The sequence below is a fragment of the Cupressus sempervirens genome, chromosome 7, assembly GCF_028749045.1.
Source record: "Cupressus sempervirens isolate cs-2001-9-10 chromosome 7, ASM2874904v1, whole genome shotgun sequence".
Taxonomy (NCBI): domain Eukaryota; kingdom Viridiplantae; phylum Streptophyta; class Pinopsida; order Cupressales; family Cupressaceae; genus Cupressus; species Cupressus sempervirens.
The window spans coordinates 22,224,277-22,296,365 of NC_143124.1; the positions used below are offsets into that span (position 1 = coordinate 22,224,277).

Consider the following 72,089-nt stretch of genomic DNA (forward strand, 5'->3'; position numbering starts at 1 on the left):
TTGTTATTCATTTTCTCCTTGAAAACTTTAAAATAGTTATCCATAATACTGTCCAAATTCTCACCCATTTCTGCAATAAACTCATTTATTTGGTACAAAAATGGAGTATCCTTTCTCCATACCACTAATCCTTTTGATGGGAAAAACCTTTGTACATAAAAGAAAAAACAAGTTAATAAAGAAACAAATATGCACAGATTATTCTTTGAAGTCCTAATACTTTCCATGTTCTTGTTAAGCTAATTCAACATTAGGTCTACCAAATCATACTCCAAATTCTTCTTTACAACTTTGTAAGCTAAGTCCACAGCCTCACACAACACACTATTCAATTTGTTGGAGCTATATATCTTATGTGTAATGATATGAATATGAAACCTAAGTTCCACATTAGATACATTGCTAATCTTCAATCCTTTGCCATCCCACTTGGCTAGGGTTTTCTTTTGTAGCTCATCCTAACCTAGGGTTTTGGTAACCTTAACCTTGTTAAGAATGGGGAGACCCGTGGTTTTGTGAATCATCTTCTTTGTTATCAAGATGGGCTGCTTTAATCAAAACTAACCATTGTGCACTCAACTCAAAATATACCTCATCCACTTAATTTGGAAGTTCCTTGGCAGATGCGAGATGTGGGTCAAGCCTTTCTCTTCTAAGTGCTTATGCTCAAGTTTTAGGGTTCCATCCACACATTTTTCAGCTAGAGCACTATCCATTTCTAGGGTTCAAATTTCTTGCACAACACACTTGAATTGAGTATGAATATCGTTTATGAGGATTACCTTCGGTGGAATTTGAGATTGAGCTCCATTAGGGTCGAGCAATTCCACAATTGCTAGCACTAGCTTGAAGTTTGGAGCCTTCCATTCGAACCACACACCAACATCTCAGAACCTTTCTTTGCCTTGTTGCTACTATTGGTGGATACCATGATTTCTTGGTAGACTGATAGATTCTCCTTCAAAAATTTCACTGCAAACTATGCTCAAGATCACCTGGATGCTCTGTAAATTGCTCTGCTCTTGATACATTGAATTCGTGGTGAGAATGAAGTCAAAATTCTGCCCTTTTGATGAAAACCTTCGATTAATGCTTGGTACAAAGAGAGCCATAATGACATAGTGCTTGATAGGCTATCATCCACTATCTATGCAAATAACTTGGTAGAACCTTGTAACTCAATGACCAAACAAAATCTTCTTACTCCCAAACTCACTTGGCATTATCTAGCCTCGATCGATGAATACTGATACTAAACTTCCTGTGATCCCTCTGTATTTGTAATACTAATTTGGATCTTCTACTTTGTTCCATTGGAATTGGCTAAGATGGTGCTTGAAGATACAATTCCAGTTCTTCCTTAAGAACCTAATTGGAAATGGTGGAGTCACCCATTTCTTGAGTGACATGACCATCATTTGAACTAGTTTGCTTAGTAGATTTGGGAATCCACTACTGTCTCATCTGCTTCCTAATGTTATCAACTTTAGCTTTCTTTTCATCTTCAACTCTACCTATATTTATCAATTCTTAGCTACATGACCAAGTTCAGTGCATATGTAACATCCTATTGTAGTATCCTTCTTTCTTAAGTGATTCCTTGCATAGTTTATGCCAATGTGTCCATAATCAGATTCACAATAATGACATCTAAACCAAGTATTATAGTCCCAACCAAATATTACCTTCACAAATTGTTCAGCTAGATTGAATGGTTTAGATCTACATTTAGATGCCTTATGACCTTGTTTCTTGCATTTGTGACATTTAGATTCAAACTTTGGTTTTTCCTTACATTCATTAGCTTTATGACTATGTTGACTACAATTGTAGCATTTTCCATTGAATTTTTCCTTTCCATTGCTCCAACATTTGTTTTGTGTATGACCTATCTTACCACAGTGATTGCAAGTAGGTTTTTGATTCCTTTTAACACCTTGTTTGGAGGATTCACCTTATTCTTTGTAGCCAAGTTCTTCTTTACCCTTTTGCCTATAAAGATTCTACTCACTTTGTTGATTCAATTGATCCATGTCTACTTGGGATTTCATTATTCTTTCATTGAGTTTCTTCTAAGAATTTAGATCAACCTTCAATCTTTCATTAATTTGTCTTTCAGTGCTTAAATCATTTGTTAGCCTTTCATTTTAAAATCTCAGACTCGTGATTTCTTCATTTGCATTCAAGAGCTGATTGATCTTAGACTTTCTTGCTAAAGGGATTGATTTTGAGTTGCATTGTTCCTTGCCTCCAAGTCTTCATTTTCCTTATTTCTCTGTTCCAAAATTTTACACAATCTTATTGACTAAATTTCTTGTTCTCCTTTCAATTTTATTACCTCCTCTTTCAAGAAGCCATTTTTCTCTAAGAGTTCTTTGATTGCCTCATTTGCTTCATCTAAACTACTTGAAGGGAAAAAGTCTTCAATCTTTTCTTCAACATACTAGTGGTCATTCATTTCTTTTACAAGTTCCTTTCTTCTTTTTAGGGAATGGGAAAGATTCTCTTTTGCTTCCTTGAGTTGAGCTATTCCCATCTCTAGATCTAGCTTCTCATTATCAATAGCTTTGTCAAGTCTAAATATCTCCATTGTCCTTGATCTTTTCTCAAGCTATCAAAATTTATCCTAAGAACCACAAAGCTCTAAAACCAATTGTTGGAAATAATCAAGACTAGCTAGGTTACTGAGAAGGGAGGGGTGAATCAGTAACCTCAAAAAATTTAAACTAATTCAACACTTAATCAACATAATCCATTCACTATTAATTCAACTAATCTACTGCATGCATGAGAAACTGAAAGATAAACATTCATGGGACATGAATACAATATTTGGTGACCTAGAAACCTTCCAAATAGAAAGTAAAATTGGGGTGGGGATGATACCAAAAAAACTTCAATACTGTAGTATAAAGTTGGCCTGTTAAGGCTTACAATGATCACTTTTGATGATCTTCCCTGTTAGGAGAAATTAGGAGTGCTAGGTCCACCTTTTTAGAGGTTTTACAAACATACAATGAAGTATGCACTCTATTAAGAGATTTAAAGTAAAGACTGTTAGGTCTACCTTGTCAAAGGATTTAGAAATTGGTTAACCTATTAGGATGAAATAGTAGATTTGACTTACAAATTGATTGCTGATTAGATCCTTGAAGTACAGATCACCTCTTGTGATAGATATAACTTTACTGCTTCTAATTTGACCTTACTAAATACCTTTCTCATCTATTGATTCACATTTGCATGCTGATCTTCTCATTACATTAATTTTTCTCATCATGCTTGGGAATGATACAATACATTACATATATACCTTTCCAGTTCTTATATTTACAAGGTCAGCCAAAACACAAGTTAACACAAATATTACTAAGTTAGTCCAAATGTAGAAACTTGGGTTCTAAATAGTTGACTTGGTGACCTTTTGATACATGATGTCCACTGCATTACTTGGCATTGTCATGCATTGGGTAGAAGTAGACGCTCTGTCCATACTAATCACTCAATGTAGCTTTCAACTCGGTGAACATTGGAGACTCGATAGATATAGTGTAACTTGGTAGAACTAATTTCTATGTTTACCTTGCTTGCACTTAGTAAACACTACTCATCCAACACTCGGTTGACACTGGCTTCACATCACAAAAATTGATGACTTGGTAGACACTACAAAGCTTAGTAACCACTATCTACTCAATCTAAACTGATGGACTTCACAAGCCTGTTTTCACTTGGTAGCTTTTGGAATGGTTAGTATGAATTGCTAAACTGTTGAACTTACTTAGCAACCACTGAATGCTCAGTATGAATTGGAGACTAAATGATGAACTCGGTAACCATGAAGAATTATGAATAAGTGTTGTCACTAATGAAAAACATATCTTTAACGCCAGCAACTTACTCATAACTATTTTCAGTACCCACATGCCAAGGTACACTAGCAATAGCCCTCATGATCTCATTTTTCATCAACTCTATCTTATATCTAAATTTTTTTAAAACCTTCTCTAGGATCCTCGCTTCCACAATATCACAGAGGTCTTTAATCGCACTAGGGTCCAGTCTTCTTTGAGGCATCTTCTAAGATCTTTGCAAACCCTCAATAACAAATCCACAAGAGCAACCAAATCCTCACTCTAGTGATCTTCACCTAAGGTCCTTGTGCAAGCTACCTCAACTTTGACGATCTGTCTACATGCTCAGGAAAACCTTCACTTTGATACCACCTGATGTAGGGTTTTCAATTGACATAATGCAAGGTAGGAGAATCCTCAAAGGAGATTGTTGAAAATATAAGAGGAGTAACTGAAATACTGTTGTAACTTGGTTAGCACTGAATCACTCGATTAACACAGTATCTTAGTTTATGCTAAGAATGACTATCACTCAGTAAATACTTAGTTAATATTGATCATGTGTGTGTGTGTGTGCACGTGTGCATGCATGCATGCATGTGTGCACAGTTACTTGGTTAACATTGAACATGTAGAACTTATGATATTAAATGTGACAGACCTTAATTAACTCCGTTACAAAAACATAAAGAAAATAATATTAATACATGTGACACCGGGATTTAACTTGGAAACCCAATTTGGGAATACCACAAATTGCAACTAGTTATTTTTTTTCACTCTTCTAAAATAAGCCTTGTTAGGAGCCAACCCTATTAAAGGTTACAAAATGCACTATTAGGTGTGACCTTGTTAAAGGATTTAGATTACCCTATTAGGAGTGGCCTTGTTAGAGTCATTTAGACACTTCAATCCAGAGATGCCACCTTTTTAGAGGATTTGGAAAATGGTTCTTAAGCTAACTCTATTAAGAGATTTGATTCACTGCTACAATTATTAGAGACTAACAATGACTACACCTAATTGTTGATGAAACTGACTTTTTGATTTCAGATCTCTATTCTAGCTTGAATACTTGATCCTTCTTGATGAGAATGTTATTTGCAACTTAGTTAACTTAGGATACTCTTCTATCCTTCAAATTCACTTCCTTTATTAATCTTCTTTTATTCCACACATTCTGTCTTAAAACCTCAACTTGAACTTATATAATTTACCTTGTCGAGTCGGCGTGAATACGCTTTGAAATATTCAATAATCAACCCTTAAGTCATCTAGACTTAAAAAATAAATTCATCAAACTAAATATGCTGACTAAAGAAAATTTTTCATTAGCTGACTCAGCTCAGTCAACATTAACTCAAAAAAGACTTTCTTCAGACTTCCTTTGGTAACCGAGTGAGCTTGGTTAACATTGGTTCCATGCCAACTTCTCTTTGGTGCCTGAGTGAACTCAGTAGAGACAATCTTCCTATAAAATACCTTTAGTACCTGAGTGAACTTGGTACACACTGACTCTGAACTTGATTATCCATGGAATACTCAATAGACACTAGGAATTGTCTTCATTTCCCAATTGATCTCAACGAACACTGACTAGAAATGACTTGATATTTTATGTAACATCAAAGACAATATTGAATTGAACAATTTTTTTCAACAATCTCTTTTCTTTGGCATTGATGACAACACAATATGTTATAATAAAATGGAATTTTACAAAAAAATAAAAGTAAGGATAACATCCTTAGTTTCATTCTAATTCTCATCTATGAGAACTCCCTCTATCAATGTGAGCTCCCTTTGACATCAATTTTTCCATTTGGAATTATTCTTTGATTACTATGATTGCATTTTCTTCCTCTGTCAGCAAGCTCTCCCTCTATACTTTTCATTTGACTTGACAACAAACTCTTCCTTTTTGACATATCATGCCAAAAGCATAAACAATCACAAATTTTTTCGATATTGATAGAAAATCACAACAAACTCTCCCTCTTTGACATCTTATTCCAAAGACAATATTCAATGGACTTACCATGTACTTGATGTATAGATTCATATGTAGTTTGCTCTTACAATACTATATCAACTTGGCTGATTTTGAACATGCTTGGTTTATGCATTACTAAAATATGATTAGTCAGCTTTAGAGAGGGGAATGACCCCTAGTTTATCTCTTAGATACAAAAATGCATCCTTAGGTAATGGCTTGGTGAATATGTTAGCAATCTATTCTTTTGTATTTATATATTTCAATCTTACCTCCTTGTCTTGCATTAATTCTCTCAAGAAATGATACTTTATTGCAATGTGTTATTTTTTGGTATGCATCATAGGATTCTTGGAAATGTTGATTGCACTAGTATTATCATAGAAAACAAATACTACATCCTATATTTCTTCCTTTATACCTATCAACAATTGTTTGAACCAAATAATATTTGAACGGTTGACTACTGCTACAACATATTATGCTTTTGCTATAGAATGAGAGACATAATTTTGCTTCTTGCTTGTCCAAGACACTAGCCTCTTTCCAAGAAAGAATCTTGGACCACTAGTGCTCTTTCTATCATCAATACTTCCTACCCAATCATCATCAGTGAATCCTTCTAATTCAAATTTGGGCCTCCTTTCTTATACCACAGTCCATAATCTTCAGTATACTTTAAATACCTCATGATTATTTTTATTTCCATCATATGTTTTTCTTTTAGATTAGAATAAAATCTTGCCACCATACAAATTTCTAATGCTATATTAGGTCTTGTATGCACCACATACTAAAGTTTTCCAATCATTGATATGTTTGTAGTTTGATCTAACACTTTGATATCATCAGTTTTGGAAAGCTTATGTCTAGTAGACATAAGTGTTCCGACTAGTCTAGAATCCTTCATTCCAAACTTCTTTAGTATGTCCTTGATGTACTTTGATTAAGTAATGTAGATACCATCCTTCTTCTATTGAATTTGTAGGCCAACAAAGAATTTGATCTCTCCACACATTGACATTTAAAATTCCTTACTCATTTCCACATAAAAAAGATTTGCATGATTCATCATTTCCAGTAAATAATGTATCATCCACAAAGATTTCTACCAACACAATCTTCTTATCTAGTCCTTCTTTGATGTATAGGCTATTTCTATCATTAGTTCTTTGAAAACCAATCTTAATGAGATAGTTATGAAACATTTCATACCAGGCTTTGGGGGCTTGTTTGAGACTATACAAAGCTTTGTGTAATCTGCAAACCATGTCCCTTTTTCTAGGATCATTTAAACCTTCTAGTTGCTCAATGTAGATTTCCTCTTCTAAGATTCCATTCAAGAATGTTGATTTCACATCCATTTGCTACACTTTAAATCCTTTGTGTGTTGCATTTAGAAGGACTTTTCTAACACCTTCTAGTCTAGAAATAGGAGAAAAAGTTTCTCCATAGTCAATACCTTCCTCTTGAGCATAACCTTTGCAAACTAACCTTGCCTTATTTCTTGAAACTTGTCCATTTTCATTCAACTTATTTTTGCATAGCCATTTTGTGCCAATTACATTCTTGTCCTTGGTTCTAGGAACAAGAGTCCAAGTCTTATTTCTTTCAATATGATCAATCTCTTCATTCATTTCCTCAATCTAACTTTCATTTTATAATGCATCTTTAACAGTTCTAGGTTCAAATTTAGTAAGAAAAAATGTAAATTTTAATTTGTTTCTTGTTATTGTGCCTTTTGAATGATCTCTAATGATTTTCTTAGGTGCATGATGCTTTTTGACATATCCAACAAGTCTAGGCTCTTTTTTTCTAAATTCACTTGGTTCACCATGATCTTTTGAATCATACTCAGGTCCCATTGACTATAACTCGAGTCCTTTTGACTGTGACTTAGGTTGAACTAGCTGCAACTTGGGTTGAACTGGAGATTTTGGAGACTTGGGTGGTGAAGACCACTGACTTCCATTTTCTTGAACTTCAGGTAAAGAATAAGGCTCATATTAAATAAAGTTTTTGTAGTTTTCAAGTTCTTTGCTACTTTGTTCTTCACTCTTTTGTACAAACTCATCAATCTTTGCATGTGCACTTTGTATAACTTTGTGAGTAGATAGATTAAAACATTTGTACTCTTTTCTCTTATTGGAGTATCCCAAAAATATGCATTAGGTAAAGTGTTAGGTTTATTGTAAACAAAGTTTCTATAGTTTTTAGGTTCCCTACTTCTTTGTTCTTCACTCTTTTCTACAAACTCATCAATCTTTACATGTGCACTTACTATAATTTGTGAGTAGATAGATTCAAACATTTGTATGCTTTGCTCTTATTGGAGTATCCCAAAAATTTTCCTTCATTACTTTTCATGTCAAATTTTACCATTCTAGACTCCTTCAAAATATAACATTTACTCCCAAATACTTTGAAATAATAAACATTAGGTTTATAGCCATACCATAATTCATAAGGTGTTTTCTTTGAATCTTTCTTTAGCTAAACTTGGTTTGTGGTACGAACTATAGTGCTGATTTCTTCCTTCCAATATATTACAACACCATTCTTCTCTATCAACAATGTCCTTGTACAATCCATGATTCATCTGTTCCTTCTCTCAGCTATGTCATTTTGTTGAGGTGTACTAGGTGTAGACACTTGCCTTTTGATTCCTATTTCATTACAAAATTCATTGGAGATGAATTCTCCTCCTCTATCTGATCTTAAACATTTCAATTTCTTTCCTGTTTCTTTCTCCACTCTAGCTAGATACCATTTAAACTTTCAAAATCTTTTGATTTATCCTTCAAGTACATAATTGTCATTATTCTAGAGCAATCATCAACAAATAAAATAAAGTACTTATCTCCACAGTAGATGTCTATGCTAATAGGTCCACAAAGATCTACATGAAACAACTCCAACACTTCTTTAGAATGATAATTCTTACTCTTGAAGATTGTCTTTCCCATCTTACAAATTTGACAATTCTTGCACATGCCCATGTCAAGTTACTTGAGACTTGAAATGCCTCTCAATCTTCTATTTTTTATTATGTTGATCAATTTATCAAAATTCGCATTTAGCATAAGCTTTTATGTCATAACTGAATTTCTTCTACTTGAGCTAGGAAACATGAGCTTTCAATTAGATCTAGGTAGAATAGATTACCTTTTGTTTGATTGTTAGTCCCAACCAAATTTCCTTTCCCTTCCAACAATTTACCCTTTCCATTCATGAATTATACCTTGAATCCAATGTTGTTCAATTGGGCCACACTGTAAATTATGTTTCACTCCTTCAACCCAATAAGCATTGTCACATATGAGATCATTGGCTAGTGCAATACAACCTTTTCCTTTTACATAACATGGTTCATCATTGCCAAATCTGACACTTCCACCATCATAGTGTACCAAGTTCTCAAATGTATATTTATCAGCAGTCATGTGTTGAGAACAATCACTATCTACGATCCATGGATCATTCTTGATAACATGAGAAATGAGGGTCATCTTTTCATTCTCATCATCTAATTTGTCTTTAATAGCAATATAAACCATTTCATTATCATCACTACTATAAGAATCTTTAGCAATGCAACAGTTTTTCTTACCTTTGTCCTTATAGTCTTTGTAGCTCTTGAAATATTTCTTTCTTTTGTACTTGTAATGTTTCTTTTATGCTTTTCCTTCTTTTTTTGGACACCTTGTAGCAATGTGACCAACTTCTTCATGAGAAAAGTAGATCAAAGGAATTTTTCCTTTGTGCTTTCCTTTGCCTTTCGGAAATATTATTGCAAGTAATATTCTAATGACTTCAAGATCATCATCAAAACCATCTTCATCTTCACTATCAGATTTTATGCTTTTAGATTTTGCAGCTTTCTTCTTGAGTGATAGCCTGGATTGAAATGCAAACTCAATGTTGCTAGATTTAGGAGAATAGTTATCATAGTTATCTAACTCAAACATTGTCAACCTTCCCATTAGTGCCTCCAAAGTTATATCATTTTTTTTATTACATCTCTTCTCTTTAATTGTTGAAACTCTAATTGCATAAATAAGAAGAAGAGTTTTGAGTAACTTACTTACCACTGTCTCATCATCTATCTTTCCTCCTGAGGCTCTAACTGCACATACACTATCTTTGAGTTTTTTACTATATTTTGCAATGTTTTCATCTTCTCTCATCTTCATTTCATCAAATTGACCTTTAAGACTTTCTTCTTTAGCTCTCCTTACATTGTCATCTCCTCCATATATAACTCTCATCTTGATCTAGATCTCATAGGTAGTACCACAATCTTTCACTTCATCAAATTCAACATAATTGAGAGTAGAGGCAATGCCAATCATCATAATGTTATGATTCTTCTTTTCTGTAATTTCTTCAACAACATTAGTTCTAGTAGGTGCCACATACTTGGTGTCTAGGTAATTTAGGCTTGAGCCTCCAATGGTTTTCAAATGTAGTCTCATGAGATCTTGTCATGCCTTGAAGTTATCTCTACTCAACTTATGAATTTCCCTTTCATAAGATATCTTGATCTTTAGCTTAGGTCCTTGAAACCTTCTTTGCAAGCACTAAAAGCTCTTATACCAATTGTTGGAAATATAAGAGGAGTAATTGAGAGGGGAGGGGTGAATCAGTCACCACAAAAATAAATCCACAATCCCTTAAGATGGACCAATACAATATAGAAACAATACACTATTGAAAGTGAAATATTATTGTAAGTTAGTTAGCACTGAATCACTTGGTTAACAAATTAACTTAGTTTACACTAAGAATGATTGTCACTCAGTAAACAATTGGTTAATACTAAATAAATATATGCACTATTACTTGGTTAGCACTGAACATGCAAATCTTATGATATTAAATGTGATTAACCTTAATTAACTTAGTTGCAGAAACATAAAGAAAATAACATGAACACATGTGACACCAAGATTTAATGTGGAAAACCAATTTGGAAAAACCACCAATTGCAACTAGTTACTATTTTTCACTCTTTTGAGGTGAGCCTATTAGGAGCCAACCCTGTTAAAGGTTACAAAACACACTGTTAGGTGGGACCCTGTTAAACGATTTATATGACCATGTTAGGGGTGGCCTTGTTAGATGTATTTAGACACTTCAATCTAGAAATGCCACCTTGTTAAAGGATTTGGAAAATAGCTGTTAAGCTATCTTTGTTAAGAGATTTGATTTACTACTACAATTATTAGAGAATAACAATGACTTCACTTGATTGCTGATGCAACTGAGTTGCTGATTTTAGATCTTTGTTCTAGCTTTAATACTTGATCCTCCTTGATCAAAATGTTCTTTACAACTCAGTTAACTCAATATACTCTTCTATCCTTCCAATTTATTTCCTTTATTCATCTTCTTCTATACCACACATTCTCTCTTCAAACCTCAACTTGACCTTATACTTATATGATTTACCTTGTCAAGTCAACTTGAATACATTTTCATATATTCAATAATCAACCCTTAAGTAGGCTAGACTTAACAAATAAATTCATCAAACTAAATATGTTGACTCAAGAAAATTCTTTGTTAGCTGACCCATCTCGGTCAACACTAACTCAAAAAAGACTTTCTTCAAACTTCCTTTGGTAACCAAGTGAACTTAGTTAATATTGCATCCTAAACTGAATTCTCTTTGGTAATTGAATGAGATCAGTTAACATTGGTTCTGATCCAACTTCTCTTTGGTATCGAAGTGAACTTGGTAGGCACTATCTTCCTACAAACTCCCTTTCGTGCCTAAGTGAACTTGGTAGACACTAATTTTGAACTTGATTATCTTTGGAATGCTCCATAGACACTAGAAACTATCTTCATCACTCGAGTGATCTCAATAGACACTAACTGGCAAAGACCTGACATTTTGTGTAACATGAAAGACAATATAGAATTGAACAATTATTTTCAACAATCACCCCAAGTCTTGGTACAAGCTACATCAACTTCGGTGATCCCTCTACATGATCAAGAAAACATTCACTTTGATACCACCTGATGTAGGGTTTCCACTTGACACAATGCAAGGTAGGAGAATCTCCAAAGAAGATGGCATTGCCACAATAAAATAAACACACAATATAATATACACAATAACATGGATATTTTAATCTACAACAATGTCAATTCTCATAATAGAATCATAAGATTTACATCCAAAATGCCTAGTTGTAAGGCCTTCTAGGTTATGACCAAATACATAAGCGAATACAAGAGTAATTCTATAAGACCTCGCAATATCTGATCTCCTAGTTAGTCTAGAATGACACACTAGTAGAAACTCCAAGAAGAATCTAAACTTGTGCATGCAAGCCACCAAACAACTGTCTTGTTTCTCAAGCTGTAGCTACTAGCTCTTCTCAAACTTCGCTCCTCTTTCACATCCTCTTCTCCAAGCTGGATCATTATAATTTCACACTCCACAAGACCCCTTACTTATATCCAACTAAGCCACAAGTTTCCCTAGAAAGTTATAATTAAATAAATCCTTACATTAAATACATGTTAAGCCACATCTTGGCCTACAACAGATATTAAATACCAAATGTCATACAAGGTTTATAACATTCATTTAATATTCTAAAGAAAATTTAACCAAGACCCAAATAAATCTATATATATATATAAACTCCCACAATCAATCCATGTCATGGTCTCAATCCTCATGTAATAAATGCCCCAAGTTAGCTAAGCAAATCTGTGAGAAGTCCATCGCACAAGCGACACTAATGAGCGTTAGCAACCACCAACCAAGTATCGTTGAACTCCCTTGAGCATTGTCAAGCAACATAGTACATGTCAAGTAACACTATATATTGAGCAACAATATATCTCGAGATTCTTTAGTGACTGAGCGCCTTGACCAACACTACACCTAGTAATGATTGAGCACCACTCCTTTGATGACCGAGTCCTCAACTCCAAAGCCAAAATCCCTCCAACATGCATGATTAAGTTAAATACCCTAGGATGATGCTGCATCACTTACCCTACCTTTTATAGGTTTTTAACTTTTATCCTCATTTTCAATAGTGCAATTTCTCCAGCATTAGGTCAACACATTAGTTGAACATATTTTAATAATAGGGCAAGAATTTCAGAGTAGAACATATTCTAATAGTTGTTATGATATCATGCTCAACTACTAGATGTTCTTCCATAATGTTTCTATGTTGACATAACTACTATAGTTAATGTTAGAAACATTTAGAAACTAAGAGGGGGGGGGGGGGGAGTGGGGCTTAATCGGTTACTCAATGTCCATAAGTATCATTTGAATAATTAAACATAAGACATTCACTGTTCTTCTTATCCTATTGTTGCTCAGTTTCTACTATACTAATAAAATTACTATCTCAAACATAATGTGCTTTGTTGAATGTAGACGTTATCAAATGTAAAACATATAAAGTATTCAACAAAAATTTAACACTAAAATTTTACATGGAAACCCAATTTGGGAAAAATCACCAGCTATATATCACCACATTTTCACACTTTCAAAGTGAGCTCTGTTAGGAGCCAACCCTTTTAAAGGTTTACAATACACACTGTTAAATATGACCTAGTTAAAGGATTGAATCACCCTATTAGGAGTGGCCTAGTTAGAGGATATTGATAATTCCATTTAGAATGTCACCTTATTAAAGGATTTACACAAACTATTAAGTCTTTCAAATGACTATTAGGTCAACCTTTGTTAAAAGGACTTCAATACAAATTGTTTACAATGATTAGAAAGAAAACAATAGGTTTGAATCTATATGGTTACAACTTTACAAGTTTAGATAATTGTTCAGTCCATGTGTTGATTCATTGATAATCTTCCCATTGTCATCTTTGTTCTTGATTCACTTGGAAACCCTTCAAGAAATCAATCTTCTCCTTTGAACAAAACTTAATCCATCTTCTCGAATTCAATTATCAATAGCAACAAAATCTATGCAAACAATCTCCTTTAGCTTCATATTCACTCACACACACTTGTGTTCACCCTTAAGCAACTCTAATCCACCTTTCTTTCTGTGCCTCTTCCTCTCATACATCATAAGTTTGGCTCTTTACCTCTTTAGATTGGCAATTCTAGCTTTACCATTTTCCACAATCACGTAGATCTTAGGGTTTATTATTAGGTTCAACATGATTCATTGTATTTGTCCATCTTCTTGATCATCCTCTAGAAACATCTATAAAAATTTTCTATTAAGTCTTCACCTAATCCTCACCTTGAATTCAATGATCTAACCCATCAATCTTATCTTCAACATGGTTTATGTTTCCCAAGAAATTAACAGAGTCAATTGCATTTCATGATTTCCTCAAATTCGTTCTTCAATATTGTTACTTGGCAATCACTAATTCTAACACTTAGTCATCACTAAATTACTTAGATGTTGTAAAGATTCTAGCTTGGCATCAACTATTTTGCTTAGTTGATACTGATGCTTGGTCAAAACTAGATTTTTTTGGCACTTACTATGGCTTGGTTGACACTAGCATCACTCAATAGTCCTTAACCTTTTGTTCTATTGCTCAACTTAGCTTTACTTTTTTGATATAAAAAATCACTTTGTCTCATCATACTCTATCTAATCAAATGTTCATTCCTTTTAATAACTCAACCTTTCCTCTAGGTTCTATTGTTATGAGAAATTTCTCAAATCCTCTTCATCAATCAAATAGATATGACATTTGTATTAGGTAGAAATATGTCTTATTAATAGATTTAACATCAATGAAAAAAAAAATTGTTTCAATTGTAAGTTTCCAACAGTTAATCCATCCTCACTAAACTCAATCTATAATTCTATTCCTAACCATGACTATTAACCCAACCTTAACACCAAACCCTAGCCTTAATTATAATAATAAATCTATAGTTAACTCTAACCCACATGCTCACCCTCAGCATGGTATAAACTATACCATACAATGGTAAATTTGATTATGATATAAACTTTAACCCTAATGATAAATCTAATCCTTTCCCTAAGCATTATTATACTCTTGACCATGACTAATAACTCAACCTTAACACTACAACCTAACTATAATTCTACTCTAAGCATAACTATTAACCTAACCTTAACCCTAAACCATTATCATGATCATTCTAAGCTGAACTTTAACCCTAAAGATGACCTTAACCATTATATAACCTATACCTCAAATTGTAACTCTAACTATGATATAAAATGTAACCCTAAATTCTAACATGTATCATAAACTAATCAATTCAATGTGTAATACACATCATGATTAGTAGAATTGGAACCATAATGAGATTAGTTATTCAATGTGTTAGGCATGATGTAACTGATACTATCTAACATATATACGCTACATGTAAAATATGTTGAGATGCATCGAGGTCTTAAATTATTCCATCATTCTCCTTTGATATGCATTAAAAAATATTCAACAACTCAATGCATCTCAATGTATTTTACATATGGAGTATATATTACCTTGTCCTAGATCCCTTAATTGTCATTTTTAAAAGAGCTCCAAAAAATGAAAATACATTTACTAATAGATAAGCATTATATAGCTTTTATGGTTGGTGATTAACCAATTTGTGCACCACTATTGGGACATTTCATAAAGACTACTAAGACATTTAACCACAAGTACTGGTGTTTTTTAGTGAGCGACTATTGGTGCATAATCATAATGGGTTATGGGTAATCATTTTAAAATGACACTTTTGGACCACCTCATATTTGACGATCTCTATGAAGAGATCTATGAATACCTAAAAGCCAAATGCTTAGCTTAAAAATTTTCACTCACTTGTGTAGGTACAACAAAAAATCAACAAAATTTGTCTTTTAGTTTAAGAGTTCTAGGTGCGCATAGTTAGCCTAGGTGGCTACTACGGCTTTCACTCTAGTTATTTGAAATAGAGGCTACATCTAGTGACAAAAATATGAGCCTACCTCATTTTTTTTCTAAGAAGCACCTAATTGCACTAAAAACAAGGTGTACTTACCCTACCTCCTTATAGGATTTTAACTTGTATTCTCACTTTCAAAAGTACAATTTCTCTACCAATAGGTGAACACATTAGTTGAACATGTTTCAATAATAGGGAAAGAATTGAACAATTAAACATGTTTTAATAGTTCGTAAGGGAGATCTTTAATAGAAGAAAGGTTTGCATAATTAATAGAAAAGATAGGATTAGTTGGTGTGCAACAACTTTTGGTAAGTATTCATTTAAACTTGGATATGAAATTTTAGAAAATAAGGAGGAAGAATGTTTCGAAGTGAGGGATTTGTGTTGGAGTAAAGAAATACTTCCAAAGGTGGGAACTTTTTCATGCCTAGCGATACAAAGCAGAATCCTAACAGGGGATAGGATAATAAAATTAGGTTTCCAAGGCCCTACAAAATGTGTTATGTGTGGAAACGAAGAGGAAAGTATTGATCATTTGTTGTTAAATTGTGACATTGCAACACAGTGTTGGAGGTGTCTTCAAGGGAAATTGGGTTGGTCTGGACCTTGGATCCCTCTCTTAAGGCCTTCATTATTTCATGGCCAAGAGTAGGAAGGAGAAACGTATTTGAATGCATATGGAGATTAAGTCCCTCAATTATTATATCTCGTCTTGAAGGAAAGGAATAAAAAGATTTTATAGGAATTATCAGAGACAATTGATCAACTTTTAGAAAGGATTGATCATTCTATTGAAGAAGTTGTTAATGCTGCAGTCTTTAGGGAAAATGAAATGTCACTTTACTGATTTTTTATGATATTTCAAACCTCTAATCAGATCTTTAAGATCAAACAACCAATATTTCCAAGATCTACCAATTTCTCAATAAACCCCAAATCGGGTATGCCAGAAATAGTGCCAAAAACTTCACAGCTTCACATATTATTAATAAATCTGAAAGTGGAAAATTTTTATAGAAATTTCAGCAGCATAAAAGCCTACAAAATGACATTTCCAGTTCTGTATAACATTTACACAATAGCTCCCAAATGGAGGGCAAAAACAATGCTCATCAAGCTCCTGAAGACAACACAAAATAACTGGAAACACCACAAAAGCACTGATAATCTATCATAGAAGCATAATCATGACCAAATAAATATATTTAGATCTATTTTAACATCTAAATGTCTGATATACAACAGCAACCCAAACTGATATGAAATACTCAACCGAAAACACCAAACTCTTTCAAAAATCACACTCAAAAAATCACAAATCTGCATTGTTCAGCACAAAGGAAAACTCTGCATGAGCATGCACATGGAATGGCTTCAAAATCTCATCCTTAGCCATCCTAAAAAATTTCAAACTCCTGTTCTTGGGTCTCCTTCTCCACAAGTTTGGCAGCCTCTGAAGAATAACATATAAATGAGCAAAAATCAAGTCCTGGAATGAGCCCAAAATGCCTCCAAATGCCTTAAAAGAGGGCATAACCCTAACTCACGTCCAAGAGGGGTTAATAAAATATAATTTAATAATACTTTTTATTTATTAGTCCATTGGTTTCCAAAGATTAGCCCCTTTTTTCGAAACTTCACCTTTTTGGTGCCTGCCTGCCTTAGCAAAGTTTATTACTTTTAATTATTTGAGAAAGGGGACATGAAAAGTCCTCCCCTCCCAAATATTTCTTGTCCTCAAGCAATGAAGGTTGGAATTCTCAAGAATATGTGCTCCTTCCCAAGTTGCATCCTCTAGTGGTAATCCTTTCCATTTGACCAAATGCTCTATGACGCTCCTGTTTCTCAATCTTTTCTCTCTTGTATCCAAAATCTCTTCTGGTATCAAAACTAATTTCCCTTCATCATCAAGAGGTGGTAATTCTGTAGATACTATAGTTTTCTAGCCTAGAACCTTCTTTAGGCAAGATACATGGAAAATATTATGTATTTTGTTGTTTGGTGAGAGCTCCAATTCATAAGCTACCTCTCCTACCTTCTTGATGATCTTATAAGGCCCATAGAACCTTGGCTTGAATTTCTCTGCCCCACTCCTCTTGAAGGTGCTTTGCTTATATGGATGCAACCTAAAAAACACCAAATATCCCACCTCAAAAGATCTTTCAATCCTTTTCCTATCAGCATATAACTTTTGTTGGTTCTGTGCCTATTGTAGATTATCCTTGAGGGACATTATTATGTCTTGGCTTTGCTTGACAAAATCACTTGCTGCAGGTACTCTGCTATTGGAAAGTATTAGATCAAAAAAGGAAAGGGCGTCATAACCATAAAGAGCATGAAAAGGAGGCATACCAATAGACATGTGATGAGATGTATTGTAACAATACTCCCTTAGGTGTAACCATTTCACCCAAGCATGTTGTTGATTTGAAACATAGTTCCTCAAATATCCCTCTATCCATTTATTAACTATCTCTGTTTGTCCATCTGTTTGAGGGTGATAGCTAGTACTGGGAGTGAGTTCAGTTCCTGCCAAATGAAAGAGCTCCTTCCAAAAAGAGCTAAGGAATCTACTGTCCTGGTCACTAACAATGTTTCTAGGCAAGCCATGTAATCTAAAAATTTCCTTGAAGAAAAATTCGGCCACTTGAGATGCTTTGAAATCAGATGTGATAGGAAAGAAATGTGCATACTTAGTCTATCTACCACCACATATATGCAATCCTTACCTTGAACCTTGGGCAACCTAGTGATGAAGTCCATGGAAATACTTTCCCATTTTTGTTCAGGAATAGGAAGTGGCTGTAACAACCCTACAGGAAAATTTTGCTCACTCTTGCTTTGTTGGCATACCATACATTCCTTAATGTATTTAAGGACATCCTCTTTCATACCCTTCCATGAAAATCGCTCTTGAATTTTCCTGTATGCCTTGAAGTATCCCTGATGACCAGCCAAAGGTGTGTCATGAAAGGCCCTCAATATCCTCTCCTTAGTTTTTGATCCTGGCACTAAGAAGATCCTGTTCTTGTAATAAATCAATTCATCAACAACCTTGTACCTGTTATCGTCCACTAACTTATCCAAAATCTTGGTGGCAAAAGAATCTTTAGAATACTCTGAAACTATGGAGACTTTTCAATCAGCAGAGATAGATGATAAGGAACACAAAGTGGGCTTTCTTGAGAGAGCATCAACAACCACATTATTCTTTCCTTTCATGTATTCAATATCAAAATCATAAGCTTGCAATTTGCTCACCCATTTTTGTTGATGATCATTCAAATCCCTTTGGTTCAAGAAGAACCTAAGGCTATTATGGTCTGTCTTTACAATGAATCTCCCACATACCAAATATTGTCTAAACTTATGAAGTGCATGCATGATTGCCAACATTTTCTTACCATTGTTGGAGTAACCATTCTCTGATTGATTTAATTTTCTACTCTCAAATGCTATTGGATGTCCCCTTTGAGTTAGGAAAACCCCTATACCTTCTCCAGAAGCATCACATTCAACAACAAAAGGTAAATAGAAATCTGAAATTGCAAGCACAGGGCATGAACTCATTACCTCCTTAAGCTTATCAAATTTTTTTTGTGCCTCTTTTGTCCAAAAAAAAACTCCTTTCTTTGTCAAATCAGTCAAGGGGGCAGCAAGCTGAGAAAATCCCTTGGAAAATCTCTTATAGTAGCTATACAACCCGAAGAAACTTCTCAACTGTGTAAGATTAGTGGGTGGAGGCCAATCCAAAATTAGTCCCACTGAAATGTCCCTTTACTGATTTTGTATGTTATTTCAAACTTCTAATCAGATCTTTAAGATCAAACAACCAATATTTCAAAGATCTACCAATTTCTCAATAAACCCCGAATCAGGTATGCCAGAAATAGTGCCAAAAACTTCACAACTTCACATATTATTAATAAATATGAAAGTGGAAACTTTTTATAAAATTTTTAGCAGCATAACAGCCTACAAAATGAAATTTTCAGTTCTGTATAACATTTACACAACAGTTCCCAAATGGAGGGCAAAAACAATGCTCATCGAGCTCCCGAAGACAACACAAAATAGCTGGAAACACCACAAAAGCATTGATAATCTATCATAGAAATATACTCATGACCAAATACATATATTTAGATCTATTTTAACATCTAAATGTCTGATATACAGCAGCAACCCAAACTGATATGAAATACTCAACCGAAAACACCAAACTCTTACAAAAATCAGACTCGAAAAACCATAAATCTGCACTGTTCGGCACAAAGGAAAACTTTGCATGAGCATGCACATGGAATGGCTTCAAAATCCCATCCTTAGCCTTCCTATAAATGTGAAAACTCTCGTTCTTGGGTCTCCTTCTCCACAGGTTTGGCTGCCTCTGAAGAATAACAAAGAAATGAGCAAAAATCAAGTTCTGGAATGAGCCCAAAATGCCTCCAAATGCCTTAAAAGAGGGCATAACCCTAACTCACGTCCAAGAGGGGTTAATAAAATTTAATTTAATAATAATTTTTATTTATTAGTCCATTGGTTTCCAAAGATTAGCCCCTTTTTTCGAAACTTCACCTTTTTGGTGCTTGCCTGCCTTAGCAAAGTTTATTATTTTTAATTATTTGAAAAAGGGGACATGAAAGAAAATATGTCAAAATGTGTGTTTATAAATTATGATAGAGTTATTCAAAAAATGTGGCTAAGGATTAAAATAGGAAAGGTAGGAGCAAAGGGAAAATCTACTTCTAAAACCAATAAAAGGGAAGATACAAAGTGGGAAGCTCCCGAACAAGGTTGGTTAAAAGTAAATTTTGATGGGGCATCTAAAGGAAGTCCCAAAAAATTAGGAGTAGGATGCACTATCAAGGATTATTTAGGGGAGACTCTGGCCTTTGGAGCCTTAAGGTTATAGGATGTAACAAATAATGAAATAGAGTTCCAGGTAGCATTGATAGCATTAAAATGTGCAAAAAGATGTGGAGGAAATAAAATTATTTTAGAAGTGATTCAATGGTGGTTGTGCAAGCTGCTGGCAATAATTTGATCTTTGCATGGCACTTAGAAAACCTATTAGTGTGTATTATTGAAGAGTTAAATGAATTTGAGGAATTTCAAATTTGACATGTCTTTAGAGAAGCAAACAGAGATGTGGATGCTCTTCCAAAATGGGTAGTTGGCTTAAGGGAGGATGGAAGGTCAGTTTTTGAAAATTGAACACATTGGGAAGGAATTGATGAAGAGGTTTCATGCATTTATTAGTTGCTATTCCTTTTTTGAGATTGGTTGATTGTTTTATAAAAAGAGATGATGGAAAGATGACCGATGTCATAAAGGACTATCTGAAAAGCTAGATGAACAGATTTGGAAATTGGCAATAAATGGGCTCATCATGACAAGATGCGATAGTAGGAAAGGCATGATCTTTGAGGAAGATTGATGTGATGTTTGCTCTAATGTGGAAACTATCTAAGGGCATTATATAGTAAAGGTGGAAAGGATTTTTCTAAAAATAAGAATGACGAATTTACAGAAGTGATAGTGACTAAATTGAAAGGTGGAATGGAAGCGACATTTACCTTTAAAATAAGAAGACAATAGAAGGCATTGATTGGACTAATGCAGGACTAGAGGTTGAAACTGCTGCTCAAATGCCTAATGTTAGGTGTAATAGAAGCTATTAAGGAGACAGTGGGGGAGTTTTTTCAAAACTCCTCCCATCATTAGAAGATAAATGCAGATATAGTGGTAATAATAATGGCATGGGGGCTAGAAATAGCATGTCTAGTAGAAGAAGTGGAATGGGTTATGAAAAATCTATTTCTGGATGAATTAATTGTGGGAATTGATTCCCTGTTAGAGTGGGCATGGCCAGGGAAAGGTTTCGATTATAGTGAATGTTATGAGAACTATGAAGAGGGTAGGAAACTTGGATGGGTCAATTTTTTGTGGTGGCCAATAGGGGTGGATAGGGAAGGTTATTAAGCCAAGATAGAGGTGGCTTGGGCTAAGCTAGTGGCATAAATTAAAGTTTTTCTGGAAAGGAGGGGTGCAAAGGTTATGGGATTTTTCATTCCCACTCAAGGAAGTGGAGAAGTGTGGGAGGAAGAAGGATTAGGAGGGTGGTCAGGGTCAAATTTCCAATCAGGGTGGAGGAATGAAGAAGGATGAGGAAAGCAGAAGGGGCCATTTTTGTCTAGATTAATATGGGCTTTGAAGTATGCAATTGTCGATGGAGATCACAAGGAAGGATAGGCAAAAATATAGCAATGTTGTAGCTCAATGTAGTGATATAGAAGAAGAAGTTTTTGGCAGTTTTTTGAGAGTCGAGGAGGAAGATGTAGAAGGGCATGATGTAGAAGAAAGGCCACATAGGGGTAAAGGCCAAGCGTAGGACTTGCAGATGGAAGACTGGAAAAAAGAATAGCAAGATAGGTGGAGGATAATCTGTTCATTTTGAAGCTTTTTTTTGATGCCCAATTAAGAAATGCCAAGATGTATGTGATGTTTATATAAAGGTTTAGGACTTGGGGGGGAAGATGTAAGTTTATGAATGTCTAGAAAGGTGGTTTTTTGAGATGAAACAAGTATAGGTAAAGGAAAAGCTATTATTTAAAAGCCTAGATGTAATATTGTAAAAATGGTAGTATAATAATATTAAAAAAAAACTATTACTGACCAAAAAAAAAAATTGTGCTCAACTACTAGATACTCTTTTCCCTAATATTGTGCCTTGACAAAAAGTAATAATATTATTATCATTTAACTTTAAAGTGATGAACTCTTTTTTGTACATCTAAATGGAAGACATAATGATGTTGCAAAGAGCATCTTTTAGTGGGTCTAGACTTGGTCTTTGTTTTCATAAACAATGGATGGTTGGATAGCTCCTAAACATTGTCTTTTCATTTCTTGATATCACATTGTCATTTTATTTTTTGCTATCAATCGAGGATTAAGCATGGGTCCTCCATTAACTCTACTCGTTGGTGCAAATGGTTTGATTAGTGGTTGCCCTTGTCAATTTTATTTGTTATTTCTGATCATCTTCTTTTTAATGTCATCTTTTTTAGTGGCCTATGAGACTTTATGTTGAGAAGGGGACAAAAAGCTAGTATTAGTTTTACAATTCTCAATTGAACTATGAAAGCTTAATTTTAAGGAACTATGAATCTACTTATAAGGATCCAAACATGAATGAAATTAAACCTCCCAATCAAACAAATAATTGATTGCTATTAGGCTAGTATTATGTTTGTAATATAAAAGGAAAGGAGGAAGAGTAGAGAGAGAAAAGTGGGTATGAGATAGAGAATGAGAATATAATTAAAGATGGAGTAGATGCAGATGGAGATGGAAGAGTGGAGAGATATGAAGAGAATAAAAGGAGATATAGAAGAAAGAGGAAGATATTATAAAGAGACGGAGATATATCTGATATACATGGAAAGAAAACAAGAAATAGACCAAAGAGAAGGGAAAAAAAAATATAAATAGATAGAGATGAAATAGGAGAAAATAGAAATATATAGAAAAATAAATTATAAACAAAATATAGCAAAAGGACACATGAAATCAAGTAGAACGGAACTGGTCGCTTGTCAGATGTGCCGGGCTCGCATATCAATTTTCAAATCTACGGCCAGCGACTTGCAAGCCTCTGCTAAGTTCTGAACCGTCGGATTGCAAACTTAGGACTTGTATCTCAAGCAAGGCGTAGTGGGCACTGCCATGCAGACTTTTCAACCCGCGAGCACGCTGTGCTCTCCTTAAGTACCGTAAGAGCCGGCTACTTACCATTAATTTGGATGGCTTCGGAGACAATAATGTCCATCTGTAAACAGATGCAGTGGGAGGCCGTTGCCCTGATTCTTATTTGTTGCTGTGTGGCCACTCCTGGCGTCGCACAATGCAATCCTGAATGGTGTGGATCCAAAAATGTCAGCTTTCCATTTTGGATATCCCATTCAAGTTGTGGGCTGCCAGGATTTCAGATCAATTGCTTGCAGGAGGAGAATGGCAATTCGAGTCTATTTCTTGCCACTTACGTAAATTCGACAGAGACCTATCTTGAGATCCTAGATCTGAGCTACGCGGGTTCTCTGATAATAAACTCCACCGATCTAAAAGCCGTCTCCATCCTCTGCGACGGAACAGAAGATGCCTTTGTCGATTTTATGCTACCCGCAGATGGGCCTTTCACCATTGGCTCCTCCAATAAATTCGTGGTCGTCGGTTGCAGAGGTATGGGTTTTTTCGATCTTGATCAAGGGCGCGGGAGAGGTGGATGTCTATCTGCATGTTTAAACCAGCACGATCTAAGCTACTGCAACGAGTATGGATGCTGTGAAGCCGGTATTCCACCGCTTGCCAGGGAGATAAATTTCACGGGTGGGGGAGAATGCGGCTTCTCCACAATTCTGGAACCAAGTACCTGGCATCCGCCCGAAGGTGAACTTGATAATTATACGAGGGGTCACTACGGCATCCGCCTGCAGTGGGGAATCAGCAGGGGGAATTGTTCGACGGCCAAAGGAACAGCTAACTATTCTTGCGCCCATGATGCCAAATGTTTAGACGCAACAAATGTTACCCATGCATGCCAATGCCTTACTGGCTTTGAAGGGAGTGGGTATATTCAAGGCACAGGTTGCACAGGTACCATCTCCACACTTTTCAAACTGATCACTTCTCTTTTATCTTCCAGCATGTGGCTTTTCAGATTTCCCTCCAGCTTTGAATTTACAATTAGGCGTTTACTCAAGGGGTCCATCAATCTTGTAGACTACAGCAGCGTTAATCTTTTTAGTTTTATTCTATCCTAACAATGGAAATGAATGTGCAGATATAAATGAATGCAGTAAAAGAGACTTGAATGAGTGTGTCGAATGTTAATTATTGTTAGTTGGACAGCTGTTATTTCTGACCCGGAAATAGCAGCACTATTTATAGGTAGCTTGGACAGCTGTTCGTCCTTATCTATGAATAGCGGTTGTATTTATGGGTGGTTTGGACAGCTGTTTGTTCACTTGCCAAAAATTAGTAAATGGTTATTATTTACTAATTTTAGTGATTCCTTTTGGACACCTTGCAACCAATTCTATTATTGGCTGTTGAGTTGTCTTAATCTCAGCCGTTGGTTTGATTTAATCTCGGTCGTTGGTTTACCAACGAGAGTAGTATAAAAAGGGGTCTAGGGGGCATTTGGAGAGCTAAGGCGGTGATGCTTTGGTGAAGCTGTTTGCAGTGTTAGCAAACAGTCTTGCAGTGTTAGCAAGGGCACAAAAGGTAGGAAGCTTTGCAGGGTTAGCAAGGAAGCTTTTGGAGAAGCAGTTTGCAGTGTTAGCAAACAGTCTTGCAGTGCTAGCAAGGAAGCTTTGGAAAAGCAGTTTGCAGTGTTAGCAAATAGTCTTGCAGGAAGCTTTGGATGTGAAGAAGCTTTTGTGAAGCAGTTTGCAGTGTTAGCAAACAGTCTTACAGTGTTAGCAAGGGCACAAGGCGGTGAAGCTTTGGTGAAGCTGTTTGCAGTGTTAGCAAACAGTCTTGCAGTGTTAGCAAGGGCATAGGAGGAAGCTTTTGGAGAAGCAGTTTGCAGTGTTAGCAAATAGTCTTGCAGTGTTAGCAAGGGAGAAGCTTTCGTGAAGCAGTTTGCAGTTTTAGCAAACAGTCTTGCAGTGTTAGCAAGGGCGCAGTGTTAGCGCAGGGATAGCAGTGAGAAATATCAGCGGGAGAAATTAGGAGGTTGTCGGAGTTCTGCCAGTGTAAGGCAAGGAATTTTGTATCTCTTGATTTGCTGAAGTTTAATATAATTTCTCATCTGTAGAACTGGTTTTCCCTTAGGGGTTTTTCCAGGGACAATTTGTCCGAAAATATTGTGTTGATTCTGTTGCGCATTTCTTTCCGTATTTTAAGTGAAGTTGCAGTTGTGTTATTTTTCAATATTAGCTGGGAATTTATTTTCAGCAGTTTAATAATCATTTGTGATAGGAGATTAATAATCAGTGACTGCAATAGTTTGATTTTTCACATGGTATCAGAGCATTGTTAAGGGTAGAAGAGTTTTGCCCTAGGAAAGAAATTTTGATCTCTTTAGATTTATTATTGCTTTAAACCCTTGAGATGGCTTCAGCTGGTTTGAGAGATCAGGATAGATTGGATGGTGCCTCAAATTTTGGTGTCTGGAAGGCCAGAATTTCTTTATTGTTGGAAGAGAATGGTATCAAGGATTATGCTACCAGTGGTGTACCTGTACCAACGGATGCAACACAGCTTGCAACATATAGGAAGGACGATGCCAAAGCGAGGAGGATTATCCTTGATGGTGTCAAGGATCATATTGTTCCACATATCTCGGAGCTAGATACATCAAAGAAGATGTGGGACGCCATTCTAAATCTGTACCAGAATGCTACCACTAACAGGAAGTTGATTCTCAGAGAGAAGCTAAAGAATACCCGGATGAATCAGGGAGAAGACGTCACAAGTTACCTCACCAGGCTCAGACTTGTCAAGGATGAGTTAGCAGCTGTTGGAGATAGCCCTAGTGATGATGAGCTAGTGAGAATAGCCCTAAATGGGTTTACTAAACAATGGAGTGTCTTTGTTCAAGTTGTCAGTGGACGAGATACTTTACCGAGTTGGGATCGACTATGGACTGATTTCACTCAGGTGGAGTTTAGACTAAGTCTTGTCAATGGGGCCAACAAGAGTCAGAAAAATGAGGTGGAACAAGAGAACGTTGCCCTAGCGGGTAAAGGGAAAGCAAAGAAGGGATCTAGCAAAGGATCAAATTCACAAGGTGAAGGTATCAGGTTGATAGGCTATACTGACGCAGATTGGGCAGGAAGTACAACAGACAAAAAGAGCACTTCAGGGTGTTGTTTCAGCTTGGGATCAGGAGTTGTATCTTGGTTCAGCAGGAAGCAGAAGTTTGTGGCTCTAAGTTCAGCAGAAGCAGAATACATAGCAGCTAGCATGGCGACATGTGAAGCTATATGGCTTCGGAAGTTGTTAATAGCCTTGTTTGGTCAGAAGGTTGAGACTACTGTGATACATTGTGACAATCAGAGTTGCATCAAGTTGTCTGAAAATCCAGTGTTTCATGATAGGTCTAAACATATAGATATCAGATATCACTTCATCAGAGATTGTGCACAAAGGGATACTCAGGAGTTTGTGGGAGCTCCTAGGAAGAGTACTAGACAGCGAAGACAACCAGCCAAGTTCAATGACTATGTTAGTCAGTTGGTAGATAGTGAGCCTTCTAGCTATCAGGAAGCTGTAGAACATCAGGTATGGCGAGATGCTATGGTTGAGGAATATTCTTCAATAATGCAGAATGATGTGTGGGAGGTAGTACCTAGACCAACAGATAGGGCTGTAGTTGGATCACGCTGGATTCATAAGATAAAGCACGATGCAGATGGTAGCATCGAGAAATACAAGGCTAGGTTTGTGGCAAAGGGGTTCTCTCAGAAGGAGGGAATAGACTATGAGGAGACATTTGCTCCAGTTGCCAGGTATACTTCTATACGAGCTGTAATCTCACTTGCAGCACAGATGGGATGGCAGATCCATCAAATGGATGTCAAGACAGCATTCCTCAATGGTGAGTTGAAGGAGGAGGTATACATAGAACAACCAGAAGGCTTTGTAGCACACAACAAAGAGACCCACGTGTGCAGATTGAAGAAAGTTGTTCGACTACAATACATACCTACAGATGAGCAGGTAGCAGACATTCTGATGAAGGCTTTGGGAAAGGCCAAATTTATCTTCTTCAGAGATAAGATGGGTGTCATGCAGAATAGCTTCCTCGCTAAGAGGGAGTGTTAATTATTGTTAGTTGGACAACTGTTATTTCTGACCCGGAAATAGCAGCACTATTTATAGGTAGCTTGGACAGCTGTTCGTCCTTATCTATGAATAGCGGTTGTATTTATGGGTGGTTTGGACAGCTGTTTGTCCACTTGCCAAAAATTAGTAAATGGTTATTATTTACTAATTTTAGTGATTCCTTTTGGACACCTTGCAACCAATTCTATTATTGGCTGTTGAGTTGTCTTAATCTCAGCCGTTGGTTTGATTTAATCTCGGTCGTTGGTTTACCAACGAGAGTAGTATAAAAAGGGGTCTAGGGGGCATTTGGAGAGCTAAGGCGGTGATGCTTTGGTGAAGCTGTTTGCAGTGTTAGCAAACAATCTTGCAGTGTTAGCAAGGGCACAAAAGGCAGGAAGCTTTGCAGGGTTAGCAAGGAAGCTTTTGGAGAAGCAGTTTGCAGTGTTAGCAAACAGTCTTGCAGTGCTAGCAAGGAAGCTTTGGAAAAGCAGTTTGCAGTGTTAGCAAACAGTCTTGCAGGAAGCTTTGGATGTGAAGAAGCTTTTGTGAAGCAGTTTGTAGTGTTAGCAAACAGTCTTGCAGTGTTAGCAAGGGCACAAGGCGGTGAAGCTTTGGTGAAGCTGTTTGCAGTGTTAGCAAACAGTCTTGCAGTGTTAGCAAGGGCACAGGAGGAAGCTTTTGGAGAAGCAGTTTGCAGTGTTAGCAAATAGTCTTGCAGTGTTAGCAAGGGAGAAGCTTTCGTGAAGCAGTTTGCAGTGTTAGCAAGGGCGCAGTGTTAGCGTAGGGATAGCAGTGAGAAATATCAGCGGGAGAAATTAGGAGGTTGTCGGAGTTCTGCCAGTGTAAGGCAAGGAATTTTGTATCTCTTGATTTGCTGAAGTTTAATATAATTTCTCATCTGTAGAACTGGTTTTCCCTTAGGGGTTTTTCCAGGGACAATTTGTCCGAAAATATTGTGTTGATTCTGTTGCGCATTTCTTTCCGTATTTTAAGTGAAGTTGCAGTTGTGTTATTTTTCGATATTAGCTGGGAATTTATTTTCAGCAGTTTAATAATCATTTGTGATAGGAGATTAATAATCAGTGACTGCAATAGTTTGATTTTTCACATCGAAAATACAAGGGGCGGTGTGTGTCGTAATTTGCCTGGCACTTACAATTGTTCATGCAAAAAGCATTATAGGGGAGATGGCTTCAGAAATGGAACGAGATGCCAGTCACCGAGCTCAAATAACTCCGTAAGATCTACAGTTATAGGTAACCATCCCGAATGTCTTCCTGCCTTTATAGTTCGTCTATTTTTTTTAAAAACCATTTTTTGGCAGTTAGTTTATTATGATATTGCTGTCAGATTTCTATTATAGTTTTATTATGATATTGCTGTCAGATTTCTATTATATAGTTTCGAGTCCATTTGTATTTATGAAGAGTAGATCATAAGATTACATTTCTTGTTATAATGAATGGTATGCTTAGTATTCATTTTTTTAGAGTATGTTTATATAGATTAAACAATAGACTTTATTTATAGCTCATCCATCTTACTAGTTCAAATGTGTTCAATTATAAAATTTGTACTAAAGTTAAATCTTATAATCATATTTATAAAATTATATTATGATTCATTAGAGAACCCCTTAAACACATTAAAATCTTTATAAAGTAGAAATTATGTTTGAATTAAAACTGTTATGAAGAAAATTAATTCAAATGTAATTAGAGATTATAGCTATTTTAGAAGGTTGCAGTTCAATTGAAGATAAGAAATAATAAAATAATAATTGTTACAGAAAAGTTATAAGCTTAGTTGATTAAATTTGATTGATATGAATAATGATATATTTTATTTTAATAGGAAAAAAAAACTAGCCTTAGAATGATTTACTGAATTTTGTACTCATGCCAATAGATTAGGAAAAACTATCATTAACAGATATATTGGACTCGATATAATATAATACACTTGAAAATATAATTATCAAGAATTTATTGTTTCTGGACAGGCTCCATTTCTTCATTCGTTGGAGTTTCATTTGTAGCATGTGGACTATTTTGGTACCTGAGAAGGCGTGAGTTGAAATATGCTGGAGACAAGAATTTCATAGAGAATGGTGGTCTTGAGATGCAGGACCGCATAGCTTCAATGGGAGGAAGAAAAAGCCTGGCAATGTTTTCTGAAACAGAGTTGAAAATAGCTTCTAATAATTACTCGATTGAGTTAGGGGAAGGCGGCTTTGCTGTTGTGTATAAAGGACTTCTCTCTAATGGCATGCCAGTGGCAATCAAAAAGCCCAAATCATTTTCCCCTGAGTTCATCAACGAAATAGTGATTTTATCCCACATAAATCATAGAAACATAGTGAAATTGATTGGCTGTTGTCTCCGTACTCAACTTCCCTTGCTTGTTTACGAATTTGTGTCAAATGGAACACTGTTTCAACATCTACAATCTCCAGAGAAACACTTGTCCTGGGAAAGAAGGAGACAGATTGCTATAGAGACCGTGGAGGGTATAGCATATGTGCACCGTGAAGCTTCTCAGCCCATTTTCCATTGTGACATAAAGTCGTCAAACATTCTCCTTGATGACACTTTTACTCCAAAAGTGGCAGACTTTGGCATTTCTCGTTTGCGACCTTCCCATGATATGCATCTCAGCACCATTTTTCCCTCGGGAACTCCAGGATATGTGGATCCTGAGTTTATAAGAAGCAACCAGTTTACAGAGAAGAGTGACGTTTTTAGTTTTGGTGTAGTTTTGGCTGAGCTTCTAACTGGTCTAAAACCCTTGTTATCTCGACAAGGTGAGATGTGCACTTTATACGACCATTTCTTATCTGCAGTCAGTGGAGGCTACTTAATCCAAATCTTAGATCCCAAAGTAGTGGATGAAGAAAATGAAGGGTAGATGGAAAATATGGCAAAACTTGCCCAGGCATGTTTGCACGAGGAAGGAATAGAAAGGCCATCTATGAGAGAAGTAGTAGAGGAGCTTGTATGGATAAGAGCAGCTTCGAAAAAGACAGAACCTCTAAATAGGTATGTGACAATCCCACCCAAGAAGGTGATAAGTTCTACACAAGCACCACTGGAGTCTGTCCACGATGAGACAAGTTCATGTTATTACACTTCTCTCGCTCAAGGTACTTCTGAGGAACCTTCCAGTCCGTTGATTCAGATGTCAAATATGTTGGCGAGTAATTTCTCCACCCACCCGCCGTCAACAGCTGCAGACAAACAGACCACTCATTCTATGTCATAGTCAAGATAGCATTTACTATGTATTTTCTAGAAATACAATGAACTAAGCTTGTGATCAGCAGAGCCGAATTTGGGTTTCTCATTGTGGATCATTAGTGGATAGAATGTTGTAGCATTCTAAGGACTTGTAATAGATTTTAGTTATGCATGAAATGCTGTAGCATTCTAAGGACTTGTAATAGATTTTAGTTATGCATGAAATGCTGTAGCACATTGTAATAAGTCTTTGTATTTTACATATTGAATTGAATGCTTATCTTTTAGTTGGTGTTTATCTTTGATCCACTCTATCCACCTCTTTCAAAATATGCATGGAAGATAATCAAGAGAACATTAAGATATCAGTTCTAAATTATCCATTTTTTAGAATAGAGTATTCCTTAAAAAATGAATTAGGTATTTATTATGTATGGGTAAGAGTTTTAGGTGCAAACATCATTTTTTGGTTGGGTGTACATTTTACTTTAGAACATAATTTGCTGATTTTCGATGATGCCTATGTATGTTCATGATCCCATATTTCAGTCTCGAGCCAAAGGTAGCAGCTCTTGAAGTGATATTTTATTAAATGATAATAGGCAAGGCCGAGACAGATGCTTGACTGTACCTATGCATATTACTATATACAGATTACCAGGATCTAGGAGACTAGAAATATGATAAAGTTGTGTTGTGGATTTGTGACTGAATTATATTAGAGATTCACTATATTATTTGTTTACCTGTATGACTTCTTCAAATCAGCAAATACCTAATGCTATTGCGATAAAGATATATTCGGTTGTAGCTAACAAATGATGGGTTACTATTTTGAAGAGCAAAGTATTTATATGAAAGATGTTGCTGGTTTAAAAAGAGAGTTTATCGCTTCATACTATGTATTAACTTATGTATATGACAATGGAATTTATATGACCTGTTACAGTTTCTATTGCTCATGGGACACCTTTTTTATTTTTAGGGATTATATCAAACGTATTTGTATGCATGGACTTAACAGAATCCTGGTACGAAAATCAGAAAATGCATGTGTGGAAATTTTAGTACACGTAAGGACTGAAAACTCTTATATAGACCATGGACATTTACGATTTGGGAAAAAAAAAACAGGCTTAATAGTGCCTGTGTGTAAAAATGCGGGAGAAAAGATGGAGCATATAAACGCCACATCAAGTCCACCGGTCCATCCCATTCAGAATGTAGATACAGTCTTGCCTATGTTCGATGCACTCACCAAAACCAATTTCAGCTAGCGGCAGAAATAGTTTCTTTAATTCGGGCTTCTCGTCCAAGTCGGTTAATTACTTACAGTCGTTTTCATTTTCAGAAAAAATATTCTGCCTCACTTTAGTACAGTGTTGGTTGATAGGTCAATTAATTAACATCGATGAACAAGTCCATCGTGCGGAGACCGCTGGGAGAACTTTCAGCTAAACTTACAATTCAATGTGAATTCTATTCTTTTTCCGATTATTTGATAATTGGATTCTACCACTCCCTAAAAATGTAGGTTAAAATGCTAATAAAAATGTAGGTTAAAATGCTAATAAAACAATTTAAATTTAGAGTATTTTGAATCACCAAGTTCCATATTAGTTCAATAATCTAAAAATTTCATTGATATGCTAATGTTTGCAAAAGGTTTATTAATTTACATTATTTTTAAATTGAAAAATACAATTTTAAAAAAAATTTATTGGCTCATGATGAAAAAGGCAATGAAAAAATTCAATTTCTTTCAACAAAAATATAACTATTTTTCCCAACATCTCTATTAATGCAAGCATTAATTGCAACTTTATCTTTCCTTGTGACTATAACAAGTGGATAAACTTTTTTTTTTTAAAATCATTTTTCTAACACCTATTAATGAATGCATTAATTTCAATTTTATCTTTTCCACATTTGTGACAAGTGGATAAACTTAAAAAAAAACATTTTAACTCTTTTAAATTGTCAATTTTGAAAAACTATTTTTTATTTAGTTTAATTTTATATTTATTTAAATTTTAATTTATATATAAGTTTAAATTAGAATTTAATTTTTTTTATTTTTACATATATAAACCAATGCTTTTAATAGAATTTCTTTTATTTTTTATTTTTGTATATAATTTTATTAGATTATCCATCTATTTAACATATATAATTTTTGTTATATTGATCTTTTTAATTTATACTTTAAAATATATAATATTAATTTTGTATCAATTTTAATAAAGTTCAAATTGTTTAGCTTGGTATATTATCAAATTTATTTATTATAAGTGTGTTTGGTTTTCTTAAAGCATAAATGTTATTTTAAAATTAATTTATGTTTATTTATTTTTATGCATTAGATTTAAGTTTAAGAATATTGTCCAGCTTCTTCAATTAGATGAATTTATCGCTTATACAAGATATATCAAACAATTTAATAATTAAAATTAATCAATTTAACTCTTTTTTAAAAAATTATATAATTTTATCTATATCTTATATATAATTAGTTGATAAATATCTTTGGTATGATAAATGTTCTTTAGAATGTCATCTAATTTTAATTTAGCATGATATTATAATGTTTATTTATATATTCTTTTACTATTTTAATTAATAAATATCATTGCAGTTATATAATTTAATAATATGTTAACTATACTCTATAATTTAATTTAGTTTAGCACTATAATAGTATATTTTTCTTTACTATTTATTTGTTATTTTATTAAATTAAATACATTATATTTTAACCAAAACCTACTTCAATCAACCATAAAATCATGAAGGCAGGAACTTTGGCGCATGCGCCCCTTGTTTAAAATTGTGTGTGAGGAGCCTTAAAATTCAAATTAGACTTTAACTTGTGTGTATGGATGGATTTTAAGTCATGTTTCGATTTATGTGTCATCTTTGTGCAAGGGTCATAGTAATCTCCTTTGTATTGTTCTAATTTTATTTATGAGATATCTCTTAAGAGACATGGATGAATTTTAATCAAGAGGTGATTCTTAACAAGTACAAAATTAGTCCTCTAATGATATCTTTTTTGTCTAAAAATAAAACATATGTGTATGCATATTACAATCACTTTTTTCTTCGATAGACAATTTTATATTATATTGAATTTATTTTGGGTGTTACACCATAAAATGAGAGATTGACATCAAGCTATGTGAATTTATTTTAGGTGTCTATATGAGTTTGTCCTTTACAGACTTGGAAATTGAAGTATATATGATGATTACAATTATAAGCAAGCTTTAGAGAATTAGTCACTCTGCCTTCATATTAAAAAAATTTAGATGGATGATTTGCTTTTTATAATTGCTAGTTCAATTCAGCCAACTACTTTGATATACCAACCAACAAAACTAAAAACTTTAGGAATCCAGTGCTTCACCCCTGTGAGCATCACCTAGATCCAATGAGTGCTAAGTGTTCCATTTATTCTCATGAGAGATGGATTCATGTTGAATCACTACTCATGAAACATGGGTCAATGAGTTTGACTCAAAATCACACAGTTAAATCTTGATAGCAATATCACAATTTGACTTCCTATGGAAATTATCTCCTACTTATCAACTTTAGGATTGTTAAAGGAATGTCACTGTTACAAATAATTTGTTCACTCCTTGCCAAATTACAAACCAAATAGATCAATAAACATGAATTTTTTCATATAATATAATAATATTTTATTAAAAAGTTAAATAAATTGCTATAATAAAATATTATATAATACTAGTATTTTTTGATATAATTATATAATTAATAATTATATAAATAAGAATATATATAATAATTATATAAATAATCTTAAAAATAAAGTTATATGAATTTAATAATCACGTTGATAATAAAACACAATAAATTGTTATACTTAAATACAAAATTAAGAAAAAGATACACAATATATTAATTAGGATATTATAAAACTAAAAATAATATTTATATGATAAATTATATAATTGTTTCTATATATTACTTAGTTATAAATATAATATTATAGTTATAATATATTTTTCTATAGAATAAAAGTAAAAATAAAGTTTCATCAAAAGGTCCTTCAAAAACTAGCTAATAGTACAACTTAGCACCTCGAGAGTATATAACAGTTTTACAATTTATACAAAGTATATATCACAATAAACTATATCAGTTTCACATCATTACTATCCTTAAAATTTTAACTACCACCCCTTGTTAGTGATAGGGGGTATTCCCACCATAAGTGCATTGAAGATGTCAGCATCTGGATTCTCCTTAGGCGACACATTTGTAACAATCCTCAGTGTAGTAGGATCCACAAGGTTCTCTGATGTGTACTTGAAAATAGTAATATAGGGAAAGCATTTCTTCTTAAAATTTGTCTAGTTTTTTGTGGGGCAAAGCTTCTATTAGGTCCAACCATAGCACCACATTCTATCTTCTTTTGCCCAGTGTAATCATGAGGAGATTTCCACTTGCCATCTTTTTTGAGTTGTTATATGAACTTGACGAGGGTAATGTCGAACTCATCTTCCTAGTCTAGGATGGTTTATCCATAAGCAACTTCCTTCCTCTCCACCTTATCTATACCATCTATCAATAACATTATAAACTTATCTTCTTTCAACTTCAATAACGTTGTTACCTTATCTTCTTTCAACTTCAATAAGGCTGTTACCTACAATGCAATGTTAGAAAATATGAGTCTCCTTGGAGGCTAAGTACAATACTTAGCCTTCCTATTGAAAATATCATCATTCTTGTACTTCCAAATGATCCATAACAATAAAGAGGAAAGAATGTACAAAAAAATATCACAAGCTTTATTGTTATTGTGAATATAACTAGAAATGACACCCACAACTTGAAAGTTACTGACAACAAAAAGACCAAATGATCCCCACACTTCTTTGTGAAAGTTACAATAAAAATAATGTGTTGAGCTAGTTTACAACATCTATAGACTGAACATAGGCTAGGTTCACCATTAGGTTTTTTAAAATGAAGCTTGTGCAGAAAGAAGAACGAGATAAAATATTGGATTTTTGGCTCAATTGGTCTGTAATATATATTTATAATAAAAATATTCTAGGATTGTTGATCCAAGATTCTATTTGGAATTAAGGTACTATATTATATTAGTCTTGTCGACGTAAGGAAGGTATATAGAGATCAAGCTTTGATCTTGTACAATGAGGTAGACTCACTCCAAAAAAGACAAGAAGAGAAAGTGGAGGGAATCTAGAAGGACCTAGGGAGGTTAAGGATAGAGAAAAAATATCCTAAGGAGGTATAGGTACTTGTTGGTAAATAGATTTTTCTTTTATTCTAATCTTTGAATGCCCAATATTAGTGAACAATGATTGGTTACAATAGTTGAGAAATCATAATTGAGTGATTGACTTCCCTTTGAATTCGTAGGTACAACTCCCTTGAATTTGGATTTGCAAAGAATTTCATTTTTTCCTGATTCTAAAAGGAGTTTGTTCTTAACCAGGGAACAAAATAGATAAACCAAGTTAGGCCTAAATAGGAACTAACTTAGGCAAAGATTTATGTGTTAATGCTAATCAAATATGTGAACATACACATCTTATGAACCCATAGAGTTTGACGATACAATAATGAATTCTATCTATGAATGAGCTATTTAATAGAATGCTTCTTAATCTAATATGTAAGGGACTAACTTAAATAATCATGCAAGGTGAAATCTCTTTCAACCTTCAATAACACTATTATTATCTTCAGTTTGTTGCCTTGAATAAGGACACAAAGCTTTGTTTATTCCTTAACTCAGTTCAACAAAAAGAAATATCTTAAACTATCACAAACAATTGAACAATAAATAATTGATATAAAACACATTCAACTTGTCTCTACAACATGAAGTATTGCACACCAAAAATTATCCAACCTTTCATTAATAAAAATTAGGTACATATAGGATTCTGCGATAATCGTTACAAAAAGGAACTAAACCAATTCATCTCCTAAAAAATGACAAATGGCAAGGAGCCAGTTATCAGTTACAATTGCTCATCAAAATACGAAAGGGTGTGAGAGATGTCACTTCACCTTCTTTTTCTATAACATAATTTGCATAACTATTATGTAATTAGAGGCATGGATAAACCTCATAAGACTTAACATCATCAGGGAAATTCTCTAATCTTGGGAGGCTAGGCCATAATTGCAATGAGGCCAACATGTAAATCAAGAAGGAAGACATGTAGAACGTATTGTAAAACTTGGCCGTTTGGAGAGCATTGGACAATATTTCGCTTACCCCTTGCACCCAATTATTGTATTGGATAACTGAGCATATGACTTGAACTAGAAAGAAATATTGCTCAACAAAATTTAAAGCTTCAACTTCACCTTTCAACCTATGCAAGAGAACCAAAACATCAATTATTTCTGGCTTAAGGTTTGTTCCAAATAAAATTTTAGGAACTTTACTCTTATCATGTCGTGGTTTTTGGAACCATGTCCTTATGATTTTCCTTCTCCAGATCATCTTCTTTGCTGAGAATTTTGAGATGGCTCCACAAAAGGTTAAGTCAAAGAACTCCTCCCATTCTGGCACACAAAGGTAGTTTGCCACTATTTGCCTATTGATTGAGATCAACACCGTATTATCAAGTAGAACAATTTGCCTAGTTTCTAGGTTGTAGTGATGAATGTTGGACTAATTGCCAATGTTCCCTTTGAGATTTGTGACATGGCTTAACTGCCTCTTGTATTCTATAAGTCTAATGGTTGTATCAGGCATTAATAGGTCAATCTTATGGTGCAACGGTAACCCTAGCTTGTAACAAGTGGTATCTGAGCTTGGTCATAGGTTTGAGTCTCCTCAAGTAACATTGAGGGGGGGTTGTTGGACTAACCACTAACGTTCCCCTTCAAGATTCGTGACATGGCTTAACTGCCTCCTATGTTCTATAAGTCTAGTGGTTGTATCGGCCATTAATAGGTTGATCTTTTGGTGCAATGTTAAGCCTAGCTTGTAATAATGAATGCATTCATAAATCAACTCAAGGGCTTGGAATGCAACTAGAAAACCAATGACCTTGACTAAACCACATCCTTGAAGTTTCTCAGTAATGGGGTGAATTCATTTAGATTTCACTCTCCTTTGGAAATCTTCCATGTCATAGAAGTGGAGGGATATGTTTGTGATATTCTGCAATTGGGACTTGATCCTAGTCAAAACATCGAAACCCGTGAACTTGGTTTCCATGAATTTGAGAATAAGATCTTGAATTGAAAGATTGAATGAGACAACAAGTGTAATAGTCACAAATTTTTCAAAAGCTATTGCGTATGAGAAATCAAAAAATAAATGCAACTCATTCAATTGCTAATGCATCTTTATATGAGATCCTCGATTCATCTATTATTCTTCAGTATGTGTGCCATATGGATGAAATTTAAGGAAAGACTCATCAGATAGAAAATGCAAAGGCTCAACGGACATTTTGGGGTCTTTTCACTATTCTGTTGAGCTCGACGGTAACTTTCTTTAAGCCCACTACTTACTTTTCCATTTTCCTTTAAGTTTCAAAAAGTTACCATTGGGGTACCTCGTTAAGGAAAATCCACCAATAGAGATTCTGATTATATCTTCTTTCCATCATGGTTCGATCCATTCTAGTATCGTTCTAGCAAACTTTAAATCTAATATGGGTGCCAAAATCAATTGTTAGCTTGATCTTTCTTGGATAATCGGAAAGCTATCTTCATGGGTTGGAAACCCATCCAAAAGAAAATAATTTCTGATTTTTCCCCAATGACTCTTTTTTATTGAATCTCTGACCATTTCATTTTTGGTAGCTCTGAATGCTTAGCTAAGGTGTGAGGACTTATCTAAGAATGATTTGACATCTTATTTTTTGCCTCAAACTACTTTGCGGAAAATTATCTTCATGGGTTGAAAACCCCTTGAGGATAAGATGATTTTAAGTTTTCTATCGACACTGAATATTTGAGTAGTAATGAATTTGAATAACATTTAGGAGCCTTAACATGGATTCAAACATCAATTATATTGTAAAATATGCACCTTTTTGGAACTTCTTGAGTTATATATGTCTTGAAATGATCTTTCGTGAGAAATTGCCATTAGGGGTTGGAAACTTGCTGAGGAGAAGACAATTTTAGTTTGTTCAAAAATGCCTATTTTGTCAAGAGGTGACACATCGTGAATAAATAGAGCATACATTTGATTTACAATGAGTAAGTTTGATTTGTATCAAACTAGGTACTAACTTACCTGACCAATCACAAGGTAAAACAATCACCCCCTGGCTATAGAGAGAGAAGGAAAAATGGGAAAATCTGATAGAGATCACCTAGCCTTTAGGGACCTAGACCTAGACTCAAACCAAAATGAAGACTAGACTCAATTCATCTATTACACAAACTAACTTTTGCTGATAGGTTAGAAAACAAAAAGTGGGGCAATAGCTGGCTCTGTCTTGGGACTTGGACAATCTATGTCCAAGAAAGGAATCCAACATCTCTAGTTTCACAAAATTGAAAAGGTGGCTACACAAAAAAATTAAATAGGAAAAGGTGAGGGAAACCTAACTAGGAAAACAAAAAAATATGAATTTGTGTCAAATGGAACATTGTTTCAACATCTACAATTTCTAGAGAAACACCTAAATTGGGAAAGGAGATAGATTGCTATAGAGACCATGAAGGGTATAGCATATGTGCACCGTGAAGCTTCTCAGCTCATTTTCCATCATGACATAAAGTCATCAAACATTCTCCTTGATGACACTTTCACTCCAAAAGTGGCAGACTTTGGCATTAATTGTTTGCGACCTTCCCATGATATGCATCTCAACACCCTTTTTCCCTTGGGAACTCCAGGATACATGGATCCTAAATTTATAAGAAATAACTAGTTTATAGAGAAGAGTGACGTTTTTAGTTTTGGTGTAGTTTTGGTTGAGCTTCTAACTAGTCTAAAACCCTTGTTATCTTGACAAGGTGAGATGTGCAATTTATACAACCATTTCTTATCTGTAGTCAATGGAGGCTACTTAATCAAAATATTGGATCCCAAAGTAGTGGATGAATAAAATCAAGGGTGGATGGAAAATATGGAAAAACTTGCCGAGGCATGTTTGCACGTGGAAGGAATAGAAAGACCATTTATGAGAGAAGTAGTAGAGGAGCTTGTATGGATAAGAGCAGCTTCAAAAAAGACAAAACCTCTAAATAGGGATTTGACAATTCCACCCAAGAAGGTTATAAGTTCTACACAAGCACCACTCGAGTTTGTCCATGATGAGACAAGTTCATGGTATTACGATAGTTCTCTCACTCAAGGTACTTCTAAGGAACTTTCCAATTCATTGATTTAGATGTCAACGTGTCAAGACTCATTATGTTGACATGTTTTTATTAGGACTTAGTGTTGGATACAATTGTTCAATTGAGTGTCATCTTTTGATGTTACACAAATGTCATATCAGTTATTAGACAGAGTCTACTGAGTTCAGTTGGTTAGTAGGAAGATTTACAGTGTATACCGAGCATTCTCAGATTTTACCTTGTGCAGATAGTTGTTACCGAGCTTTCAAGGTTGGCAAAGGAAATTCAGTGTCTACCGAGCTTACTTGGTCATCAAAGGAAAATGTGGTAGAATACAATTCTTACCAAGTTGGCAAAGTCAACAAAGGGAATAGAGTTCTTACTATGTTGGCAAGGTTAGTAAAGGGAATACAGTTCTTGCCGAGTTAACTCAACAACCAAAAGATTTCGTAGAATCTACAGTGTTTACCGAGTTTCAATCGGTTAACTCAGGAAATCATTTCTGAAGTAGTGTTTACCAAGCAGGGTCGGCCAATGAAGGATTTCATTGTTTTATGAAATAAAGTTTTTTTTTTTTAATGTAATATTTGTAGCTGACTGGTGCAATGATTATTGGTTAATGTACTTGTAATGTAGCCGACTTGATAAATTTTTAAGGTATAAATAAAAGGTCAAGTTGTGAATTCAAAGAGTATGTGGGTGAGTGTGCAAGTGTGTTGAAGAGGAAAGTGTGAGTGAATTTTGGAGAAGGATCAGATATCCTTGAGGAGCAGAAAAGTTATATTTGATGAGTAAGGATCTATTCAAGCAGACAAGAGATTTGTATCAACAAAGATAAGTTGCATCTCATTCAAATCACTTCATTGTTACTTTTTCATTATTGTAGCAGTGATATCTAAATCTCTTAACAGAGTTGATTTAACAGCCATTTTACAAATCCTCTAACAAGGTGACAGTTCAGTTGAATTGTTCTAAAGACCTCTAGCAAGGCCACTCCTAATAGGGTGATTAAATCCTCTAATAGGGTCACATCTAATAGTGTGTTTTGTAAATTTTAACTGGGTTGGCTCCTAATAGAGCTCACTTCAGAAGAGTGAAATTTGGTAACTAGTTACATTTGTGGTTTTTCTTATATTGGGTTTCCACTTTAAATTTCGTGTCTCTTGTGTTCATGTTATTTCTTTTATGCATGCATGTTAAATTCATGTGAAGGCTAAATAAGTTAACATGATCATCTATCGAGTTACAACATTTTTTTGTGTGGCTACCAAGTTGTAGCAGTAAGGACTTATTTTGACATCTAAAGGATCTGTGGAATTATTTTTGTAGTAATTGATTCAGCCCCCCATCCCAGTTACTCCATCTATATTTCCAACACTTAGTATGTTGTTTGACTTTTTGACTAAGACTGTGATTGACTATGTATGATTAGACTTGAGTTGAATACTTTATAGACTCTTATTAGAATTTTACTATCAATGTTATTAGATGGGTAGTTTAACTATTTTTGTTATTATGATAAGTCGTTATATGTTGATCTTATGAGCTTTCGACATGATGGTTAAAATTATGGTTGTTTTTACATGTTTATATTTGATGATGTATGAATAATGTTTAAAAATTCGTATTTAAGATGTTATTTATTTGTCATGATGATGCATTGCTGACTCAATGGATGATGTCAAGTTTGTGAGTGTGTAGGTATTGAAGGCGAAAGAGTGGTCGAGGTAGAGGAGTTTAGCTCCTTGGCAAGGTTGGTCCAAATTTTTTATGGTGTAGTCGCGCGCGCGCGCACACACACACACACTTAAATTTTTAATTGAATTTAAATCATTTTCTTTGAATTTTAATTTATCTAGATGAGTTAAACATTGAAGTATTTATGAGTAGTGTAAATGATTAAAAGAAAAGATTTAGTTATTACTGTATATGAGCAATGTTAGTATGCTAATAGAAACCAAATTTTAAATAAAGCTTCTACAAACTATACAAAATTCATAAAATTCAAGATAGACTAAGATGAACTCTCAATTGAGAATATGAGCCATTAATGGGCTCTCTCAATGAGAAGCTCTCTTGTTGAGTAGCTTTGTCTAAATAGATAGGATGTATGCTCAATATGCTTCCAAAGGCTTCAATGTATGATTGTGGATTTTTGGTGTGGATAGATGGCTTTAGTATGGATTTGGCTCTCAAAATAGCATTATAACTTTACTTCATGGATTGTGTTATTTTGCAAAGGGGAAGGATCCAATTTATAGGCAAGAGGCTTGAGGGTTTGAGGGCTAAGATGCAAGGATGGGAAAAAGCTTATGGAGGGCTCAGATTGCATGGGAGGAGAGCACATGGATTGTGCTTCCTTATAGCCAATCAAGGAGTGACACATGTCACATGGTGAGAGGATGGAGGAAAGGGGAAGGATGAGTCAACAAAGGAGGCTCAAGGGATAAAATCTTCATAAAGACCCTCATAATGACTTGTAAGAGCAATAAAAGGGCTTGTAAGAGTCATTTATGACCTAGTGGACTTCATAAAGTTTTATGGTTGAGATATTTTGAGGGTGATGAGAGCAATTTCGACTTGGACTTGATTAGGAAAGTTTTAAGCTTGTTTAGGCTTGTGCAAATGATTAGAGGATGGATTAGGATGGTTTAGGATTAGCTTAGGGATAGGCAAGTGGATGGCATTTAATGAGGGTGGGTGAAGGAGGAGATATTTGTTAACTTTTGGCTTGGGTTAGTAAGTTTTAACCCATGTTTAGGGAATGTGACAAGGTTAGGAGGGGATTAGGATTAGGTTTAAAGACATCTTCTAGAAGAGTCTAGATTTTGGATGAGGATAAAGACTTTCTAGAATAGTCTAGAATTTCCTAGCATGAGGATGAAGACTTTCTAGAAGAGTCTAGAACTTCTTAGGATGAGGATAAATTAGATTTTTAGGAAATAAATAAAGTTTTATTTATTTCAAGGGTTTGGGTTGAGGAGATATTTATTAAAACTTTTTTTAATAAACATGAGGATTAATATTTAATTTTAATTAAATATTTTGAGTTGGGGTTAGGGGTAGGAAATGATGGGATTAGCCTTTAATTAAAATTAAAGAAGGATTAGAAGATTTTGGAAGAGGTTAGTGGTCTTAAGGAAATTGGCCATGTTTTGGGCAAAAAATAAATTTTTTATTTATTTTAGGATTTTTGGTCAATTTATTAATTAAATAATTAATAAATAAGGAAATAATGTTTAAATAAGATTTAAACATTTTTGGGAGGGATTAAATATTTTTAATTAAGATAAAGGGATTTAATGGCATAAAAATTAATTAATTAATTAAATAATTAATTAATTAATAAATGATGATGTCATCAGGACTTTTTCAGAAAATAAAAATACTTTATTTTCTAAGGGTTTTTAGGTGTCTACAATTACTTCTTTTGACAAAAAATAAATTAATAAATTGTGTAGATTGTCTATTATTTTTTTTAAAATATTAAAATTTAGATTTAAAAATAAATAATATACTCTTAATTTATTTTATATAAATAATTATAAGCTCTAATTTGAAAAGGTAATAAATAGTTTGTTTTCAAATTGGAGAAGCTTTAAATGATAATTAATAGTTTTCAAAGTTTAGACAAAAAATATGAAAGTGATCTTGAGTTCGTTTAAAATTATATTGAATAGAACTCTTAGTTTTAAAATCTCAGTTAGCAAAATGGCAATTTTTCCTTTTGATTCTTTTGTTAGTTGCAAACATAATGAGAAAAAAAAAATAGACGTGTGGGAGTTAACAGTGGACCTCCTAGCATGAGAAGCAGACTGAACTTTTTCAACATAAAAAAAAGGAGAATTTAAAAAGGGTTGAATTGGAAGAAAACAGGGGGAGGAAAGAGGAGTAGTATGGAATTTGGGGAAGGATGTTTTCCTATTTATAAGAAGGAGGACATCTTTTTGTTGAAGGAAGGGAAGAAGTTGGCTCTAAATGGTGGATAGAAAGGAAATCAACCAAAAACGTGGGGAAATCATGGGAAGATAGGAAGCAGTGCAAGCGGCTAGAGTATTTGGCAACTGGAATCAATTGGGGATGATTTTTTTTCAACAGGTTCACCAAATTCTTTTCTTTTCAAATCTCAACAATTGTTTGCTATGTGTCTGTTGTTTTGGTATAATGTTAAACAAAATTAGATCTTATTATTTTGTAGAAGCAGTATACGAAGAGAAAAATTGTTTGTAAACTTATTTCTCTATATCAATAATATAAATTTTCGAAGTGTCCAATAGAAATCATATCTGGAAAGCTTTCAATTTCAACCTACAACATTCATGAATCTTATGAATAGTGTGCTCCAAAAGTGTCTAGATAAGTTTGTTGAAATCTTCATTGATGACATTCTAATTTATTCAAAATCTATGGAGGAGCATGAGGAGCACTTGAATATTGTCTTGCAGTGCCTTCGTAATAGGAAGTTGTATGCAAAGCTTACCAAGTGCACATTTTATCATAAAAAGATTCACTACCTTGGGCACATCATCATTGTTGATAGAGTTTTAGTGGATCCTTCTAAGATTAGGGCTATTCTTGAATGGTCGGTTCCTCAGAATGTGAGTGAAATTCAGAGCTTCATGGGTATGGCAGGCTATTATCAGAAATTCATAGAGGGATTTTTGAAAATTGCAGCACCTATTACCTCACTACAACAGAAAGGAAAGAGATATGTGTGGACTGATGAGTGTGATAGAGCTTTTCAGTTGTTGAAACAAAAGCTCACCTCTGCTCCTATTCTTGTGATTCTCGATCCCAATGGGCATTTCACCATGATAATCGATGCTTCAGGTGATGGTTTAGGTGGAGTATTGATGCAAGATGGTAGAGTTGTAGCTTATGAGTCCCGTAAGCTAAAACAACATGAGGTTAATTATGCACCTCACGATCTTGAGTTGGCTGCCATTGTTCATGCATTGCAGATGTGGATGCATTATCTTATTGTTAAACCGTTTGAGTTGAAAACAAATCATATGGGTTTGAGATACATCTTTACTCAACCAAATTTGCATGCCAGATAGAGGCATTGGCTCGAATTCCTCAGTGAGTATGATTTTGGTATTGAGTACATTAAGGGTAAAGAGAATAGGGTGGCTGATGCTCTCAGTAGGAGAAGACATATGTTTTCTATATCTACTACTAGAACACGACTGAAAGAGCATGTTATTGAAAGCCTCACAAGTGATGACCATTATGAGATGGTTAAAACTGCATTGCACACTAGTCCATTTGATCACCATTTTGATGGATACAATTTTGACACAAAGGGTCTTCTGAGATATCAAGGTTGTATGTATATTCCCAACCGTGCAGGGTTGAGGAAAATTGTGATGGAGGAAATGCACAATACTCCTTATTCTGGTCACCCTAGAGTGACTAAGATGGTTGCCAATATGATTCAACTTTATTTTTGGCCAGGATTAAAGCATGATGTGACCACTTTTGTTACCTAGTGTTTAGAATGCCAACAATTTAAGGTTGAGCATATTCATCCAGCTAGATTGTTGTATCCTCATGACATACTAGAGTACAAATGGCAAGTGATTTCTATGGACTTTATTCAAGGTTTTCCTATGACTAGGCAGAGGCGTGATGTTATATTAGTTGTGGTCAATAAGTTGACCAAGGTTGCACATTTTATACCAGGGAGTTTGAAGGATGGATCATTGGCATTGGCCAAGAAGTTTGTGCAAGAGGTATTCAATTTACATGGTGTACCTGAGACTATCATCTCTAATAGGGACACAAGAATGATGTCAAGGTTCCAGACAAACTTGAATGCTTCACTAGGGACTCAATTAAATTTCAGCACTGCTTATCATCCGCAGACTGATGGTCAGATAGAGAGGGTGAATTAGGTTGTAGAAGATTTACTTCGTATGTATTTCATGGATCATCATTATAAGTGGGAAGAATGCCTACCTTTGGTTGAGTTTGCATATAATAATTCTTATCATGTATCTCTGGGAATGGCTCTTTTTGAGGCACTTTATGGGCATAAATGTTGCACACCTATCAGTTGGGATAGAGTGGATGATCGAACTGTGATTGGTCCTAAGATACTCAGTGGGATGGAAGAACAGATGGTTATGATTTGTGCTTGCCTGAAGGAAGCTGTAGATAGGTAAAAGAGCTATGTGGATAGGAAGCATACTTTTAGACAGTTTTAGGTTGGGGACAAGGTTTTCCTGCATGTGCGTCCGCATAAGAGTTCAATCTCTTTTGGGAAGTATTCTAAGATTGTGCTGAGATATGTTGGACCTTTTGATGTTTTGGAGGTCATAAATCATGTGGCTTATCGACTTGCTCTACCACCAGTTCTGGCCTGTATCCATAATATTTTTCATGTTTCATTGTTGAAGCCATATCATCTTGATGCGTCTCATATTCTTGACTAGCGTGCCTTGCAGGTTCAGGATCTGGGGGTGGTGCAGGTGTTACCTACCCACCTCATGGATGAATGCACTATCTAAGTGCATGACAAAGACATCTTGCAATATAAGGACCAATGGGACCAATTCTCTGTTGACAGTGCTATGTGGGAGGATGTTGATGTTATGCATCAACCCTTTCAACCTCTTTTTACTTAGATTAGTACTTTTTATTGCTATTGTAGTTCCCATATGTTATACTGATCTATGAATATTGATGGACATCGGGTTGATGTCTCTTCCTAGTGGGGACGGATGTCACGACTCATTATTTTGACATGTTTTTATTAGGACTTAGTATGTTGTTTGACTTTTTGACTAAGACTATGATTGACTATGTATGATTCGACTTGAGTCGAATACTTTATAGACTCTTATTAGACTTTTACTATCAATGCTATTAGATGGGTAGTTTAACTTATTTTGCTATTATGATAAGTCGTTATATGTTGATCTTATGAGCTTTTGACATGATGGTTAAAATTATGGTTGTTTTTACATGTTTATATTTGAATATGTATGAATAATGTTTAAAAAATCATATTTAAGATGTTATTTATTTGTCATGATGACGACGTTACTAACTTAATGGATGATGTTGAGTTTGTGAGTGTGCAAGTATTGAAGGCAGAAGAGTGGTCGAGGTAGAGGAGTTTTGCTCCTTGGTAGGGTTAGTCTGAAATTTTTATGGTGTAGTCGCACACACACACTCTTAAAATTTTAATTGAATATAAATCATTTTCTTTGAATTTTAATTTATCTAGATGAGTTAAATGTTGAAGTATTTATGAGTAGTGTAAATGAGTAAAAGAAAAAATTTAGTTATTACTTCTTTTGAACAAAATAAAAATTAATAAATTGTGTAGATTGTCTGTTATTATTTTTTAAATATTAAAATTTAGATTTAAAAATAAATAATATACTCTTAATTTATTTAATATAAATAATTATAAGCTCTAATTTGAAAAGGTAATAAATAGTTTGTTTTCAAATTGGAGAAGCTTTAAATGATAATTAATAGTTTTCAAAGTTTAGACGAAAAAGATGAAAGTGATCTTGAGTCCGTTTAAAATTATATTGAATAGAACTCTTAGTTTTAAAATCTCAGTTAGCCAAATGGAAATTTTTGTACATTATTAAATCAACAGATTAAATCAATCAACGAAGAAGACAAAATATAATGAAACAACTATTTATTGTGGTTCGATAAAACTTTTCCTACGTCCACACTCAAAGCAAGGAACAATTATATTAATGAAATATCTGATACAATATGATACATGACTACACAAGTCATTTATAGAAAAACTCATTGAATACAAAGGGACAAGAGGGAGAGGGAACATTCGTGACTGTTGGACTTCATATCCCAAAAATCTCCCCCGTGAAGTTCAACTGGCACAACCATGCATCATGGCATTCCTTGCTTCCTATTCCACATGTCAGAAAATAACAAGGCCTAGAGAAGACTGCAATGTTGCCAAACCTTGTTTCAACACACTACAAATGAGTCTTCTCCAAGTTACATCAGTACTGATAAAAATTAGTGGATGATTGCAATGGAAGAAGAGATGAACTCTCTTAAAACCAATAAAACATGGGACTTAGTTCCACTTCCACTGAACCAGAAAGCACTTAAAAACTGTTGGGTATATAAGGTTAAAGAAGAAGATGGTGGAAGAAAGAGGTATAGTGCTCGATTCATTGTCAAATGATATGCTTAGAAAAAGGGCCTAGATTTTGAAGAGATTTTCTCACCTATTGTACGAATAACTACAATTCAGGTAGTTTTGGGTTTGGTAGCCATTTTGGATCTTGAGCTCGAATAGCTTGATGTCAAGACAGCTTTTCTACATGGCAACATGAATGAAGAATTGTACATGGAACAATCTAAAGGCTTTGTTCGAAAAGAGAAAGAACATCTTTATTGTCAGCTGAAGCAGAGTTTGTATGGGCTCAAGAAAGCTCCAAGACAATGGTATATTAAATTTGATTGGTTCATGGCTGAACATAACTTCACCCGATGCAAATCAGATCCTTGTATCTACTATAAAAGACTTCCTAGTGGTGAGTTTTTTATTCTTTTACTTTATGTTCATGACATGCTAGTTTCATGACATGCTAGTTGCTGGTACTTCTCCTCGAATAATTAGCAAGCTAAAGAAAGAGTTAGCTTCTCGGTTTGCCATGAAAGATTTAGGGGCAGCCAAAAAGATTCTTGGGATGACTATTACAAGAGATAGACAGAAAAAGGTGTTGACTTTGTCTCAAAAATGATACATTGACAAAGTTGTAGAATGGTTTGGCATGGATGAAGCTAAACACGTTCCTATTCCTCTTGCTCCTCATTTCTGCCTAAGTTATGATTTGTGTCCCAAAACACAAGATGACAAGGATTTTATAAATAATAGGTTAATGTACGCTATGGTTTCTACATGTCCTAACATTGCTCATGCAGTGAGAGTAGTTAGTAGATACATGAGAAATCCTAGGAAACCTCATTGGGAAGCAGCAAAATGGATATTGTGGTATCTCAAGGGTACTTCTGATTATGCATTGTGCTTTGGTAGAAATCATGCTCAACTGCAAGGATTCAGTGATTTAGATCTTGCAAAGATCGAGAAAAGTGCAGGTCTACTACTAGTTATGCTTTAATATTTTTTGGGGCTGCCATTAGTTGGGCCTCAAGACTACAACATTGTGTTGCACTTTCTTCTACTGAAGCCAAATACTTGGTTCTTTCTGAAGGGGCTAGAGAGATGATTTGGTTGCAATGCTTATTCAGTGATTTACATTGGCAATAGAATGATTATGTTTTATTTTTAGATAGTCAGAGTGCAATTTTTATGGTTCACAATCATTCCTCTCAGTGACGCTCCAAACATATTGACAAGCATGCTCACTATGTTCGCTATGTGGTAGAAGAAGGAAAACTAAAGGTTGCCAAAATTGATACCAAGATCAATCCAGCGTACATTTTCATGAAGGTTGTTTCCAAGGAGAAGTTCGAATGTGCCAGGACTTCTCTTGGCCTTGTTAAAAAGAAGTAGGTCAGCATGTAGAGCAGGGGAATGGATGATCAGCTAGTGTATCTATTGTCTTCAGGTGGGAGATTGTTGAATAGTAAAGGCCAACAGAGACATGTGTTTTCCCTCCATTTTATTTTGTCTCTTTAGCTGATCATTTGTGATCTATAAATGCTTATGGCATGTATTGTAAACTTAATTCATTTTCTCATTAATATAATTCCTCTGCTCTCAATGTGGACATAGCCATGATTTGTGGTAAACCACGATAAACTACTGTGTTTATGTGTTTTGTTGTTCTGTATTTTATTTTGCATTCTTAGTTTATTTACAATTGGTATCAAATTAAATCAATCAATGAAGAAGAAGAAATATAATGAGACAACTATTTATCATGGTTCGAAAAAACTTTGCCTACATCCACACTCAAAGCAAGGAACAATTATATTAATGAAATATCTGATACAACACAATACATGACTGCACAAGTCATTTATAGAAAAACTCATTGAATATGAAGAGACAAGAGGGAGAGGGAATAGTCGTGACTGTTGGACTTCATATCCCAACAATCTCCCCCATGAAGTTCAATTGGCACAACCATGCATCATGGCATTCCTTGCTTCCTATTCTACATCTCAGAAAATAACAAGGCCTAGAGAATATTGCAATGTTGCCAAACCTTGTTCCAGCACACTACGAATGAGTCTTCTCCAAGTTACATCAGAATTATAAAAATCTTCTTTGTAATGCAGCATGTAGCTGACATAATTTGCATCATTCTTATGCACCATTCCAATTCCATTCTTTTCTTAGCAGTGAGTGAAAAATATGAAGGTTGTTGGGACTCATCCATCAATAGAATTAACAAACATATTGATTAAGGAAATTGAATTCCCCAAATCATAAACATAGGTGTCAATTAATTGGCTCCTCCCGTGACTTCCTGTTGAGCAACCCAAGTCTGTGGGTATTAAACCATTTTGTATATTTTCTTTACTAAAGAAAAGATAAATGCCATTTATGTCTTCTCCTTCACTGGCTATCCATTTGTCTTCTTGCTCAACAAAATTTTTGTATGCTCCTTCACATTCTTGCACAAAGAAAACTGTAGTTAATGCTTTCCATTCTGCTTCTACTGCTGCAACCTGCAATAATAAATCATCAGAGTCCTTATTCTCTAACATGCCAAAGGCATATGGATCATGTGTAACCTTGAGCTCCTGGCTCTCTCCAGCCTCATTGAGCTCTATAATCCCCACACTCCTTAGATCTTCAGTTGCCAGGCACCCAAAATCCTCTTATGGTTTATTTTTACAAAGCATAAACTTCTCTGTAAGCAAGTCATATATTTGTGCAAGAAAGGGGTCCTTTGTCAAGTAAACCTCAACTTCCTCATCTTCATCCTTGCTTGCTTCAGCATCCTCCTCTTCACTCCAATCCAAATTTTCAAGAAATTGTTCAATAATAAAATCAACATCACCATCTTCTTCCTCCATCTCTGCTCAAGCCAAACTAGCTCTGATACCAATTGTAAATTATTAAATAAGTAGATTAAATCAATCAATGAAGAAGACAAAATATAATGACACAACTATTTGTCATGGTTCGGCAAAACTTTGTCTACATCCATACTCAAAGCAGGGAACAATTATACTAATGAAATATCTAATACAATACAATACATGACTGTACAAGTCATTTATAGAAAAAATCATTGAATATGAAGAGACAAGAGGGAGAGAGAATAGTCATGACTGTTGGACTTCATATCCTAACAATTTTTCCTTTTGATTCTTTTGTTAGTTGCAAACATAACAGGAAAAAAAAGAAGACCTGTGGGAGTTAATAATGGAGCTCTTGGCATGAGAAGTGGAATGAACTTTTGCAACATAAAAAAAAAATAGGTGGATTTAAAAAGGGTCGAACTGGAAGAAAATAGGGGGAAGAAAGAGGAGCAGGCCGAAATTTGGGGAAGGATGTTTTTCTGTTTATAAGAAGGAGGACATTTTTCTATTGAAGGAAGGGAAGAAGTTGGCTCTAAATGGTGGATAGAAAGGAAATCAACCAAAAACGTGGGGAAATCGGGAGAAGATAGGAAGCAGTGCAGGCGTCCAGAGTATTTGGCATCTGGAATCAGTTGGGGACAAATTTTTTTCAACAGGTTCACAAAATTCTTTTCTTTGCAAATCTCAATAGTTGTTTGCTATGTGTCTGTTGTTTTGGCTATAATGTTAAACAAAGTTAGATCTTATTATTTTGTAGCAGTATAGGAAGAGAAAAATTGTTTGTAAACATTTTTCTCTATATCAGTAATATAATTTTTGAAAGTGTCCAATAGAAATTGTATCTGGAAAGCTTTCAATTTCAACCATTAGGAAGACGTTTTCAAGAAAAACGTGATCAGCAAGTTTTTAGGAAAAACGTGATCAACAATTGATTAATCAGTAAGTCTTGTTTCTTAGTGCTTAAATCTGATGCAGTCTTATATGTTGCTTTAGTCAAGTAAATCTGTCCATTTGCAACTACCAAGATATTGAGCAAAACGACCCAAATTATGATTTCTTTAGCTGTGTTAGTTTTGGAATTCATTGTTAAAAAGTTTTTGCAAATTGTTCACCAAATCATAGTATCAACCAGCAACTTGTAGAATTTTTTTCTGCCCAATCCTCCTGTATAGGTCTATGTTAATTTGGATTTTTCTTTTGTTTATCAATGAGACCCCTTTTAACATAGAAATCTATAAAATAATACATAGCATTTACTCCTTGTTTTCGATTGCACTAAATGCTGTTGTAGGAGATTTAGCTCCTTTATAATTGGTTGAGTATTGGTTTCATTTCATTTTGTTTTATTTTATAAATTTACATCCACTATTTTCATTAGAATACATTTGGGAAGGAAGCTGTAACTAGTTAGTTTAATTGGGAGAGGTTTTATTTATGCTTCTAGATTTTCATATTTTTTTGAATTTGTGTTGTGATTATTGAGGAGGAATTTATTCTTTGCATTGAGGCTTAGTTGTGAGATGATTTATGTGTTTTCTGTGCCGAGCATTTTGAAGCATTTGTGTAATTTATTGCAAAGTAGGTGGGCATAAGTTGAGCTAGAAAGGGAGTGTTTAGTTTTGAATTAGATCAATTATGAATGAATAAATTTTAATACATATATATAAAATTTTATTTTTTTATAACTAAAATTGATTTTTGTTAAACGAATCAAAACCATTACCAATTAATTACAATTTGATTTATTTCTACAACATAACTTCCTATGAATTAGCATGGATTTCAGAATTTGAACATTTAATTTAAAATAGTGAATGTATACATTAGTAACCTCTAAATTTTTCTCTATGATTAAGGAAAATAAACCTCTATTTAGATGGAATTGTATCTTTTTTATATTCTGAAATTGGCTGAATATTGTGTTATAGGAAATAGGATGGAAATGAATTATGGTTTATAGGTTTAGATAATATCTAAGTTATGATGTATTATGTTTTAGTTCAATTGAGTCAATAATGAGATAGAAATCTTGATGGTTTCTAATTAAATATTTTTTTTCCTTAAATTCTTAAGCAAAGAAGTATGGGAGTACTGATGTTTGTACTTATACTTCATATACTTTAAAGAAAATTGTGACAAAATTTGATTATCGGGTAGGGTGCTGAATGTGGGATCAAAGAGGAGGGTAACTTATGGGAAATGCATTATTTTTCCTTAGAAATTTACTTACTAGTCTTTTACACTAAATTGGTTCATGATGCTTGGCCAAGCTTGGTAAAACTTTTATGCATATGATTGAAATGCATTTGGTTATTTTTACATTATTTTCCCTCTTCCACATCCTTGTGTATGTTTCTAATAGACATATGTATAAGTAGATTAGGCACAATGGCTACACCAGATCTTTCCGATCCAATTGTGTTGAGTTGCTAGCCTTCTCGTGCCAGGGTCAGGTAGTTCTTCTTAACCGAAGAACCTCAAGGAGATAACCATTCCATGATTGGGTGGTAAAAGAGCTTGGACAACTCTTTCATCTCATGATAACAGATGGACATTGTTCCGATGGCTCAGAGACGAGATTACAAGCAGATGGACACTAAGTTTTGATGGCATGTTGTTTTTATATGATTTTGTTATATATGTTTTATATCATACAATGTGCTAATATTATAATTATATTTCGACGTGTAGGATTTACATAGTTTTGACAAAAGATGTCATGTTTTTTAATTTGTTTATGGTATCGACATGTGGTCAAACTTGTATTAGCAAGTGTATTTGGAGAATTTGGTGTTATGTAATAACGATTGTGATTCTAGTTTCTTCTCAACTAATTGTTGACATGTATAGTTCTCCATCTGGAAATGGACAATGAATTTTATAGTTATGTGAATTAAATCAACTTTTGACTTTTTGAATTCTTTATATTTCTACATATATTTTTGCATCTTGAGGTTGTTCGCATATGTGGCAAACGTTTTGGATTTTGATCATTACACAACTACGCATGGAAGATAATCAAGAGAAGACAACATTAAGATATCAATTCTAAATTATCTATCTTTTTAGAATAGAGTATTCCCTTAAAAAATGAATTAGGTATTTATTATGTATGGGTAACAGTTTTAGGTGCAAACATCATTTTTTGGTTGGGTGTACATTTTACCTTAGAACATAATTTGTTGATTTTCGATGATGCCTATGTATGTTCATGATCCCATATTACAGTCTTGAGCCAACAATAGCAACTCTTGAAGTGATATTTTATTAAATGATAATAGGGAAGGCCAAGACAGATGCTTGACTATAACCATGCATATTACTATATACAGATTACTAGGATCTAAGACACTAGAAATATGATAAAGTTGTGTTGTGGATTTGTGATTGAATTAAATTAGAGATTCACTATATTACTTGTTTACCTGTATGACCTCTTCAAATGAGCAAATACCTAATGCTATTACGATAAAGATATATTCGATTGTAGCTAACAAATGATGGGTAACTATTTTGAAGAGCAAAGTATTTATATGAAAGATGTTGTTGGTTAAAAAGGAGAGTTTATCGCTTCATACTATGTATTAACTTATGTATGTGACAATGGAATTTATATGACCTGTTATAGTTTCTAGTGCTCATGGGATACTTTTTTTAATTTTTAGGGACTATATCAAACGTATTTGAATGCGTGGACTTATCGAATCCTGGTAGGAAAATCAACATATGCATGGGTGGAAATTTTAGTACACGTAAGGACTAAAAACTCTTACATAGACCATGGATATTTACGATTTGAGAAAAAAAAGGCTTAATAATGCATGTGTGTAAAAATGCGAGAGACAAGATGGAGCATATAAATGCCATGTCAAGTCCACAAGTCCATCCCATTCAGAATGTAGATATAGTCTTGCCTATCTTCGATGCTGTCACGACTCATTATTTTTGACATGTTTTTATTAGGACTTAGTATGTTATTTGACCTTTTGACTAAGACTATGATTGACTATGTAGGACTCATGTTGAATAACTTAAAATTTTTATTGCTGATATTATTGGATGGCTAATTTAATTTAATCATCATTAGAGTGGTCACAATATGTTGAACTTATGAGATTTCAGCATGATTGTTAAAATTTTGAATTCATTTATATGTTTATAGCTAATAATGTATATTGAATGATTTAAAATTTGAATTTAAGATATTATGATTATTATGATGATGACATTACTAACGTATTGGGTGATGTCGAGTTTGTGAGTGTACAGGTACTAAAGGCGGAAGGGTGGTTGAGGTAGAGGAGTTTAGCTCCTTGGCAAGGTTGGTCTGGAATTTTTATAATGCATTCTCTCTCTCTCTCTCTCTCTCTCTCACACACACACACACACACACACACACACACACACTTACACTTTAAGTATTTTATTTCGAATAAGATATATGCTTGGTTTTTACATCTAGTTAATAATACAGATTTGGACATGCATATAGAGTGGTAATGAATTCATAAATTGTTTAGTAATTTTTGCTATATTATAATTTAGATTTAAAATAAGTATTCCACTCTTAATTTATTTTCCTTAGTAATTACAATCATGAAATTGAATGGAAATGGTTAGTTGAGAACTTTATTTCGATTAAATAGAAACGAAATGCATAGTCCCTTAATTTTTTGAAATGGACTAAAGTTAGCACACCAAATCGGGGGGGTGGGGGAGAGGGGGGAGATTAATTAAATATTTTCCAATTTCGTTATTTTTCCATAATGTTAGCCAAAAAAAATTATAATAATAATAGAAATTGCTATTTTTTTGGGAAAGGCAGACGTTTTAGGTGTTTTTGAAGAAAAATAAAGGGGAGAATTTTTTTTTCAAAGGGAGGGGGAACGTTTTTTTTGGTGAGGGGGAGAAAATGCATGGAAAACAAAATAAGGCAGGGTTGCATTTAAAAAAATCCACAGGCATGCAAGGGGACATTTTTGTTCCTATTAAGACGGGGGTGCGTTGAGTAGAAATGGAGAAGAAGAAACGATTGGAGGGGGGATAATGATGTGAGTTTGAACATAAATGGAATTCAGAGGAAAAACTAGCAAGAGATGAGCAATGACGGAGGAAGAAAGCCAAAAACTTCATGATTTCATTATTAAATCATTTTGGAAGTTTGTAGGTGATTGGTTCTGGAAGCTAGGCAATAAAAACAATGACAGTCACAAGAAAACTTAGGTTTTTCTCTCTTGTTTTCCAAATACAATTTATGGATGTTTAATTTTTACAAGAATTGGAGTTATTTTACAACTTGAGAATTTCCATGCTTTCATAGTTGCTTATTAGTTTGGTGGAGCCTCTATTTTCAAACACCCAATACGATATCAAGTTGCTATGTATATTTTTTTGTTGTGCATTAGAGATTAGAAAACCATCTTTTAGAAGCAGGAGTCACCTATCATTTTCAACCAAACTATACTCTTCGAAAAAGATTGAGTAAATAATATTAAGCATAGCTTATCAAAAACAGTAGGGATGGGGTTGTAAATCCAATCATAGTATTAGAAAATTGTTGTATCCTATCCAGATTTCATTGATAATGTTCAAAAGCAAGGGAATGGGTGAAATGATGATAGATGTTACATAAAAACAAAATTCCTGATTACTTGGCTAAGTTGTGGGATCCTGATTACATATAGTTGAATATTAAACCTTCTAGCAGAGAGACCAGCAATAAAAGATAAAAACAAAATCAACACATTCAAAATTATCCAAGATAGGAGAAAATGGTCACAGATTAGATCTGCAAAACTGTGATTAGAAAACAGTAAGAGTCATGTTCAGATTTTTTATATTTTAAATTGTTATCCTTTTTCCAATCATTGGTAATAGTGGCTTAAGTACCTGGATGTTCAAGGAAAAAAACTTGAGTTTTGTTTTAATGACCAAGGAAATAAATTTCTATTAGATGGGACTGTATTTTAATTTTTGTGTATTTGGGAATTGGCTGGAAACTTTGTGATAGGTAAGTTAAAAAAAAATTCAGAAATGATTTATGTTTTATAAGCTTAGAAATCAACTAAATTATGTTGTATTATCTTGTAGTCCAATTGAATCAATAATGAGATAGAAATCTTTATGAATACTACTTAAATATTTTTGTCTTAAATTTTGAATGAAAGGAAATATGTAAGTACCACTGTTTTGGTACTTTATTTCTTTTTCTTTTAAGAAAAGCGTGATCAAATTTGATTATCTAGAAGGGTGTTGAATGTGGAATAAAAGAGGAGGGTACTTTATGGGAAATGCATTGTTTTTCCTTAGAAATTTACCTACCAGTCTTTTATACTAAATTGGCTCATGATGTTTGGCCAAGCTCGGTAAAATATTTATGCATACGATTGAAATGCATTGGTTATTTTATTATGTTTTCTCTCTTTCATATCCTTTGAATGTATCTACTAGACATAGGTGTAAGTAGATTAGATCACTTGGTTGCACCAGATCTTTTTGATCCAATTGTGCTGAGTTGCTAGCCTTCTCGTGCCAATTTTGGGTAGTTCTTCTTAACTAGGGAACCTCGGGGAGCTAACCACTTCATGGTTGGGTGGTAAAAGCACATGGACCACTGTTCCATCTCATGTAGTGGATGGACATTGTTCTGATGGCTCGGAGATGAGATTATATGCAGATGGACACTAAGGTTTGATGGCATGATTTTTTTTTGATATGATTCTATTATGTATGTTTTATATCATACAATGTGGTGATATTTTAATCATATTTTCAACATGTAGGATATTCATAGTTTTGACAAAAGATGTCAAGTTCACCTAAATCATTTCCAACATTTATGCTTGGATTTATTTATAGTATTGACATGTGGTCGATCTTGTATTTTCAAGTATAATTAGAGAATTTGGTGTTATGTTATAAAAATTGTGATTCTAGTTACTCTCGACTATTTGTTGATATGTATAGATTTTTCCATCTGAAAATGGACATTAAATTTTATGGTTATGTGAATTAAATTGACTTTTGACTTTTCAATTTCTATATTTTTTTTCCGCATATTGTTCTGTATCTTGAGGCTGTTTTCGTATGTGACAATAATTGTGGTTTTCGGTCTTTATAGATGCACTCACCAAAAACCCATTTCAGCTAACGCCAGAAATAGTCAAGGTCATTTCATTATTAGAGGTCACCTTCTTTCTTTAATTTGGGCTTATCGTCGAAGTTGGTTAATTACTTACGATCATTCTCATTTTCAAAAAAATTAGCTTCAATGCTGTAGGCTCTAAACCTAAAAACATCATTTTAGCGAAGAAGATTTTGCCTCACTTTAGTGCAGCGTTGAATACTTGATAGCTCAATTAATTAACATCGACAAAACCCATCGCAAGCAGATGCAGTTTTTACCAACGACCCTTGGTCTGTGCGTTCCTCTCTGCTTGTTTTTTAGAAATGGTCTTGAGACTTCTCTTTCTCGGATGATAAAAAGCTTAGGGTTCCTATTTGGATCGAATTCCTAGGTCTACCCTTGCCCTGCTGGCCTTTTATTGAGTCTATTGCCCAAGCCCTTGGCAAAGTTGTTACCAAGGAGGCAGAGAAATTTTTTAATGCTCACCCTTAGCGGCATGTTTGCATTGAAGTTAATATTTCTAAAGATCTCAAGGATTCTGTGGAAATCTAGATTGGCACTCAAACCTTCTCACAGAAGGTGCTTTACTTGAACCTACCTAACACCTGTTATAGGTGCCAGTCTGCGGAACACAAGATCAGGGGTTTCCCTTTGGCTATGCCTAGGGTCAAACCCCAACCTAAAGCGACGCTTATCAAATAGGTCGAAGGAAAAAAAGAAGAATGGGTTACTGTTGGGCGCAAGGGAAAGCCTTCCTTGAATCCTTTGGGCCCCAAGCCATCCTATGCGGCAGTTACTACGATTCCTCCTATTTTCACCGAAGTGTCAGCGCCTGCTAGCGTGGAGATGCCAGCGGCTTCCATTACACTTGTTCCAATTTTGCAAGTTTCAAACCTTGCTGGTTTGCAGGGGATTAAGGCGGCCGCCAGGGCATCATCCTTGGCTGGGGCTCGTTCTCCTCTTGCAGTCTCTTCCATAGTACCACCAATAACAAGGTATTCTCACAGTCCTCCTAGACGTGTGGAGATATCAGGGGTAAAATGGCAGGCTGTAAGTTCAAAGGATTTCCCATCTGACTTCCACCCAGTTTCTACCTTTTTGCAGAATAGTTACGCCTCTCTGGAGGACGAGGATGATAAGGAAGAGTTCTCATGAACTTCCTCTCTTGGAATGTTCAAGGTCTTATAGACATCCCCAGAAATTACTATGTTCGAGATACTCGTCATAGACTTGGGAATTTAGATTTTCTTTGCCTACAAGAAGTTAAGATTTCTGGTTTCATGCTTTCTGCTGCATGCTGCATCATTTGGTAGGATAGCGTCATGTTTTCTTCTCAGCATGAAGCTGGTCAAGGTGGTGTAGTTACTCTCCTATCACCTCGCCTTCATTTTGCTATTATCTCGCATGGTTCTGACCCCACACACCGTATTATTTGGCTTTTTGTTTCTATTAACAATCATTCTTTTGGAGTCATTAATGTTTATGCCTCCAATGATGCTATGGAAAGGGCACAAATATGAGTTTGGCTTGCTGACAACTTGCCACTACCTATTTGGGTCCTGTGTGGGGACTTCAATATGGTTGAAGTGGCCTCTGACAAAGATGGCATTCTGCCTTTCTGTTGGACAGCTGGAGAAAGAGAAGCCTGGTTTTACATGCATCATAAATTGGGCCTTTTTGATCCCAATACTAGCCACCATCATGATAGTGGGGCTTGGCACACTCGGTCCAATTTTTGAGCCGGTCCTGATCGCATATTGAAATGTCTTGATCATGCTATGATCTCGGTGCAATCTTTTTTTTCCTTTTCTGAAGATTGTGATCTACCTATCATTCCCCTGATAGATGTGATGTTGTCAGACCACTATCCCATTTTTTGTTGCATTTTTTGGCAAACAACTGTCCCCAAAGTGGCCAAGTCTCAATTCTTCCTCAACATGTCTGTGTTGTTGCATGCTTCCACCATCTCCCACATACAACGTGTCTAGAATTTGGAACCACGTCCACATTCCCATCGAGGTTGGATTCAATGGTGGAATGACGCCATTACCAGAACGGCTCAATTTTTGCGCATCTACGGGCGTCAGCTGACAATTTTTAGAAAATGGTCTTATGAAGCCAACACCCTTGCCCTCAAAAAAGCCTCTAAAGCACTCACCTTCAACCCCTTTGATGTGGATCTTCAAATTCAGCTTGCCAAGCTTCGCCATGAAAAGAAAATTGCTGATAACTATGTTGCCCGAGGAGCTCAAATCAAAGCCCATCTCCACTGGGTGGAGGTTGGCGACAAAGCCTCAAAGGAGTTCTTCCAGGCTCTCTGAGCCCGTCATACCAATGTTGGGATTAAAAAACTAAAACAAGGAACTGATGTTCTTTCCAGTCCGCCTGACATCCTGCAAGCTTTTTTTCTTCACTATGAGAACATCTTTGCTTCGCAGGGCCATTCGGTTGCTCAGGATGAGGCTCTCAGAAAGTGTATTACTGTTACTCCAAACTGCCTCGCGGTTGAGCAATGTGCTTTCTGTGAGCAACTTTTTTCCCTCTGAGACCTTAAAGAGGTAGTTTACTCCATGGTGGATGACAAATCCCCTGGGTGTGATGGATTTCCCTGTGAATTTTACAAACATCTTTGGGAGCAAATTGGTCCTGATCTACACAAAGTCTATCTTGAAGCATACCATTCTAAAAGCTTAGGAGCGATCATAAATAAAGGCAATATTAAATTCATACCTAAAGTTGGTGATCTTGAGGACATCTGCAACTGGAGGCCCATCACCCTCCTGAATGTGTCTTATAAGATCATTGCTAAGGCACTCTCTCTCAAAATCCGCCATATGCCTCCTCTAATTGTGCGGCTTGAACAAACTGGCTTCATCAAATCTAGCATTCTTGACAACATCATTGCTATCTAGGAAGGTATGGAATGGGCTCGTAAGTCCAAGCAGCAGGCTATCTTTTTAAAGATAGATTTTGCTAAAGCCTATGATCGCATTGAATGGCCTTTCATTTTGGCTACACTTCAGGCTCTAGGTTTTGGTCCCAATTTTCTTCAGTCCGTGGAGATGCTCTTTGGTGATGCTAATGCTTGCATCACCATCAATAATTCACAATCTAAAGCTTTTGGACTTTTTTTTTCCATCAGACAAGGTTGTCCGCTAGCTCCAATGCTTTATGTCCTTGCTGCTGAAGGTTTTGGTTATTTACTTGCTCACTTTGTGTCTTCAGGACTAGTCCGTGGTATTTCCTTGCCTGATTCTTCCTCCTAGTTAGTCAATGGTCATTTTTTTGATGATTCTTTTCTTACTCTTCTTGAAGATGAAGAAAACATCAAAAATGCTTTAAATTGTCTGGACACTTTTTGTCAAGCCTCTGGCTCTGCCATTCAATGGCATAAAATGCTCTGCTACCGACAGTCTTTTTTGCCAGCTCCACCTTGCTTCAGCTAATTCCAATGAAAATGGGTTACTCATGGAGAAATCTTCCACTTTCTTGGCATTCCCTTTTCTTTCCAGGCTTCCCCTTTGGAACTTTGGAATGTTGTGCTTACAAAGATTAGCAAAAAGCTTGATTATTGGATCACTAAGCTACTTTCTCTTGTTGGTAAATTCTAGATTTGTTCTAAGATTTTGGCTACCACCCATGTGTATTATTCTTCTTGTTGGGCTCCCTCCAAAGCTTCCTATCTCAAATTAGAACGTTTGCTCAGAGATTTTCTTTGGGCCTCTGGTTCTGACCATCATGGTTTTCACAGAGTTACTTGGGATTTCTGTTGTCTCGCAAGGGAATCTGGGGTTCTCGGCCTACTTTCCACTTGGAAGCAGGGCCTTTCCCTCTGTGCTAAATGGATTATAAGATCTATTTCTAGAGATGATGCCTGGAAAATTCTTGTTAGGCATTGCATCTCTTCAAGCTTCCCTGCTAATAGACCGACTTGGAAGGGGATTGGTTTTCAGTCCCTTCTCACTATGTGTGAACCAGTGGTCATACATGGATCTTTTGTTATTAAAAGGATCTGAAAAGCATGGGAAACTATTAAACCTTGGCTTCATTGGGCTGGTGATGAGTTTCACAATGGGCTATCCTTAAATCAACAGAACATTTGGTGGTATCCCCTGTTTGCCTTCCAGGGTACTCCTCTTGCCAAGACTCAAGGTGCCAGTGCTCTGTGTTTCTTTAAACGTGGCATCTGCACTACCAAGGACATCTTTTCAAGAGTCACCATGAATTTTAGGTCATGGGAGGATATGCAAGTTCAATACCGCCTTGTTCGTGCTGATCGCTAGACCTATGATCTTCTGTTGTCATCCATCCTTGTGCACTTACTTCATAAAGTGGGGATTCAGTCTGTTCGTCCTTGGTGGTATGATTGGAAGTGGTTTCTTGCCACTCTATTTACCAATTATAAGGCCAATATGGGATACAGATGGCTTCCACTCCACCTTCTGATGGTGGACACGCTTAATCAATGGTGGCATTTGCATTCTTCACTTTCTCAATGGAGAAAACAGTTCGACACCATTTGGAGTGCCATTACAAAACCTAAGATTGCACATTTTTCTTGGTGCCTTGCCTTCCAAGGTCTTCCCTTGGGGCCTCGGCTCAAGCACATTGGGGTTCCTGATCCTAGATGCCCCTTCTGTGGCCAACCTGAGTTCTTTTTGCATATTTTTTGGTTTTGCAAGCGTGCTCAGAATTATTGGCACTGGGTTCATGATTTTTTCAAGCCTTTTAGGCCCGAACCTTTTTCATGGCACATGATCCTACTGGGTGATTCCCCTAGATTTCCTTGGAAGTTCTCCTAGATTTGGCATACTTTTAGGATGGAAATTTTGTTTTCTCTATGGAAAGATAGGAATGCAGTTTTATTCACTCACAGTTTTTTGGATGTTAACATTGCAATGTACACTAAGGCATGCATTTGTAACAATGTCATTATGCAGATATAGGTGAAAGTTAATAAAGTTTCCCTGGAGGTTCCACACTTATAGGAATCGTTAAATCATTGGGGCAATGCTCCTTGCACCATTGCCAGAGTGCCTCCGGATGCCTCGGTCGATGCCTCCTCATCTCGCGGTCACCATTCTTGATGCCAATCCTCTGGCCGCCATTCACACACGCCATGCTCCTAGGGTCCCTGCCACCGCTCTCCCAGCGGTGGTCATGGTGGTTGGAGGCATCGCTCTGCTTCCCCACCATGTGGTGGTTTTGGTTGGTCCCCGGCTCCCCCCCCCTGGGTTGGCTTCTAGCCAATCTCTGGCTCCTCCCCCTGGATGAGAGCACTCTGGCAAATTTCCTCGGCTAGACTTGGAAATTTCTCCTGCGTGGCCAGACAAGAAGGATGCGGAGACTGCGACTACCCCAGACCTTGCTGATGCTGTTGATGGCTGGACTATTCCCAGTCTGCCTCACAATCCCACTGATGCGTGGGGATTTCTTGATAAAGATGATCCTCCTCCCTCTGCTGAAACTGCCTTGGCAGCTTGAGGTTGTTAAAAGAGTTTTTTTTTTATGAATAGTTTATAGTTTCTGACTGAGGCCATGTTGTTTATCCCAGCTTCGACTGTTTGAACTCATTCGTGGGGTGATCCTGTATCCCCTGGCCCCTTTTTTGTGAATTGTAATCTTAGTAAATTTTATTAATTGAAAAGGACTATTCATCAAAAAAAAAAAGTACAAAATTAGTTCTCTAATGATATCTTTTTTGTCTAAAAATATAATATATGTGTATGCATATTAGAATCACTTTTTCCTTGGATAGATATTTTTATATTAGGTGTTACACCATAAATGAGAGATTGACATCAAGCTATGTGAATTTATTTTAGGTGTCTATATGAGTTTGTCCTTTATAGACTTGGAAATTGACATATATATGATGATTACAATTATAAGCAAGCTTTAGAAAATTAGTCACTCTACCTTCATGTTAAAAAGTTTTAGATGGATGATTTGCGTTTTATAATTGCTGGTTCAACTCAGTCAACTACTTTGATATACCAACCAACAAAGCTAAAAACTTCAAGGTTTTTAAAGGAATGTCACTATTCCAAATAATTTCTTCACTCCCTGCCAAATTACAAACCAACTAGATCAATAAACATGATTTTTTTCATATAATATAATAATATTTTATTAAAAAAGTTTATTAAATTGCTATAATAAAATATTATATAATACTAGTATTTTTTGATATAATTATATAAATAATCTTAAAAATAAAGCTATATGGATTTAATAATCACACCGATAATAAAACACAATAAATTGCTATACTTAAATACAAAATTAAGATAAAGATACACAATATATTAATTAGGCTATTATAAAACTAAAAATAATATTTTTAATGATAAATTATATAATTTGTTCTATATATTACTTAGTTATAAATATAATTTAATAGCTATAATATATTGTCCTATAGAATAGAAATAAAAATATTGTTTTATCAGAAGGCCCTTCAAAAACTAGCCAATAATACAACTAACCACCTCGAGAATATATAATAGTGTTACAATTTATACAAAGTATATATATCACAATAAACTATATCAATTTCACATCATTACTATCATTAAAATTTGAACTACCACCCCTTGTTCATGGTAGGGGGTATTCCCAGCGTAAGTGCATTGAAGATGTCAGCATCTAGATTCTCCTTAGGCAAGACATTTGTAACACTCCTTAGTGTATTAGGATCCATAGGGTTCTCTGATGTATACTTTAAAAATAGTAATATATGGTGAGCATTCCTTCTTGAAATTTGTCTAGTTTTTTGTGTCCAGCAAGCTTCTATTAGGTCCAACCATAGCTCCACATTCTATCTTCTTTTGCTTAGTGTAGTCATGAGGAGATTTCCACTTGCCATAATTTTTGAGTTGTAATATGAACTCAACTAGGGTAATGTTGAACTCATCTTCCTAGTATAGGATGGTGTATCCATAAGCAACTTCCTTCCTCGTCACCTCATCTATACCATCTATCAATAACATTATAAACTTATCTTCTTTCAACTTCAATAAGGCTATTAGCTACAATGCAATGTTAGAAAATATGAGTCTCCTTAGAGGCTGAGTGTAATACCTATCCTTCCTATTGAAAATGTCATCAATCTTGTACTTCCAAATGATCCATAAAATAAAGAGGAGAGAATGTACAAAAATATATCACAAGCTTTATTGTTATTGTGAATAGAACTAGAAATGACACCAACAACTTGAAAGTTACTGACAACAAAAAGACCAAATGATCCCCACACTTCTTTGTCAAAGTTACAATAAAAGTAATGTGTTAAGATAGTTTACAACATCTACAAACTGAACATAAGCTAGGTTCAACAATAGCTTTTTTAAAATGAAGCTTGTGCAGAAAGAACAACAAGATAAAATATTGGATTTTTAGCTCAATTGGTCTATAATATAGATTTATAAAAAAATTATTCTAGGATTGTTGATTCCAAGGTACCATTTGGAATTATGGTGCTTTATTATATTAGTCTTGTGGACCTAAGGAAGGTATATAGAGATCAAGCTTTGACCTTATGCAATGAGGTAGACTCACTCTAAAAAAGACAAGAGGAGCAAGTGGAGGGAATGCAGAAGGACTTAGGGAGGTTAAGGACAGAGAGAAAATATCCTAGGGAGGTATAGGTACTTGTTGGTAAATAGATTATTTTTTTATTCTACTCTTTGAATGCCCAATATTAGTGAACAATGACTAGTTACAACAGTTGGGAAATCATAATTGAGTGATTGACTTCCCTCTGAATTTATAGGCACAACTCCATTGAATTTGGATTTGTAATGAATTTTGTTTGTTCCTAATTCTAAAAGGGGTTTGTTCTTGACCAAAGAATAGAAAAGATAAACCAAGTTAGGCCTAAATATGAACTAACTTAGGCAAATATTTAGGTGTTAATGCTAATCAAATATGTGAACACACACATCTTATGAACCCGTAGAGTTTGACAATACAATAATGAATTCTATTTATGAATTAGCTATTTAATAGAATGCTTTTTACTATAATATGAAAGGGACTAACTTAAATAATCATGCAAGGTGAAATCTCTTTTAACCTTCAATAACACTATGACTATCTTCAGTTTGTTGCCTTGAACAGGGACACAAACCTCTATTTATTCCTTAACTCAATTCAACTGAAAGAGATATCTTAAACTATCACAAGCAATTGAACAATAAATAATTGATATAAAACACATTCAACTTGTCCCTAGAACATGAAGTATTTCACTCAAAAAATTAGCTAACTTTTCATTAATCTTTCAATTAGGTACATATAGGATTCTTAGATGACCATTACAACAAAGGAACTAAACCGGTTCATCTCTTAAAAAATGACAAATGGCAAGGAGCAAGTTATCAGTTAGAATTGCTCATCAAAATACAAAAGGGTGGGAGAGATATCACTTAGTCTTCTTTCTGTATAACATAATCTACATATTTTGTAATTGGAGGCATGGATAAACCTTATAGTACTTAACATCATCGAGGAAATTCTCTAATCTTAAGAGGCTGGGCCATAATTACAATGAGGACAACATGTAAATCAAGAAGGAAGACATGTAGAATGTATTGTAAAACTTGGTCATCTAGAGAGCATTCAACATAATTTCGCTTACCTCTTGCATGCAACTAATGTACTAGGTATCTGAGAATATGACTTGAACCAAAAAGAAATATTGCTCAACAAAATTTAAACCTTCTACCTCACCTTTCAACCTATGCCAGAGAACCAAAATATCAATGATTTTTGACTTATGGTTGGTTCCAAACAAACTTTTAGGAACTTCTCTTTTATCACTTCATGGTTTTTGGAACCATGTCCTCATGATTTCCCTTCTATAGATCATCTTCTTTGCTCAAAATTCTGAGAAAATTCCACCAAAGATTAAGTCGGAGAACTCCTCCCATTCTGGCACATGAAGATAGTTCACCACTATTTCCTTGTCGATTAAGACCAAAACTATATCATCAGGTAGAACAATTTGCTTGGTTTTTGGGTTGTAGTGATGAATGTTAGACTAATTTCCAACATTCCCCTTTGAGATTTGTTATATGGCTTAACTGACTCCTGTGTTCTATAAGTCTAGTAGTTGTATTGGGCATTAACAGGTCAATCTTTTGGTGCAATGGTAACCCTAGCTTGTAACAAGTGGTATCTGAGCTTGGTCATAGGTTTGAGTCTCCTCAGGTAACACTGAGGGTGGGATTGTTGGACTAACTGCCAATGTTCCCCTTCAAGATTCATGACACGACTTAAGGGTAAAAGTACAAAGCTAAGTCACCTTTCAGGCCAACTTATTAGAGTGACTAAATTTGAGTATTTCTATCTAAAAATCATTTTTTTTCAAACATATGATCTTAATAAATTTATTCTAGCTAATTTATATATGGTGTCACACATTTCCAATTGGAAATGTCTATTAAAATGCATGTTTTATACTAGTTTGTATCTAACACTAAAGAAATAAAATTATTTCAAAAAATTGATGTTTCAATAACTCTTACTATTTTTTATGATAATTTTTAAATAACATATAAACACCATTTTATAGAGTTCAAAGTCAAGAATATTCTCATATAGAGTTTATTGTGTTTTAATTAGATATAGTATATTGTAATTGAAAAATTCTACAATTGTGTATTTTAACACTTGAGAAGATGTCAATTTTAAGAAAGAAAAAAATATCAAATCATATAAAAAAATTTAAAAATCATATGATGTTCTGGAGGAGAGAGTCCTCTTCTAGAATGTGTAATTATTATTTTGGTTAGAATAGATTTATTCTAAAAGATGTGGTGGGAGATGAAAACTATCAATTTTAGGTGAGTTAAAATTTGAATCGTTATAAAAGAGAAAGTATAGGTCAAAAGATAATTTTTATTTTTTATTTTTCTAGCTATATATGTTATCCATAACATAAGTCGAGATCAAAGGGAAATGAGTTTATTTCCATATAGTTTTGTGGTGGGAACTAGACCCCTTATTTTCAACATTTTTCAGCAACTAAAAGTTGTCATTAAAAATTAGGAAAATATATGAATTCTTATTCCAAATAATTATTAAGAATTATAATCCTAAACTTCATCCATTTCTAAACATTTCATTAGTTTACTTCATTTTCAAATCCTAAATAATAATACTATTTTTATGTCATTGAAGGTGAACAATTATACTTTTGTTAGCCTTTTCCTTTATAAAAGGGTGACACAGGTTTGTGCTTTTACCCTTAACCACCTCCTATGTTCTATAAGTCTAGTGGTTGTATTGGGCATTAATAGGTCAATCTTTTGGTGCAATGGTAAGTCTAGCTTGTTACAATGAATGCATTCATTAATCAACTTAGGGGCTTGGAATGCAACCTAAAAATCAATGGCCTTAACTAAATGCATCTTTGAAGTTTCTTAGTAATGGGGAAAATTCATTTAGAATTCACTCTCCTTTGGAAATCTTCCATGTCATAGAAGTGGAGGGTTGTGTCTATGATATTCTGCAATTGGGACTTGATCCCAGTCAAACCATCAAAATTTGTGAACTTGGTTTCCATGACTTTGAGAATAAGATTTTGAATTGAAAGATTGAATGAGACAACAAGTGTAGTAGTCACATATTTTTCAAAAGCTATGTGTATGAGAAATCAAAAAAAAAATGCAACTCATTCAATTGCTAATGCATCTTTATATGAGAGCCTTGATTCATTCATTATTCTTCAATATGCACATCATGCAGATGAAATTTAAGGAAATACCCATTAGATAGTAAAAGCAAAGTCTCAACAGAGATTTAGGGGTCTTTTCACTATTTTGTTGAGCTCAATGGTAACTTTCTTTAAGCCTACTACTTACTTTTGTCGGAAGTAACAAGTGGGAAGATTTACTTCTAAGAGGGGGGCGGGGGGGGCGAGGGGGGTGAATCAGAAGTAACTAACTTTAATTTTCTCAAATTCTTTTAACTAAAACCATTCACATGCATCCAATTTATCTAATGAACTTGAAAGTAAAGACATACATGAAAATAGACAACACACAAATTTGGTAGCCTAGAAACCCTCCAAAATGAGAAGGTAAAATTGGGGTGGGGATGACACCCACAAAATATCACTGCAACAATGTCTAACTATTTAAGGTTACAATGTTTGACCACTTCCAATGGTCTGCCCTATGAAAGGCCTATCCTGTTAAAAACTTTACACTCTATCAAAAGTGACCTCGTTAAAGGATTTCACTAGCCTACTAAAAGTAGGTCTGGTTAGAGGACTTTCATACATTCACTTGGAATGCCACCCTATTAAAGGATTTTTAAATGGCTGCTAGGCCAACCTAAGTCCATAGGATTTTCATATCTAATACAATTGCTAGAGAGTATTAGAAAATCTTTGACCTGATAGCTTTGCAATCTTCAATTGCTAATTCCAGATCCTTGTTCTACTCTTGCTGATCTGATCCTTGCTCGATCTGATGTGTCACTTGGTGATATTCTGATACTCTATCCTTCAATAACTAGATTTTGCTATGCTACTCTATTCTTCACTAAGTCTTTTGAACTCCCCTCTGAATTTTTCTCTAGTTCACCCATACACTTCTCACATCCATGCATGCAACAAGGTTTTGTTCTCCTTTTAAAGATTTCAAAGACTTAGGGTTAGGTATGAATCTACAATCAATATGAAATCATCATTTCCCACTCATTTCTTGCACTTTTCCTATTTGTTGCATGATTTCTCCATTTTTCTTATTGGTTGCATGCTGATTACATAGGTAATGTGAAAGATTTGATCTTATCTTCAAGATCCTTCAAGATTCATCTCATGTTGGCTCCAAAAATGGTTTACATATGAGTTTGTGAAGGCACAAACTCATATGTTGATTCTATGTTACTCGGCACATACTACTTGCTGATGCCTAACACATATAGGAAGACTAGCTCACTCAGCTCCTATAGAAACTCTGTTCCACTCGACATCTATAGTGACTCAGCACCTATATTTTACTCGACACTTGAACTTTTCTTGGAACTTAAAGATTGCTCATCACCTGAAGTTCACTCAACACCTGTTGAATTTTCTGACTCGACATGCATTATAGCTTAGTTTTTGTATTATACTCGACATTGTCTTGAGAATTTGGTTAAGTGTGTTGGAACTCAAATGTCAAAACCAATCTGTCATGTCCCCTTTTCAAATAATTAAAAAAGAAAATCTTTGCTAAGGCAAGCAGGCCCAAGAAAGTGAAGTTTCGGAAAAAGGGGGTTAATCTTTGGAAACCGTTGGACTAATAAATGAAAATTATTATTAAAATAAGTTTCATTAACCTCTCTTGGACGTGAGTTATAGTTATGCCCTCTTTTAAGGGGTTTGGAGGCATTTTGGGCTGATTCCAGACTTGATTTTCGCTCATTCTTTGTTATTCTTCAGAGGCTGCCAAACCTGTGGAGAAGGAGACCCAAGAACGGGAGTTTGCAGGTTTCCAGGGAGACCCAAGAACGGGAGTTTGCAGGTTTCCAGGAAGGCTAAGGATGGGAGTTTGAAGCCATTCCATGTGCATGCTCATACAGAGTTTGCCTTTGTGCTGAACAGTGTAGATTTGTGGGTTTTTGGGTGTGTTTTTTGCATGAGTTTGGTGTTTTCAGTTGAGCATTTCCTATCAGTTTTGGTTGCTGCTGTATTTCAGACTTTAAGCTGTTAAAATAGAGCTGAATATATGTATTGGGATGTGATTAATCTTCTGAGATAGTTTATGGGTGTTTTTGTGGTCTTTCCGGGCATTTTGTGTTAATTTCGGGAGCCCGATGAGCATTGTTTTTGTCCTCCATTTGGGAGCTATTGTGTGCATGTTATACAGATCTGGAAATGAAATTTTATAGGCTGTTATGCTGCTCAAATTTCTGTAAAAATGTCTAATTTCAGATTTATTAATAACAGGTGAAGCTGTGAAGCTTTTTGGCACTATTTTCGACATACCCGATTTGGGGTTTCTTAAGAAATTTGGTGGATCTTTGTGATAGCAGTTGTTTGATCTTAAAGATCTGATTAAGGTTGGAAATATCATAAAAAATCAGAAAAGAGACATTACAGTGGTATCAGAGCCATGATCTTGCCAGCCTGAGGGTTTGTAGAAGTTTGTAGGTCAGTTTTGACAACTACCCAGATCTTGCATTTCAGTTTTGAGAACTACCCAAATCTTGCATGTCATAATTTATGGTTGCATGTTTCTTCTAATTAGCTGCATGTCAAAATTAATGGGTGCATGCTACTTCTAATCATTTTCATGTTAGTTCTTGGTGAATTTGGTGGTTGTAGAAGTTTGCATGTCAGTTTTCACAACTACCCAGATCTTGCATGTCAGTTTTCACAACTACCCAGATCTTGCATGTCAGTTTTGACAACTACCCAGATCTTGGATGCCATAATTTGGTGGTTGCATGTTGCTTCTAATTAGTTGCATGTCCAAATCTATAGTTTCATGTTAGTTCTTGGTGAATTTGGTGGTTGTAGAAGTTTGTATGTCAGTTTTGACAACTACCCAGATCTTGCATGTCAGTTTTGACAACTACCCAGATCTTGCATGTCATAATTTGGTGGTTGCATGTTGCTTCTAATTAGTTGCATGTCAAAATCTATGGTTGCATGCTACTTCTAATCAATTGCATGTTAGTTCTTGGTGTTTGAAGAAGTTATATCCTATTGGGGTTACACTCTACTTTATCCAGAATGGATAGGTATAGTACAGAGTCTCAGAGGACACGATCTTGGACAATT

At 34.8% G+C, this 72,089-nt stretch overlaps 2 pseudogenes; one reads left to right on the plus strand and one right to left on the minus strand.

The window, feature by feature from the left end:
- The first annotated feature begins 23,604 nt into the window (after positions 1-23,604).
- Positions 23,605-30,877, plus strand: LOC149545224 (wall-associated receptor kinase-like 8; annotated as a pseudogene).
- Positions 30,878-33,731: 2,854 nt separating this feature from the next.
- Positions 33,732-33,828, minus strand: LOC149545225 (U6 spliceosomal RNA; annotated as a pseudogene).
- Between the last annotated feature and the right edge of the window lie 38,261 nt (positions 33,829-72,089).